Here is a 72,089-nt window from a genome sequence, read left to right on the forward strand (position 1 = left end):
GCAACGATTGCCATCTCAACATGCTTCACCTCAGAGTGTATCCAGAGACTTCACGTGTGGAATGACAACCCTTCAGCTTCATTACTCGGGTGAGACCTTTCCTTTAATAGTACACTCTAATTTCATCTCAGGTAGTTCACTTTCTAACAAAGTCCCATAACCTAGACATACACCAGTTTCTGTGAGAGAGAGCGTATGCGCACACGTATCCATAAACTACTGCAAAATATATACCTGAAAGCAGGATTACACTAGAGTTTGCAGTGAGTACCTCCCCAACACTTCCTCTCCACTATTCCAATCTTGGGATCCATGTTTGCTCAACAAATTGTTTGGCTTTGTATGTTAACTCTCTTTTCAATCACCAGGTTCCAGATGCCACCAGGATGCTGGCTAGGCTTCCCTGGATTGAAGACCCCACCAATATGTCCTGGAGCTCAGCTTCCCCAGAGACACACCTTACTAGGGAAAGAGAGAGGCAGACTGGGAGTATGGACCGACCAGTCAACGCCCATGTTCAGCGGGGAAGCAATTACAGAAGCCAGACCCTCTACCTTCTGCAACCCTCAATGACCCTGAGTCCATGCTCCCAGAGGGCTAGAGAATGGGAAGGCTATCATGGGAGAGGGTGGGTTATGGGGATTGGGTGGTGGGAATTGTGTGGAGTTGTACCCCTCCTACCTTATGCTTTTGTTCACTAATCCTTTCTTAAATTAAAAATTTAAATAAAAAAAAGAAGGAGAACCACAGCATCACTCTGACTCATGTGATGCCGGAGATCAAACTTGAGGACTCACACCTAAGAATCCCAAAGCTTTATCCATTGCACAACCTCCCAGACAGTGGCAGCCTTTATTTTTTTAAAATTTAAAATATTATGATACTTTGCTTACTTAAGAGGCAAAATATTTATACAATCTGAAGAGAACAAGAGTATACATACTTTGCTTATTTAAATGATACATACACTTTAGTAGAACTTACACATTTGAATAAAACTACATACATATGTAATTCAAAATCTAGGAAATAGAGAAAAATGTAGTGGGGGAAAAACCCTTTCTTGCCCCTTGACCTTAGACTCTATAAGCAGAAAATATTAGAGTATGGTTTTTTTAATGAATTAATTTATTTTCCCTTTTTTGTTGCCCTTGTTTAACATTGTTGTAGTTATTGATGTTGTTGTTGGATAGGACAGATAGAAATGGAGAGAGGAGGGGAAGACAGGGGGAGAGAAAGACAGATACCTGCAGACCTGCTTCACTGCTTGTGAAGTACCTTTCCTGCAGGTGGAGAGCTGGGGGCCAGAACCAGGATCCTTCTGCTGGTCCTTGTGCTTTGCAGTATGGTTTTGGCAGAGCTATTTATTTCTGAACCCACAGGGAGTCGTAATAAATTTATGTAATAATATGTTTTATTTTACAACTTGAAAGTATCTTAATTTCCATAAAAAATTTCATAAAAATGACCTTTAAACCAATTTTCTCTTTAGACAGTTATGATACAAATCCTGAATAGAAACAGCTTGAGAAAGAAGTTTGAGTTAACACATTAGTAAACTTGCTGGAGAACGGACTGATGTGGGTAAAATATAGCTTTTTAATTATTTTTAATTTCATGAACTACAGAAGGGGGTAGAGGGGCCCAGAAGCAGCACTCTAGCATATGCAGTGCTTGGGATTGGACTCAGGACCTACAATTTAGAAGCTCTAATTTCTTCCATGGTGCACCCTACCCATCTTCAGAGATATTTTTCTTTTGTTCTAAAGATCTCATTTATTCATTAATGAGAGAGAGAGGAGCAGGGAGAATCTGCACGTTACTCTGGTATATGTGGCACTGGGGATTGAACTTGGGACCTCATGCCTGAGAATCCTGTACTTTATCCACTCTGCCTCCTTCTCCCAGACCACTGATAATTTGGCTTTGATTGGAACTGGAACTACTGAAGAAGCACTCTTGGGGGCTGAGTGGTAGTGCAGCGGTTCAGCACCCATGGCACAAAGCTTAAGGTTAGGGGTTGGGATCCCAGTTTGAGCTCCCCACCTGCAGGGATGTAACTCCACAAGAAGTGAAGCAGGTCTGCAGGTGTCTGTATTTCTCTCCTACTCCTTGTCTCCCCCCACCCTTAATTTCTCTGTCCTATCCAGCAACAATGATAAACAAAAAGAACAACAAAGGGCGGGGGGGATGGCCTCCAGGAGCAGTGGATTTGTAGTGCAGGAGGCAAAAGAAAAAGAAACATTCTTACTCCATAAGTAAACCTGAGATAACAAGAGTCTTAAACAATTAAGTTCCTTCTGCTCTTGCTCTTGTCAATTGTATGTGTCTGACCTTCAGAAATAGAAATCCTTAGAAGAAAATTTACAAGTGCCTTTTCCATTCTAGTAAAGATAGTGATTGTGTTAAAATGTGAATTCCTTTCTATCTCTGCACAGGTTGGAACATTAACCCAGTCAGAAAGAATTCGGACCTACAATTTTACCCAGAAGAGAGTCACTGACCACAGGGTAGGATATGAAGTCCAAGATATTAAGGTAATATTACTGAATGTGCTTACTGTATCTTTGATTTATTAAGGAATCAAATTTCGGGGCCTGGTGGTAGCACAACAGGTTAAGCATACATGGTGCAAAGAAGCCACCTGGCAGCGGTCCCAGTTCATGCAGATGCATGTGGTCCTGGTGATACTGCGGGGCCCATCCATGCTGGCTCTGGGCACAGCTCAGTGCCCCCCATCTGTGCAGTACTTAGGGGCTGGGGAGCCCACAGTGGACCACAGGACAGCAGCAAGGCCCCTGTGTCGCCCTAGTTACAACATCTTCACTGGAGTGACTGTCAGTATCACCTAGAGATGCCTGCTAGCCATATGCTGCTGGGCATTTCAGTGTTTGTTTTACCTTTTTTTATTATTTTTTATATATTCTCTTTTGTTGCCCTTTTTATTGTTGTTGTATTTATTAGTATTGATGTCATCCTTGTTAGACAGGACAGAGAAAAATTGAGAAAGGAGGGGAAGACAGACGGGGAGAGAAAGACAACTGTAGATCTGCCTCACTGCCTGTGAAGCAACTCCCCTACAAGCAGGGAGCTGGGGGCTCGAACTGTGATCCTTCAGAAGACCTTGCGTTTTTGCCCCACTTGGCTTAATTGGCTGTGCTACTGCTCAGTTCCCTTTTTCCCCGAGTTTTAAAAAAAAATATTTATTTATTCCCTTTTGTTGCCCTTGTTTTATTGTTGTTATTGTTTTATTTTTAAATATCTATTTATTCGGTTTTGTTGCCCTTTGGTTTTTGTTGTTGTTGTTGTAGTTATTGTTGTTTTGTTGGGTGGGACAGAGAGGGGGAGAGAAAGATAGACACCTGCAGACCTGCTTCACTGCCTGTGAAGCGACTCCCCTGCAGGTGGGGAGCCGGGGGCTGAAACCGGGATCCACATGGTGATCCTTCTGCTTGCGCACTTGTGCTTAACCTTCTGCACTACCAACCAAATCCCCTGTTGTAGTTGTTGTCGTTACTGATGTCATCATTGTTGGATAGGACAGACAGAAATGAGGAGAGGATGGGGGTCGGGCGGTGGCGCAGTGGGTTAAGCGCACGTGGCACAAAGCGCAGGGACTGGCGTAAGGATCCTGGTTCGAGCCACTGGCCCCCCACCTGCAGGGGAGTCGCTTCATGGGCGGTGTTGTAGGTCTGCAGGTGTCTATCTTTCTCTCCCCCTCTCTCTGTCTTCCCCTTCTCTCTCCATTTCTCTCTGTCCTATCCAAGAACAAAGCAATGTCAACAATGGCAATAATAACCGCAACGAGGCTGCAACAACTAGGGCAACAAAAAGGGGGAAAAATGGCCTCCAGGAGCAGTGGATTCATGGTGCAGGCACTGAGCACAGCGATAACCATGGAGGAAAAGAAAAAGAAATGAGGAGAGGAGGGGAAGACAGAGAGGGGAGAGAAACATAGACACCTACAGACCTGCTTCACTGCTTGTGAAGCAACTCCCCTACAGGTGGGAAGCCAGGGGTTCCAACCTGGATCATTACCCCCATCCTTGCACTTTGAGCCATGGGCGCATAATCAGCTGCACTACCACCCAAGTCTCCTCTTTTCCCTTTCTATATGCACTGAGTATGTGCTTGTCTCTGAAGGTCATGTATACCCTATGAGTTTTAGTCTTTTTTTTTTTGCCTCCATAGTTATCATTGGGCTTGGTGGCAGCACTAGGAATCCACTGCTCCTGGAGGCTATTTTTACCATTTCATTGCCCTTGTTGTTGTTGTTGTTGTTGCTATACCTGTTGTTGTTGGACAGGACAGAGAGAAACTGAGAGAGGACAGGAAGACAGAGGGGGAGAGAAAGACAGACACCTGCAGACCTACTTCACTGCTAGTGAAGCGACCTTCCCAACACACATAAGGAAGTGGGGGCTCAAAGTGGGATCTTTATGCCCATCCTAGTGCTTTGAGCCATGTGTGCTTCTCCCGCTGTGTACGGCCCAGCCCCCGGTATTTGCCTTTAATGACTTTAGTGTACCTTACTAATAATGAGACTATTTCTCATATAGACTCAGAATAATACTTTGATCAGACTTTTCAGGAAGCATTTCTTTAGATCATGTTCAGAGTTATATTTCTCTTTTTAAATATTTTCATGACATGCCCGATTTTATATATATGGAGACAGAGATAGAGGCAAAGGCAGGGACTGAGAGACAGACAGACAGCGTCCCAGCATATACAGAACCTATCTGGCTGGAATGATCACCTAATCTGGCACTCTCTTCGTCTCAGGAGATGTTCACATCCCTACTCCCAGACTGTCCTGGGACCCTCTTCCTAGTAATTGCTACCTCTGCATTTTTCCTAGTTAACATTAATTTTTGATCATTTGAGAGTTGGTCTCTATTCTTGAAAGTTGCTCACACTTTCAAAGTGTTTACATACTCCCCCCTACATTAAGGAGCACTTTAACTGCTATGTGGATACAATATATTTCCTTGCAAGGGAGTATTTGAAACTATGATCTGTATTTAAAGTTGATTTACAAAGTGCTGAGTTTGCTAGAATATGTATCTGTCATTTACAAGGAAACAGTCACTGTGCAAGAAGCAATACAGTGTTGACAGTAGTGTTTCAAATATATAGTGTTCTTATGCACTCTGTCCAAGAGTTACTGAAATCAACAATGTTTACTCTCAAACTGTAGTCAAGTCTGTGGAGCTAAGAGAATTTACATTTTTACTTGATATTTTTTGTGAACCTTTGGGAGCTAAAGACAAGTTTTCTTCAAGTAGATCCTGTGAAACGTGGGTTGTAACCCCAGTTTTTTAAAAATTATTATTCAAGATTGCACAGCATCAGATGTGTCTGACTTCTAAGGAAAATGAGACCCCAGACACATTGATGGGTGAGTGTCAAAATATTTAAGTTGGGATGGTTGGATTTAAAATAGCAGTTCAAAACTCTCTCAATAGCAGCTGTTTAGTATTAAGCTTAATTGTCTTCACAGATTTCATTCATCCTGACCAGCCCTTACTGTGGCACAAAACTCAGACCTGCCTTGCTAAAAGTTTTCTTTAGTACACTAAAGAATATACTGATTTGTACATCTGGAGAACAATATAGTTGCTGGGTCTTTCTATTTGTTTTGTCATCTCAGTGTAATTTGTTTTAGGTAAAATAATGGAAATAGAAAACAGGCATTGTACAATGTAAAGGCATCAATACCCCTGTCCCAAATTCACCTGTTCCCAGTGTCTTTTTTATCCCATTTTCCATGTTTTCAGCTACATGTTCTCAGGAAAAAAAAAAAAAACTCAGACCTGCTCCTCTGCACCTCTAACCACACTTGATGGTGTTGTTAGCCAGAGAGGTGAAGTCTCTTATTTTTTTCACCAAGAAGTGCTGTCTTGAAAAAAATATTTTGAGGGAGAGGCTGGGTGGTGGCTCACATAGTTGAGAGCACATGTTACAGTGCTAAAGGACTCAGGTTCAAGCCCCTGTTCCCCACCTGCAGGGGGAAAGCTTCATGAGTGGTGAAGCTGTGCTGCTGGTGTCTCCCTCCATATCACCCCCATTCCTTCTCAATTTTAGGCTGTCTATCCCATCAATAAATATATAAAGATAATAAAATATTTTAAAATATGTATATTGAAGGGGCTGGCAGTGTACCTGGTTAAGCACACATAGTACTCAGAACAAGGACCCATGCAAGGATCAAGTTTCAAACCCCACTCCCCACCTTCAGGGGGGTCGCTTCACAAGAGTCGAAGCAGGTCTGCTAGTGTGTCCTTCGTTCTCCCTCCTCTCACCTCTCAATTTCTTTTTTTTTTTAATTTTTTTTATATTTACTTATTTATTCCCTTTTGTTGCCCTTGGTGTTTTATTGTTGTAGTTATTATCAATGACATTGTTGGATAGGACAGAGAGAAATGGAGAGAGGAGGGAAAGACAGAGAAGAGGAGAGAAAGATAGACACCTGCAGACCTGCTTCACCACCTGTGAAGCAAGTCCCCTGCAGGTGGGGAGCCGGGGCTCAAACCTGGATCCTTTCGCCGGTCCTTGCATTTGGAGCCACATGCGCTTAACCCGCTGTGCTACCGCCCGACTCCCACCTCTCAATTTCTGTATTATCCAATAAAATGAAAAAATAGGCCACCAGGAAAAGTGGATTCTTATTGAGACCCAGCAATAAGTAACCCTGGAGGCAAAAAAAGGAAAAATATGTTAATTGATTAATTCATTTACTTCACTAATCATATCTTTCTCTCCCCCCTCTGTCTTCCCCTCCTCTCAATTTCTCTCTGTCCTGTCCAACAACAATGACAGAAATAAAAATCAATAATAACTACAACAAAGATAAAAAAACAAGGTCAAAAAAAAGGAAAAAATACCCTCCAGGAGCATTGGATTTGTAGCATAGGCACTGAGCCACAGCAATTACACGGGGGGGGTTTAAAGAAAAAAAGAAAAAAAAGAGAGAGGGGGACTTTTAAACCTACTTCACCACTCATTAAAAATCCTTCCTGCTGGTGGGGAGTAGGGGCTCAAACCCAGGTCCCTGTGTATGGTAAGAGCAGTCTCAGCTATGTGCATCACCAGCCATGCCCCATTCTAACATAGTTATCCAGTTGTCTGTGTTTAGGATGCTTCTATATTTTGACTTACCAACTATATAGCTATATAAACATAGCTGTGCATATGTCTTGGGACTAGCATACAATTAAATATTAGAAATTAAAGTACATATATATGTTTTTTAACGGACTATTATTATTGGAAAGGGCAGAGAGAAATTTAGAAGGGAGGGGGAGGTGGAGAAGGCGAGAGACAGATATGCACCTGCAGCCCTGCTTCACCACTCTTGAAGTTTTCTCCAACTCAGGCGGAGATCAGAGGCCTGAACCTGGTTCAATGTGCACTGTAACATGTGGGCTCAACCAGATGTGTCACTGCCCGGACCCTAAAAATATATATATATATATATATATATATTCTTTATATATTTTAAAAATATTTTTATTAATATTTCTTTATTCCCTTTTGTTGCCCTTGTTTTATTGCTGTAGTTATTACTGTTGTAGCCGTTGTTGGAAAGAACAGAGCGAAATTGGGAGAGGAGGGGAATACAGGGGAGAGAAAGATAGACACCTGCAGATGTGCTTCACACCTGTGAAGCAAACACCCTGCAGGTGGGGAGCCTGAGGCTCTAACTGGGATCCTGATGCCTGTCCTTGTGCTTTGCACCACGTACACTTAACCAGATGCACTACCAGCGAACTCCCGATTCTTTATATTTTGATGAGAGAGATACAAAAAGAGAAAGATCAGAGCACTGCTCAGCTCTGGGTTATGGTGGAGCTGAAAATTGATCCTGGGACTTCAGAGCCTCAGGCATGGAAGCCTTTGACATACAGAACCATTATGCTGGTTCCCCAGCAGGGTCAGTGGAAGATAAGGAAGTTAGATGAGTGACATGCCTGGAGACAATCTGAGTATTCAAGACTATGGGAAGTTCTCAAAAATTGAGAAAAGTGGGCAGTTAGTGTGTCACCCAGTAGAGCACTTAAGTTGCCATGTTGGTGACCCGGGTTCCAGCTCCAGTCCCCACTCGCTAGGTGGGGATGGCGGAAAGTTTTAGAAATAGTAGAACAGTTCCGCACCTCGGTTCTTCATCTTTGTCTCTACATACATTCAAAATGAATAAATAAAATAAAGACAGCTGATGATGATGTTAGTGTCCTGTAGGTAATAATAAAAATAAGATAAATGATATATTTATTATATATGAATAAAATAAATTAAATGAAGACAGCTGATAATGATGATAGAGTCCTATAGCTAATGAGCAGGAGCCGTAGCATTAGCAATAACAATGAAACATCAAAAAGAAAACGACACATGGGCCTTTAGAGTTTTTCAAATATTATGAATAGGGTACAGAAAAAGTACAGGTAGTCAATAAATAAATAAAAAGTACAGGTTGTCAATAAATACATAAAAAGTACAGGTAGTCAATAAATACATAAAATATTACACTTGTTATTAGGGAGGTGCAAAAGAAACTATAATGTTGATTGTATTTATAAGTAGCTTAAAAGAAGTGGGTCACTATTGAAAAATAGTTACTGTTTTTATTGTTGTTGCAATTATTGTTGTCTTCGTTATTAGATAGAATAGAGAGAAAAGGAGAGAGGAGGGGAAGACGGGTGGAGAGAAAGATAGACACCTGCAGACTTGCTTCACCACCTGTGAAGTGACTCCCCTGCATGTGGGTAGCTGGGGATCCTTACGCCACTCCTTGCATTTCATGCCATGTGCCCTTAACCCTTGCGCTATTGCCCAACTCCCTGTTTCTATCTTTTTTATTTCCTTTCAGAGAGTTTAAACTTTTAAAAATGTATTTATTCCCATTATTGCACTTTTTAATTTTTTATAGTTATTGTTGTTGTTGACCTTGTCAGATAGGATAGAGAGAAATGGAGAGAGGAGGGGAAGACAGAGACGTGAAGGGAAAGATAGACACCTGCAGACCTGCTTCACCAATTGTGAATCAACTCCCCTGCAGGTGGGGAGCTGGCAGGTCTAACCGGGATCCTTACCCCGGTCCTTCTGCTTTGTGCCACCTGTGCTTTACCAGCTGTGCTACTGCCCAACTCCTGACCTTAAACTTTTATAATTATCAGGTGTGGTCCTAGTGTACACAGGTTTTCATTTTTTAAATTTTGACAAAAGCATACTCTGATATTTTAGAAAATGTGTGCTTTTTATTTTGGAAATGCGTACTTGCTTGTTTAAAAATGTTACTTCTCTTGAAAGAATGTTGGGTGTTATATTTTCTAAAGTTCTTAGTAGGCAGTGTAGTACTAAGTTTTCCTAAAAAGAGAAAGAGCAGTCAGGTTGAACAGTGACCTTCGTTTCCCCAGGATGCCAGTTTTGACCTGTGACCTTCTGATCTACATGTGGTGTACAGATGCCAGTGTCAGCATAATGAGTGGCTATTCCATGACCATTTGTCCCCACAATTGGTGACTGTCTGGGAAGTGCTGGGCTAAGGAGTCTTTAAAAGGCTAGTAGCTGAGGGCCTATGGCAGTAGAGGTGTCACCTTGAACTTTGCAGTGAAATGTGTTGATCACAGTAACAGCCATCCAGAAGCCCGAAGTGCGCCATCTTTAGTCTCTGCTACTGTCTCCTCCTGGGCTGACTGTAGACTCAGCCATGTCCTTGCTCTGGCACATGGAACATGAACAAATGGGAAGCAGGCAGAGACCTCAGTGCCTGTCTGGCTATGGTATGGGAGCCCTTCTTCTGGCACTGAAGAAGCTAGGTGCCACCCTGTGGAGATTTGGGGAACAGGCAACACACAGAAAATAGATCCAGTTGAGCTATGAGCTGCCTGCAGACACATGGGACGTCAGCTAATGCAGAGCTGCCCAGAGGAGCCCACCAAGGTTTCATCTGAGCCCTGAGCAAAGAGAGGGGCCATATAAGGTACAGAGCCAGGGAGTGATATTTATTATAGTAATACAATCAACAAGAAAATACAATAAAAGACTATAACTACATACATACAGTGAAAGGAATAAGAGAGAGATTTCTGTGAAAAGACCTTCAAAGCAGGATGTAAGAAGGGATCAAGGAGGATGCCTCAAATGAAATGAGCTGGATGTGAGATGTTGACATTTTTCATTGTGACCCCACTAGACAAAAAGTTTAAAAGAACTGCCTTAGTCAGAGGGCTTCATGTCTTCCACCAGGAAGTTTACACATAGATGGCAGGACTGAGAACTAACTCAAAATCCTGCAAAGGATTAAGAAAATAATTGTTCTCAGTTGGATATCATAAAGTAACAGGGAAAAGAAAGGGTCAGTTCTAGAAAGGGGAAGTTGTCTGTTGGCATTTCAGCAGACACCCAGGTGGCCTCAGTGATTGTAGATTTGCCAGGGGAGCCCTGAGCCATTATCAGCTGAGTAGGTTGTAGGTAGGGGCTCTCCGAATCCCATTTGGAGAGACCTGAGATGTTCCATCACTGAGCCTTTCTGGAGGCATCACTCTCCCGGATTGGAATTAGCAGTCTGTCTTACTGTCATGCCTGAAATGAAAAACAGAGAGCTGTCTTAGTTAAATCACATTGTCATATACTAGCTTCTTCTTGATTCCTGAAGAAATAAGTTAAGCCAAAGAGAGTATTTCTCCATGGAGATAAATATATGAAAGGGATAAGTGGTGCCCACCTGGTGAGCACACATGCCACAGTGAACAAGGACCTAGGTTTTTGCCCCTATCCCCACCTGCAGGGGGGAAGCTTCAGGAGCCGAAAAGCAAAGCTATAGGTATCTCTCAATTTCTCCCCCACTGTCTCTCCCTCCCATCTGAATTTCTATCGCTAGCAATTAGGTAAATTGAATTATTATCAGAAGAGTTAAATATATTAAAACCTAGTCAACATTTCCTCTCAACACAGCAAGATTCTGCAGCCTCCACCCAGAATGTGCTGTCACCAGGAGAATGAGTCAGGTCCTGCCATTGTTGGGATGTGATTCTCTTGTCCTGTTGTAATCAGCCAGAAACCTTTGTCTCACACAGACTATTTGCTCGAATTAATCTCACATGGCATAAGCTCACCCAGACTCATGGTGTAGATGAGGTGTGTCCAGGAGCCTGGTCACCTTTGTACCACTGGCATCAGTCAGGAAGGAGGTGCCTACCTCTAGCAGGATCAGGGGACTTGGATGGAGGGCCTCACTCCTCCCTGTCTTCCTTGTTAAGCTCTGTGTGGCTGCTGGTGCACAACACGGACATGATGCAGGAGAACTGAGTGATGGTGGCCTTTTCCTTCTGGTGTAGCAGATAGACAGAGTCCATGATGTCCTCCACTGCCAGATTCACGGGGATGATGGGGTGGCTCAGGGCATAGCTGTAGAGTGACAGCTTGTGGGTGGCCCTGTCTCCACAGCCCATCAGGTATTCATTACTGAGCTCAGAGGCAGTGAGCTCTAGCAGAGGCAGCCATGAGGGGGCACTGTGCAGAAGGTTGAACACAGAGCTCTGCCTGATGCTTTCCACATCATGGAGGGTGGCGTCAGAGTCATCCCTCTGGTCCACAGCCACCAAGATGCTCTTGTGGTGGCCTCTGTAAACAGAGCTGCCCAGGGTCCACGTAGAGTCACCCCCAGTGCAGAGACCTGTGATCATAGCAGTGGGATTAGCAGTGGACAAAGTAGGGGCCCTAGGGAGCAGAGCAGAGGCAGTGAGAGCATGAAGGACGTGGAAAACCAAGGGGTCGAGCGTCCACTTTCTAACTGAAACCTTTGTAGAGGGACAGATGGAGGTAGCAAACCCAGTTATAAGAGTATGACATGATTCCTGCATATTAGCAGGAAAATCTTTGAGGATTTGAGAAAGGAGACCTGGACTCCCTACTTTTGATTGAATTTGAAGGTGTATATAACTGGCCTTGGCTTTTTATTGGAGAACTTAAGAGGTTTCTAGAAACTTGGAAGTAGAAGTTATCATGCTGGGTCACTATTAGTTCTGGTGTATATTCTGATCCCATTTCCATAGTGAGGCTGGTTTTCAGTATCATGAGCTTGATTTCAAGAGGGGAGAAATGTCCAGAGAGGTGGCACTGGCAGCAAAGTGTTCAATTTCCCTCTCCTCTGCTGGCCCTGACCTGAGGTCTGGGCTTGTGGAGGAACTAACCTGGGGTGTCCTCAAATAGCTGCTCCAAAAGGAAGGACTCCTGGTGGCTGGAAGCCAAGCCAGAGATTTCCTGATCCTGTGACTGGTCCTCAGTCACCTGTAGTGGAGTCATTCCATTTTCATAGTGATATTCTCTGTCTGTATGGAGAGGAATCCAAAATAGGTTCAGGCTGAAGTGGTCGTGATGAGCGCATCGTGACCACAGGATGTAGCTAGAGCATGGCAAGGGAGCTGTGTCTTCCTTGGAGATGTGCATGTTTTACTGTGGGACTACTGGGTCCCTGCCAATCTCCCCACCCCCTTGGGATTGATTTTCAGTGTCATGAGCTTGTTTCAAAAAGGAGGTATGACTTGGCAGGAGGCGTGTACAGGAACCCAGCTGGTCTCCACATGTGAGGCTGTGGGAGTCATCTGCTTCTAGTGGAAGCCCCTCAGTAGCTGGCGTTTGACCCCCTTCATGTATATGCAGATGTTTGACACCTACATGTAGAGAAATCTGAATATAGATCCAGGCTGACCATAAAGAGACTCATCTCACTGTAGAAGATGACACATGGGCCTTCTTTGGACCTTCTTTGCAAAGAAGGCTGTGTCTCTGTGTCTCTGTGTCCAAGAGTCTGACAGGAAACCCTGCCCTAGCATGTGCCCAAGAAAAGAGTTGACAAAGTAAAGAGGAAGATCCTCTTATACATCCCTGTGCCTGGAATGCAATGAATTCCTCATGAGGAAGAGCTTTATATAGCAGTCCTGTCTGCCACAGAGAAGTAGAGAAGCAAGGACTGTCATTAGAACCTGTTACAGAGTAGTAGTTGGTCAGTGTCTGTTGAATTCATGGAGGCCTGCTGCTTGCACTTTTCCCTGTCAGAAGGTATTTAAGCTAAGCTGGAACCCATTTTCCCTGAGCCTTTGTAGTTAATGTCTCACTCCAGTCAGCCTCTTTGTAGATTTCCCTGACACTCACCTGCAGGTGGCTCTGTGGTTTCTTCCATCCTAGAACTCACAGACCCCTGACCAGTTTCTGCAGAGTCCTGGGAGAGAAAGAAGTTAGGGTCACAATAAGCTTTTGGAGTGAGCAGTGGAAGAACACATTTCCCAGCAGCTCTGTTTCCCCCAGAGAGAGAGAGAAAGAGAGAGAGAGAGAGAGAGAGAGAACCCTGTGTCCAGTATCAAACTACTTGACCCCTGGGGGTGACTGTGGTTTAGAATCGCCACTGTAGATTTACATGAATACTTGGATTTTCAGTGCATGTTTAGAAGTGTGATGACAAGGGTATTTAGATTCGTTCCTGCATGCTCTCTAGTCTCAGGATACGCACACAGGTAACTCTCAGTTGAGAGTAATTTGTAATTTAAAATGTCAGCTATCTAATCAAATACTTTTAAAAATATATATCTTCCCCCCACTAGAGGAGAAGAATTTCCTGGTGTTTGAAGAGGCAGGAAACTGGCATCAATGCTGCAGAGTGAAGGCCAACCCTGACATGATGCAGATTTCAAATTATGCAAAAGAAGAAATAAAAAAAGAGAGAGGGCTAGGCGGTGTTGCAGCTGTTTTGGCACACACCTTACCAAGTGCAAGAACCAAGGATTGGGTGCCACTACCCTGCCATAAAGCCTTATTATTGACATACTAAGCTGATAATGAAGATGAAAATTAAGGAGGAATTGGTTTGAGATAGGTCATTAAAAATGATCCCATTCTAATGCAGTAAAGAATTGTAAAATGAGCACACAGAGTCCATAGATTAAGTATATATGTAAGTGGATCTTATGAGAATATCATAGTGGGATCTCCTAGCATAATGGTCATGCAAAGAGACTGTCATGCCTGAGGCTCCAAAATCCCAGGTACAACACCCTGGATGACCATAAGCATTAAGCCAAAGCTGAGCAGTGCTCTGGGAAAAAAAAAAGAGAAAGAAAGAAAGAATGAATGAATCCTCCTCAGGGCCAGGCAAGGCAGTACACCTAGTTAAGTACACACATTACTATGGACAAGGACTCATGTTCTAACCCTGGGCCCCACCTGTAGGGTGGCAGCTTCACGAGTAGTTAAGCAGTGCTGTAGGTGACTCTGTCTCTTTCCTTCTCTATCTCCCCTCCCCTCTCAGTTTCTTTCTGTATCTATCCATAGTAAAACAAAGAAACAAAAAAACTCCAAGGGAAGAATATGGTGTCCCATATCTGAAAATGGGGAAAGATTTAAGATGGGAAAGAAAAGATATCCGAGGTCACATGATGGAAAGACTCTAACTGAATGAAAAGTGCATTTACAAATTTGAGAAGATACTCAGAATTACTTTGTTCAAATTCACATGACTCAGTTCTTTAGCCCTCACCTCCTCAATTCATTAAGCATAATCAGCTCCAGGCCCTGCCCCCAAATGGAAGTTCCAATGTATCTCAAGGTTTGTGAGAACTATGAAGTTATCTCTTATGGGAGACACAGGGATTTGGAGTGGGGTGAGCATGGAACTCTACCCGTATACTTGGATAAGCCTATTAACCATTATTCAGTCACTGCTGAAAATGTGGGTAAGAGAATGTCTTAGTTCTCCATAGTAAATGTCTTAGCTATTGTACTGCAATTCCAGAAACCAAATGATACGCAGAGCTCCTGGCTGTCATTCTCTTCTTTTTCGTTTTCTTTGATAGCGGGGAAACGGGGGAGAAAGGGGCAAAGAAAGAGAAACCTGAAGTACTGCCTCACCACTCATGAAGCTCCCCTGCCACAAGTAGGTCTCAGGGACTTGAACCCAGGTCCTCTTGCATGGTAATGTTCACTCTACCGGGTACACCACTGCCTGGTCCCTCCTAGCATGCTTTTGGTCCAGTAGCATAAAGAAAAGTGAGGTTGTTATTTTTTCTTTAATTAGTAGAGTCACCCATTCCAGGAGGAAAACATCCACAGGGAGCAATGCAGACCACTCTGTATATGCAAGACAGGGTTGCATTCAGTCTAAGCTCCCTTTTTTGTGTCTATAGAGAAGTGTGTGTAAATAGGAAAATACATCCTTCTGGGTGGTATGTGCTGAATTCTTCCCTCATCTCTAGACCACTTTCTGTGTAACGCAGGAACTTGGAATGTAAGTTCTAGTCTTAGAAACATTCACACAGGTGCGTTCTGCCTCCTTTTGGTTGATATCCAGGTAGTCCAGAATGGCGGTATAAATTTTGCTAATAGATTCCACAGTGACCCAAAAGAGAGAAGGAGAAATGAGCTGTTAGACTATTATCAAATGAACTTGTGTTTTGGCTAATCATTTCAGCATTTTTCAATGGTTTTTCAAGATATCAAGTTTTTAAAGATACGTGCAAGACTTAATGAGAATAACAGTATGCAAATGTATTTCTGGAGAATGAGACAGATCCCAGAAAACATGTCTGTGGTGTCAGGTCTCTGAGACCAGGGCTGAACACCCCATCCAGAGTCCTGGCCAGACACTCCCTGGGCTGTAGCTCTGGCAGGTTCATTTGCTTTGAGAACCAGCCCATGGAGAAACCTGCCCTTAAGTCAGGGCCATTTAATACATGGTGCAGGGTGATGTTAGCTCCCATCACAGCATGAAGAGAAGGGGGACAAGAGGGAGGGGCATTGACTGCTTGGACTCTGCATTCTGAGAACTTGAAAATTTGAAATACATGAAATAAGGACATACTCAGAAAGCTCGTTATACCATTGCTCCATCTTCTCAACTGATCTGAAATCCAAGAGAAGGGGAGAAAAACAGTTAAAATGCACATTCACACAAACATATTATGAGTGTTGGCCAGTGTAAACAGCATCATTGATTGTTATTGGTGGGACTGTTTGATCCAGGAGTCCTGTCCTGGTCACGGTGCTGAGGGGCCCTGCTCTTTGACAGTTTGCTGGGTTGGCAAGGAAATCTTCTAAATGGAGGAGAAATTGGGTTTAGGGCCCTTTGGTGGTGCTGGTGGTTAACTGCACATGCTACCATGCACAAGGACCTGGGTTCAAGCCCCTGGCCCCCACCTGCAAAGGGCTTAGCAGCTACATGTGTTTGCTTGTATCAGAGCCAGTGGGAGCCAATGGAGAGCACAGAGCTGTCCTTGTGGGGGTCAGAGCACCTGTGGCTAATAGACCCCCAGATGGAGCTGTGCTCCCCCTAAGAGTCATGAGGAGACAGGCAGGGCTTGGCTGCAGTCTTACTGAAAAGAGACCACGAAGCTGCGGTCAGCCCAGCCTAAGACCAGTGATGTGCGGGCTCTTCTGGCTTTCCTCATGTTGGGTTCCACCCACATGTCCATCAGGGGTGCCAAGTACTTGATTCGGAAGTGACTCTTGTACCTGGAGAGGGAATAGAGCACAGCAGTGTTAGCTTGCATCCCAGCAATCTGGGAGTATCTGGGTTTATCCTGAGGAGATGGTGGGTGTGTTTCTTTCTTTAATTTTTTATTGGGGAATTAATGTTTTACAGTTGACAATAACTACAATAGTTTGTGCATGCATAACATTTCTCAGTTTACCCTGAGATTTTTTCACATAACAATACAACCCCCACTAGGTCCTCTGTTATCCTTTTCCAGGATGTGTACTCCCCCCACTCCTCCACCCCAGAGTCTTTCACTTCGGTGCATTATACCAACTCCTTGGAGGGAGGTACATACTTTGTGTTGGAGATGAGCAGCACGTTGGAATATAGGATCAGCTGCCTTTTCTGCCACTTCCGACCCTTCTGGAATTTGCCAGTGCCCATGAACTGGATATGGCCATAAGGCAACACTAGGATGTTCTCTTCCAGACTGCCCTCCTCCATAGAAGAGGTGCAACACAGCAGACCCACAGGGCAGTTTGTCTCTGGCAGGCAGGACACGGGATCATTCTGATGTCAGCCCTCACAAAGCATTACAGAGGAATCTCAGTCCCCCAGAAGGGCTCAGTAGCCAAATTCAGGAGTCTTGAGCTAGACAGAGCTCCTGTGATAGTTGAGGTCACTCAGGGCTGGTGGTAATGGAGGTCTGCTTCAAGGAGAGGGCACATGGCCTGTCACTTCAGTGTCAGGGGACAAGAAAGTAGCAGAGTCTCAGGACCTGGTAGAAAGGAGACACTAAAGGGAGTGAGGGGGAGTGAGGGTATTGGGGCCCTGGTGCTTGGTGCTGGGAGAGGACCTGAGTGGGGGTGAGAGTATTCTGAAGACACCCTGTGTCAACAAATCACACTGTAGTGAATTAACACTGACCCCCAATATAAGGATAAAAAAAACGTAAGGGGACACTAAGAGGTCAAAGGAGAGAGGATGAAAAATGTTTTAAAGAACCAACTCAGGGACACAGGGCCAAGGCCTGAAGGCAGCACAGTGTCTACAGCGTTGTCAGAGCATAATCAACCACAGTATCATCTGCGGTTTTAGCCTTTGTGACTCTGCTTCTTTCCCTACCCATTCTTCTACCCCTTTCTTTCCTCTTTTCTTCTTTTCTCTTCTTTTTATTCACTCTTCCTCTCTCATAAAAATAATTTTAAACAGATCTATGTGTGACCTATAGGGGTCAGATAGCATCGATCCAAGAGTGTGAAGAAGTCATTCCATTGTGGTCTCAGGTTAACATACACACTTAGTTAACAGGATTCTGGAAAACTTACTCTAATCTTCTTTAAGTCAGTCATCACTTTGGGGTGGAGGGGGGCAGGAATCCCATGAGCAGCCGAGAATAAACCAAGCATTCAATTTTTTCTCAACTCAAGGAAGTACTAAGCTATTCCTTGGCTGTGCCTGGAGTAAGCCCACAAGACTCTGATGCTAAGGGGTCAAGCCTGCTCTCTGTCATCAGCAGAAGGGAATCTCATGAGCACAAGTAACTGTTGATGACTAGGGCTGAAGCTGAGATTCTTTCAGTGGGAATCACACAGAGCACCTCCTGGGATCACCCTCCTCCTCTTCTGCTGGTCACACAGGGCATGTGAACAGACTCTACCTTAAGCAGGGCAGCCAGCGCAGTAGATGCAGACATCCTCTACTCTTCACTCCTTGACACGAAAGTGAGAGCTGGGCACAGCACTTTGTGCACTGTTCAGCTCAGTCTCCAAGCCTGAAGATTCCACTATAGCCAGGGACCCTGGCCTGTGATATCAGTGGTCAAAGGTCATCATCATAACTGGCAGCTGACAGAGTGCCCCTCTAAAGCCAGTTACACCTACAGCTTTGAGTCTTTTAATCTTTTCCTTTTGAGATGACTATAGACTTCCAGGCTTTTATTGGAAATAATAGAGATGCTACAAGCCTAGCCCCTATTTCATGCAGTGGTCATCTAATTATATAATTCTAAACAGAGTAAATATCACTGTAGGATATTCACATGGATGCTGTCAGAGACACACTATTTCCAGGAGCGTGTGTGTGTGTGTGTGTGTGTGTGTGTGTGTGTGTACACACACACACACATAGGCAATGTTATCCTCATAAAACCATTTTTGAAAGAATGAATCCATTGGCAAATGAGTTGTGGACATTCTTTGATGTCCTTCAACTCTAGTGTAAAAGACCCACATTCAAGGAACCATTGGAGGACTTGATGCAGCCTAGAATAGATGCCTTAGCTTCTTGGTATGTTTTCTCTTTTATTAATTAATTTATTTATCTTAATGAGAAAGATAAGTGCAATGCTCAGCTCTTGCCTTTGGCGATGGGATTGAACCTCTGAAAGGACCCCAGATCCTCACACATGAAAGTCTTTCACTTTCTTTTTTTATTATTTTATTCATAGTTCACTGAACAGAGATAGAAAAAGTAGAGTGATGGAGATGGAGGGAGAGAGGAGAGACATCTGCAGCCCTGCTTCAACTGCTTGTGAAGCTCTTCCTCTTTAGGGTGGACCCGTGTCTGGAACCCAGCATGTTGTAACTAGTGCTCTGAGCTAGGTGCATCCCAGCCTTCTATTACTTCTTGTCTTAAACAGCTCTGTAGGATGCACTCCATCTGATCACAGACAAGAAATACCCAGATTAACATCAGTGAGAGAATCACTGTTCAGAAAAAACAGGGTGTTGAGCACCAGACAGTGTGCTTGTGTCTGTGTCTGCTTGTGTGGAGAGAGAGGTGGGGAGAAGCCTGTTCTCACTGTCCTGCTGCATCATCTGAGTGCTTGACCAGGCTGAGTGGTTCCTCAGACTTTTCTTTCTTTCTTACCTTCCCTTAATATAAACTGTTTGAAGGAAAATATGACATTCTTACTAATGATGTGATGGTTGAACAATGCTTTTCCTCACTCAGTCCAGGGAAAGTGAGACAGATGTTTGTCTTTGCCATAAGGAACAATTAAAAGATTAAGGAAGCAATGGATCACATATACAAGATTTCCCTCATGCTGCTGGCACACTGGTAAAGTCCAGTCAGGTGGCCTTGATGTTATTCACTTCCCTTGTCTGTCAGAGACTCATTGGCACTTCACCTCTAAAAGGTTCAGGCAGATTGGCTTTAGCTGCAGTTTTGGAATTCAGCCTCTTGAGGGCACTCATCACCTACACAGGGAAGCAAAATGAACAAAACTCACTCAGTTATTTTCTTCAAGTACTTACTTAGAAAGGAGATTCTTCTAACAGATCCATTCACATAATTTAATTGTGAATGATCAACTTATAACAGTGCATAATGTTGAATAAGAATCAGAAATTCAACATACATGTAGATTGATATTAACTGTCAGCTGGAGGCAGTCTGCAATATTTTGTAAAATGATTTTTTCTATGGATTATGTTTTTAAGAACTTTGGAATGATTCCATTCCATACTTTAGAGATACATCTGGATCTAAATTTACACAACACTTTTTTGTTTTTTTATATTTATTTATTTATTTTCTCTTGTTTTGACCTTGTTTTTTGTTGTTGTTATAGTTATTATTATTTTGTTATTGATATTGTTGTTGTTAGGACAGAGAGAATGTATAGAGGAGAGGAAGACAAAGAGGGGAGAAGAAAGATAGACACCTGCAGACCTGTTTCACCGCCTGTGAAGTGTCTCCAGCAGTGAGGATCTGGGGCTTGAACTGGGATCCTTAGCCAGTCTTTGCACTTTGTGCCACATGAGCTGAACCCACTGTGCTCTCAGGACATTTGGGGTCAGTTCTCTTCCTTGTGTCCAGGGTTATAACCGCTGGGGCTTATTGCAGGCACAGGAATCCACTGCAGCTGGTTGCCATTTTTTTACATTTTTTTTTACTAATTCCCTATTTTTTTGGATAGGACAGAAAGAAATTCAGAAGAGAAAGGAAGGATATATATGTATATGCATATGCATATGCATATGCATATGCATATGCATATGCATATGCATATGCATATGCATATGTATATGTATATGTATATGTATATGTATATGTATATGTATATGTAGAGAGAGAGAGACCTACAGACATGCTTCTCCACTTGTGAAGCCTCCTTGCTGCAGGGATGAGCAGGACCTGGAAGTACCTTGACCATGTACTGTGTGTGCTTATCTGGGTGCACTACCGCCAGCCCCATAATGAAGTGATTAAATGCACAGCTTTTTACCCTACAGCCTAGAGAAACACCAGTAAGTGCTCTCTTACATCTTAATATGTCATTCATATAGCCATTGATTAATAACTTTGTCTCATACATTTGGGGCCGAGATTGGAACATGCATTTTTCTTTACATAGTTGTCTGCAAAGGAGATTCTGCAGATGAGAAAGAGGGAAAGGATCCAGCAGGAGGCAGCCTTTTCTGGCCTCAAGTTTCAAGATTGAGCCCCAGGGGCTGGTCAGCTCCTGACAGCCAACTCCAGAGAATCTCCACAGGGGTGCTGGGTGGTGGCTCACCCTGATGAGAGAACATGTTTTCATGCCCAGGCACCTATAAAAGGTTAGGACAGTAAATATCCGGGAGTCTGGAGTTAGGCTGTAGCGCAGCAGGTTAAGCACATGTGGCAGGAAGTACAAGAACTGGCATAAGAATCCTGGTTCAAGCCCCCGGCTCCCCATCGTGAAGTGACAGGGGAGTCACTTCACAATTGGTGAAGCAGGTCTGCAGGTGTCTATCTTTGTCTTCCCCCTCTGTCTTCTTCTCTCTCCATTTCTTTCTGTCCTATCCAACAACAAGGACATCAACAACAACAACAATAGTAACTACAACAATAAAAGAAGGGAATAAGTAAATATAAAAAAAATAAGACAGTAAATGTCCAGGAGCACTGGCTTCCCTGTGGCTCTGGTTTTTACAGTTATGTGTGAGAAATAGTCAGATAGCTTGCTGGAAACAGTCTTTCAGGTACTGCCTTAGATAGCAATCCTAAACTCTTGGACATCTGATGTGATGTTCCCCCAAGTTTGAAGGTAGACAGTCTACAGGGCCTGATAGAAGGTTAAGGATGTACTGGTGGCCTTCAACTTCTCTAGAACCAGAATGAAACAGCTTATGTCCTCCACCATTATGTTCTCAGGGAAGAAGGGGGTCTCCTGGATAGTAGATACTGTACAGGAGCAGTTTGGGGTGGCCCTGTCCCCAGAAGCCATCACAGATTCAGGGGTGAGCTCAAGGCACTGAGGAGGAGTAGATTTGGCCAAGTTGGGACCATGGGCGTGTGGTATATGGTGGATTGCTTGCAGCTAAGTTTCCATATCATTGATGATGGTGATGATGTCACTGTTCTGGTCCACTGCCACCAAGAAACTGTGATGGATGGTGTCTGATGACAGATTGTACAAGGGCCGGGGATAACCCACCCTCTCCCAGAAAATAGACCTGTGACATAGCAGTGTGTGTAATGATGAGCTCAAGTGGGCACTCTGTGTGCTGAGAGGAGGTGGAGAGCCAGGAGGCCACCTGGCCCACTTTCTAGTTGAGAGCATTATAGAAGGAGAGAAGGAAGAAAGCCCAACCAGTCTTACGTCCAGGAGGCGAATGATGTACCTCACCATGGAAATACTTGTGCATGGGCTGATGTATGAGTTTTGCCTTTGCTACTTTTAACAGAATTTAAGAATTCGAAGGTGGAATCCAGATATATTGTGTTATTCATCTTTCACAGGCAGAATGCCTGTAGAAAGAACGCCCTGTCCCTTGACATACAGTCCTACCTCCAAGGACACCTTTATGAGCAAAGACAGAAAGCAGAGAGGGCACTGAGTCTTGTCTCATACTGTCTGTCAGGCTTCAGCCTTTTGAATGGACAGTATTTGTTGCAAGAATCACCAGGGGCCTAGCAGTGGTGCACCTGGAGCCCAGGCACTACCTGGCTTTAAGTCCCTGGACCCTAATCCTGGGTGGAGGGAGGGAGTGTAGAACACCTCCCTGTTGGGAACATGTGTGAGCCTGATAGAGCTTAGGGAGAACCACCCTCATCTTTGGATGGAGGTCTGAGAAGATAACCTCTTGGTAAATCTCTCTCAACCGAGGTGAGCATAAGGGGGGAAACTCAGACTTGGTTCTTTCCTTCTTGACTCTCAGGCCCACAGATACCCCAGTACTTCCCTCCATTAACTGCAGGCCACATGGCCACAGATTCACTCATTCAAAGTCACCTTCTGATCACAGAAGAACACATCTTATCACACACTTCATCACACACCTCAGACCCCAGACAAGAGAAATGCCAAACTATATGGCCTTTTGATATCCATCTTCTCTCTCTCTCACCCTACGGGTTTAACCCCTATGCTTCTCTCAAATACCTTTGGATAATTAAGTTGCTTGTGTTATGGAAAATAACTGTCTTGTATCTCATCAATTCCTGTCATACCAACCCCCTACCTTAGGGGCATGCTGACTGTTAAGAAACCTGTAATTGCTGTCATATTGCAACAATAATTACCTCCATTGCTTTTCTATTTAACTCATGTCAGTTTTGCTAATAAACGGACTCTAGGATTCTGGGACTCTAAGGACTCAGATTCTAGATTCACGCTAAGAGTCCCCTGGTGTCTTTTACTTCGTGTCACCCCTGTCGTGAGCGAGAAAGAACCAGCCTGTTACCTTTCCCCTGGAGAACACCCTGCCGGAGAAGGAGAGAGACACCCCGAAACCTCCCAAGTGGGTGAGCAGTGCTGCTGATGTCTGCCTTTATCCTTCTCTCCCCGTCTCTGTATCTCTCTGGCGCAGCAAATTAGAAAAGGGAAAAAATGACTGTGGAGAGCAATGGAGTCATCGTGCAGCCAAGAGCCCCAGCAATAACCCTGGTGGTAAAAAAAAAAGTCATAATAATAAATTATTTAATTAGACATTTTAGTCTGGTTATACTACAAAGCAAGCCAATACACTTTTTTCAACATATAATTATTGATGGGAGAGTATTAGAATGGTATGGATAAAATGTCTCCTAAGAAATTTAAAAATAATAGTAAAAAACATTCCTGTCTTCCTTAAGGGGAGGGAATGGGATATAGAGATCTGGTGTTGGAAATTGTGTGGAGTTGTACCCCTCCTATCCTATGGTTTTGTTAACATATCCTTTTTTAAATAAATAAATAGAAATTTAAAAAAATACTGGTCAAAACATTCCTGTCTTCTTTCAGCATAACCTGGCTCTGAGGCAGGTAGGGATGCTAAGACACTGTGGGATGTAATGGAGTTTCTTTCTAATGGGAATCCCAATTATACCACCTCCCACTATCATAGTAGACTCCATGCCTAATCCAGACACTGACTGCATCACTTCCTGGATTGTCTGAGACACTAGAGAAATCTAAAAACATCCCCAATCCATCCATCAACACAGATACAGCATCACTGTAAACAATTTGAGTCTTCCTTTTAGGTCAGTCTTCCAGGATCTTCTCTGCTTTTTCTTGCCACTCTTGCCGAAATCAGTTCAGTCCATTTTCTCCTAGTAGGTCAACTGTGACAGCTCATCCTTGTTTCTGGACACAGAGGCCAACAGGCCAACAACTTTTGATCCCACAGACAGTTCTGTCCCAGTTAGTTTCTGGTTCAGAAATGTTCCTGTACAAGGAATGGCGACTGGAGCTTCAGAGGCATGTGGCCATTAGTCCCCCCTGGGCATTGCTGGGCTCCTGCCTCTCCTCCCATGGGTGTTAAGCCTGGATATTTTAGGATCCAGTGGAAGGCTTTATGGGGCAGAGTTGTCCAGCAGCAGGGAAGTGACCATGTCCAGCAGGGCCTCGGGACAGAAGTGAAGCCTCAGCCAGGCCAGCTCAGCGCTGGTGAGAAGGGAGCCTAGTGTAGATGCTGCAGACAAGGCAGGCAGACAGGCTTCTCCCTGCAATAGAGAGCCCACCTGGCTGTGTCCAGTTTGCAGATGTTGTGGTGCTCATTCATGCATTTGAAATGCTGTCTCCTAAGTATTTCTGCCTGTGACCATTGAGTTTAGTGAACCTGCTGGAACCTGCGGGGACTGGCGTTTTTCCAGAGGTGACCCCAGGAATGCAGGACCTCAGTCTGCTAGGGGAAGAAGCTGCTCAGCTGTGTGGCAGATGGGCACTGACTGAGGTGTTGTGAAAAGTAGAAAGCTTAGTTCATGAGGAGAGAAGCTGCTGTCAGCAGGTTTCTTTTTGGCGACAGGAACACTGAGCTGGATGGTTGAGGACTGAGGTGGATTTGGGCAGTTGGGCAAGAACTATCCTTCAGAAGTCACAGGCAGCAATTGCAGAGGTAGCACAGCATGGAACTGGATGGTGTGAGAAGATGTTGAACATAGATATTTTAAGCACCTGAACAGAGGCTGTGGTATAAAAGCCAGCCATAACAGGATTCATTCAGAAATATTCAGAAGGTAATTTCAAAAGAATAGAGAGTGTGTTGGGCTGGGGAGATGGTACTAGCATTAAAGCTCCAAACATTCAGTCCCAAGATACATGAAGCCCTAAGTTTAATTCCCAATAAGCCATGGCTGATCAGTGCTCTGTTTGAAACAAAAACAACAAAAAAGCAAGCAAGCAAACAAAAACTAAATTAAATAATACTCTGTAGAGGTAGCCATGAGGGGGCTTTAAACAAAGTGAAATCAAATCTCCTACAGCTAATGGTTCTCTGTCACTACCAGTGCCGGCACCTGCCACCTCCTTGCAGCTCTTTGCCAGCATGATTTTCTCTCTTCAGATACTGGCCTGCAAGTAGAGCTGCACAGAGGATATATAAACAGATCACCAGTGCCTCCTTTCAAAATACCCAGTTAATGTATTTGTTTCTCTAAACTGGTCGGTAGGCCTGCATCCATGAAAGCTAAATCATAAAATCACGGGTTTCTTAATTGTTTTTTACTCAAAGAGATAGAATAAAAATATTTTTGAGGCCTACAACCCCACAGAGTCTGTTCTTCAAAGCTCTTTTGATTTACACTGATGGGACCTTGCTTGTGACTACTGGGGACATTCTAACCTTCCCTTGACTTATATTTTTGCCTTTCTGTCATCGCATTAACTCAATCCTCCAAAGTTTTACAGAATACTTTCTCTAGAAGTCAGTTATAGTTGGAAAGGCTTCTTCTAAACCCTGGAATCACCTTCTCCTATTCCCATATTTCAATTACCAGAAGCCAGGTTCTAAGGACTGCAGGGTAAGCTCTGCACCTTAGTGCTTATTTTGTTATTATTATTTTTTAATATTTATTTTATTTATTTGTTGCTCTTGTTGTTTTATTGTTGTAGTTATTATTGTGTTGTCGTTGTTGTTGGATAGGACAGAGAAATGGAGAGAGGAGGCGAAGACAGAGAGGAGGAGAGAAAGATAGACACCTGCAGACCTGCTTCACCGCTTGTGAAGCGACTCCCCTGCAGGTGGGGAGCCGGGGTTCGAACCAGGATCCTTATGCCTGTCCTTGTGCTTTGCGCCACCTGCGCTTAACCCGCTGCGCTACAGCCCGACTCCCTTATTTTGTTATTTAATATTTATTTTTCTAGAGAAGGAAATTGAGAAGAGGGAGACAGAGACTCCCATATCCCTGCTTTAGAATCTTTGATGCTTTCCCCCCTGCAGGCAAGGTCACGGGGCTTACTCCCTGGCATCCTTAGGCACTGTCGTGTATGTACTTGTGTGTGGCAGCCGGGCCATGCAATGTATTGTTTAAATTTCATGGTGAAAGGGTGAGCAGCCCCACAGTCCTGGCACAGTAGTTAGTGCTCAGACTACCTCTGGGCCTCTTAATCCTTTCTCACCTCGGCACATCCAAAGTGTGGATTTGTAGTGCAGGCACTGAGCCCTAGAAGTTACCCTGGAAGCCAAAAAAAATCTCTGCAGGGAGGCAATTTTCAAAATGTTTAATTTTTAAAAATTTCTTCACCTTCTTAATTTAATTTATTTAAAAAAGGAAATATTCACAAAACCATAGGATAATAGGGGTACAACTCCACACAATTCCTACCACCAGTACTCCATATCCCATCCCCTCCCCTGCCAGCTTTCCTATTCCTTATCCCTCTGGGAGTGTGGACCAAAGGTCACTGTGGGATGCAGAAGGTAGAAGGTCTGTTTTCTGTAATTGCTTCCCCGCTGAACATGGGCGTTGAATGGTCGATCCAGATCCATACTCCCAGCCTGCTTCTCTCTTTCCCTATTAGGGTGGAGCTCTAGGGAAGCAGAGATCCAGGACACATTGGTGGGGTTGTCTGTCCAGGGAAGTCTGGTCAGCATCATGCTGACATCTGGAACCTGGTGGCAGAAAAGAGAACTAACATACAAAGCCAAACAAATTGTTGACAATCATAGACCTAAAGGCTGGAATAGTGCAGATGAAGTGTTGGGGGGGGTACTCACTGCAGACTCTTGTGTACTTCTGCTTTCAGGTATATATTTTCCCTAGTTTATGGATACATGTGAAAGGCTGGAGTAGTACAGATGGCATGTTGGGGAGGAGGGCCCTCCATTTTGGAGATAGCTAATAGGCATATTTTAGTAATATTTCAAAGGTCCTGTAGCTATACTAGTTTGTTTTTAATTTTTCCTCTGAGCCTGAAATCTGATATGCAAGGTGATGTCATGGCTGGAAAAGGGACAGAAAGCTGGATCAGGGAAGAGAGTAGTTCCATAATATGGGAAAGGGGTATAAATATTGTTGACTGTAAACCCCATCAATTTGATATGGACTGGGGCCAATATTCAACTTAGGAGCCTATGTGAATCCTGCATCCCTGTAGATCTGAGCTCACATTCTGTGATCACGAGTAGGAGCATTCCAAGCTGCCCCAATATCAGGACCGATCTTCCTTAGGTGTAGCATAGCTTATGTTGTCCATCCTCCAAAGGGAGGATAGAACATTCTCTACCATTGTTGATCCAAGGTGAGGACAAGGTCCTATGGGGGGCCCACATAGGGTTGTTTTTGATAGAGATGACTGGTAACAATGGAGAGAGGGAATTATTTGATGTCTAGGCCCATCATGTCTGTTTGAGAATCTCAGGACTCCCCGAATAGGGCCCCAGCTGATGGGGTGGCCTGATAGTGACTAAAGAGTCATCATTAACGTAAGCCAGTCTCTTGCCCTTATTCAGGTTTGCAGTCCTTGCTTTGTTAAGGTTAGCTTTGGAGTGAGTGAGAGAACTGTAATAGGAAGGAGGTGAGGAGGGTATCTAAGTCTAATTAGATACTATTTCATTAGGAACTTTATACTGACTCACTGCAGACTGTTGTTTACTTATGCTTTCAGGTATATATTTTGCCCTAGTTTATGGATGGTGTGAACATATGCTCTATCTCATGGGACCTGGTCTATATCTAGGTTTTGGGACTTTGTTGGGAGTGAACCTCCTGGGATGGAATTAGAGAATACTATGGAAGGAAAGGTCTCACCGGAGTAATGAAGCTGAAGGTTGTCATTCCACACCTGAAGTCTCTTGACACAGTCTGAAGTGAAGCATGCTGAGGTGGTACTCCTTACATTGATTAGGTTGGGACTGGCAAATGCAATATTATCATTATTGTTGTTAGTAGTATTGTTGTTGGATAGGACAGCCAGAAATGGAGAGAGGAGGGGAAGATAGAGGGGGAGAACAAGATAGACACCTGCAGACCTGTTTTAACATCTGTGAAGTGACCCCCTGTAGGGGCGCAAACACAGATCCTTATGCTGGTCCTTGCACTTCAGGTCATGTGCACTTAACTGGCTGTGCTGCTGCTCAGCACCCAGGATCCTTTCTTTATCCTTACTTCTTTTCATTGTAACTACGATGTGTCATGGTGTCTTCAGGTTTGGGTTTATCCTGTTTGGTACTCTCCTGGCCTCTGAAATCTTAATGTCCTTTCTGTTGTTGAGAGCTGAGTTGTTGAGAGTTTTTCTCTCTTAATTCCTCTAGGATATTTTCTTCCCCTTCCTCTCTTTTTTCCTCTGGTAGGCCAATTATGAAGTGTTACTCTTTTTGAGATCATCCCATATGTCTCTGTTATTGTTTTCAGTGTCTCTCAATCTCTCTTTTAGCTCTTTTACATCCTTCTTATATTTCTCTAGCTCATTCTCTCTGTCTGGTAATTCTTTCTTCTGCTTCTGTTAATCTTCGTTCCCTTCCTTCACCTTCCTTCTTCAGCTCAGTAACTTGTTCTGCTAGTTGGCCTTTTAGCTCAGCTATGTCAGCTTTCAGTTCTCTAATTACCTTGAGGTAGCTGGTATTTTCCTTGAGGGTCTCCTCTGTTGTTTCCCTATTTCGGATAGTCCTTTCCTCCATAGTTGTCTTCATTTCTGTGATCATCAGGTCTATTAGTGTTTGCATACCTTTCTAATCTAGAATTCCTTCTGATTTATCTGGACTCTGTTCTGGGGTCTTGTCCTGATTCATTGTGCTAGCAGTTTTATTTGCTCTCAATTTTACCTTCTTTATTTTTTCATTGACGTGGTTTGTAGTTTTCTGTCCTGTCATTCTTAAGTTGTTGTGTGTGTGAGTATAAGGGCACACTAGAGTCTTTTCTCAGATGAAGTCACAAACCCCAGAGTGTATAATAGCAGCTGAAGCAGAGATTGATGCAGTTCAATCAAAACCAGTTAGCCAGACAACACCACCACTGTAAAAAGAACAACAGACATTATGAAAAGAAGAAAAATGAAAAACGGAAAGGCAAGAATAGACAATTACAAAAATAAGCCATCAACTATAAATTCTGAGATAGTGGGAAGGGAGAGTGAAGGAAGGGGAAAGAGGTACAGGGAGAGAGATAGAATCATAGATAGAGTCCACTCCGCTACTGCTATAAGCTCACCCATCTCTGACTCGTTTCAGGAGTCAGATCCTGGCATCTGCTTTGAAGGATTCTGAGCAATGAGTCAATCCTATTTCTGAATTATGCCATTTCCCAGAATAACTATAATAATTCTTTGTTGTGATAGAGATAGATGATACATAGGTAGATTGATTGATAGATAGATTGTTAGATAGATAGATAGATAGATAGATAGATAGATTACAGCACTAAAGCTTGCTTCAGTGAAGTGGGGGCAGGGTTCAAACCTGCATTAGACACATGGAAAAGCCAATGCACTATTCAAGTGAGCTATTTCACCTGCCTAGCAAAATCTTTGTTTCTTAGTCTTTTAAAAAGTTTTTTTTTAAAATATTTATTTATGGGAGTTGGCAGTACTGCAGTGGGTTAATTGCATGTGGGACAAAGCACAAGGACCAGCATAAAGATAGCGGTTTGAGCCCCTGGCTCCTCACCTGTAGGGGAGTCACTTCACAGGTGGTAAAGCAGGTCTGCAGGTGTCTTTCTCTCCCCCTCTCTGTCTTCCCATCCTCTTTCCATTTCTCTCTGCCCTATCTAACAATTCTGGCGTCAATAACAACAATAATAAGTACACAAACAATAAAAAACAACAAGGGCAACAGAAGGGGAAATAAATAAAAATCTAAAAAAATATAATTATATACTTTCTTCTCTGTAGAGACAGAGAGAAATTGAAAATGAAAGGGGATATAGGGAGAGAAATATACCTGCTACACTGCTTCTCCTCTCATGAAACCTCCCCCCAGAGGTGGGGACCTGGGCCTTGAACCCAGGTCACTGTACATGGTAACCTGTGTGCTCAACTGGCTGCACCACCCACCATGCTCTGCTCCATATAATATTTAAATATCTTTGCTAGGGGCTGAGAGAGGTTGGATGCATACCTAGTAGGGTGCTCCTGGCCCAGATGAACCCTGGTACCACATAGGAGTACCATAGAACCAGGGGCTGGGCAGAGGTACACCCAGTAGAGTGTATATTTTACCATGTGCAAGGACCCTAGTTCAAGCCCTCAGCCCCTACCTGCAGGGGTTAAAGCTTTAGGAGTGGTGAAGCAGTGCTATAGGTGTGTTTCTGTCTCTCCCCTCTCTATTTCTCCTTCCTTCTTAATTTCTCTCTGTGCTATTAAATCAAATACATTTATTAAAAAATGAGAGTCACAGCACCAAGGGGGAGTGCCTGTCTCTCTGAGTGAAATTGGGGGGACTACTTAGTAGTTCATGCAGAAGACTTTAGTGCTTGAGGAACCAGAGATTACAGATTCAGTCTCCAACAGCATAAGCCAGAGTTAAGCAGTGGTCAGCTAAAGAAGGAAAAGGAAGGGAAGGGAAATACAGAAAAGGAGAGGAAGGAGAAGGAGAGATATATGGAGTATAGTGGTGCTTTTGTATGACCATTATGCTATCTCCTCAGTCTTTTTTTTTTCAGTTTTTTTTTACCACTTATAGACCAAATTAGAAAAAAACACAAATCCCCATTCATCCACCCTCCAAATATAAACAATAATCGTACTCTGTCTCTCACAGTTTGTCTGTTCTTTCCTACTCCTATTTTTTTTTGAAAAAAACTATTTTCCCTGTTGTTGTTATTGTTGTTGGATAGGAGATAGAGAAATGCATAGAGGAGGGGATGGCAGAGAGGGGGATAGAAAGATAGACAACTGTTAACCTGCTTCACTGCCTGTGAAGCGACCCCCCCTGCAGGTGGGGAGTTAGGGGCTTGGACCAGGATCCTTATGCTGGTACTTGTGCTTTGTGCCATGTGTGCTTAACCCACTGTGCTACCGCTGACTCCCCAGATGTCTTTTCTTAACATAATGGTATTACCACTATAATGGATTTTACTTCTTTTTCTTCTTAATATTGTGTTCAGGATCTTTGCCAGTTAATAACATCTATACTTGGAGGCTGGGGAGCAAACTTAAAGTTTACATAGAAAGCTTTCATGTTTCAGGTTACAAGGCTTCAGGGTGAATCCCCAGCTCTCCAGCATAAGTCTGAGCTGAGCAGTGCTGTGCTTTCACTCTTTAATACACACACACACACACACACACACACACACACACACACACACTTATTTATTAAGTATTTATTTTTTTACCAGAGCCTTGCTCAGCTCTGCATCATGGTGAGGCAGGAACCCTAGAGCTTCCAGAATGAGTCTCTTTCCATCAGCATTATGTTATTTAACCCTGCCCATTCTCACTTTTTTGTATCATTCCATTTCTCTAGCTTTAATTACTAAACATAACAATAAATAAAATGTGGTAAAGTAGAAAATAAATAAGTAGAGCTGGGCAGAAGTGACTGCCTAGTTATCATCTTTTTGTCTTTATACCTATCTCTCATTAGTAAAGCTATTTAAGAAAGTAATGGAAAATAAAAATATTTTTCAAAGAAGTCCTTCGACTGGGAGAGCTTTGACATCTTTCTCTCTCTCCATAACTAAATATAATAATACAATAAAATACAACTATTTAAAATAAAAGAGAGTGGAGGTAGATAGCGTAGTGGTTATGCAAAAATACATTCATGCCTGAGGCTCCAAGGTCACATTTTCAATCCCTAACACTACCATAATCCAGAGCTGATCAGTGCCCTTGTTATAAAAAAGAAGAAGTAGAAGGAGAAGGAGAAGAAGAAAGATACCTTGTGTGACCCATATTTGAATGTGGTATAAAACTTTGTGAGTTCTTTAAATAAAATAAAGTAAAATAAAATAAGAAGAACTTGTGCTTAGGAGTTCTGCTGAAGCCTGTCATACCTGTGGCTTTAAGAGCCCAGTTTCAGTTCCCCCACACCCCTTGAGCTTGAGCTGACAGTGTTCTGGTGTTTCTCTGTATGTTTTTCTCCCTGCATCTGTGTCTGGAAAAGAAAGTGAAGAGAAATTTGGGAGAAATATGGGAGCCCTTTGGTTGGCTGTAAGGTGCATTCTGCTCTGTGTCCACAAGGTGGCGACATAACACAGCAGGGCCCCTCCTGGGCTGGCCTTGCTCTCATTGCACTGCCCCTTGGTCTGGAATAGTTGTTACTTTGGGCAGGGTGTTTGCAGTCTGTCCCCAGGATCTGTTCCTGGGAGCTTCCTTCCCAGGGGCTAGAGAGAGGTAAAAGACGGTTCACTGGGCATGGCACCAGGTTTACGAGGCTGAGGCGCCAAGTTCCCTGTCCTGGTGAGGTGGCCACAGAGACAGAAGGGTCTTGGAGCTCTGCCTTTGCTTCCCCTGTGTTTGTGTCATGGGTGTATCCCCTTCCATTTCTTGCACTGCTCCAACCCCTTCCTGGAAAAATGATTTGAACACCTGTGCTGGGCTGCTGGGCTGTGAGGAACCTGCTGGAGTTCCCAGACTTCCCTGCACAAGGACCAGGGTTGGAGGCCTGGTGGTTCCCCACCTGCATGGGGAGGAGAGGTGAGGCAGGTCTGTGGGGGTCTCTTTCTCTCCACATCTCTGTCTCTCCCCTTCCTCTCAATTTCTCAGTCGACTTTAAATTCAGAGAGAAAGAACAAATGGAATGTGGTTAGATGGCAGGAGTGGGGTGAGCCATCAGCATCTCTGGGTTCCTAGTTGGAAATGATGTCCAATTAAAAATAGTTGTCAAGGCAAAAAATAGGAATTGAAGCAAGGCATTTATTTATTCTTTTGCAAAAGGGCGTGCCACCAACAGTGGCCTTCAGGCAGCAGCATGTCCCCTCAGCCTTCTCGCATCTTTTATATCTGAAGCAGAACTGTCTCCTCCACCCCTGGGCTGGGCTTCAGAGCTCACAATCTCTCCATTGTCTAAAGGAGGAAAGGAGGAAGGGAGTATGACTGTCTCTGCTGGAGGACTGGGAGGCACTGCAGGGAGCTGACCTAAAGAATACAAAACTACTGGCCACAGGTGGTCACAGATAACAATTTATAAAAAGAATGTTTGTACTAAACAGTTGTTCTATTCGTGTTCTTTTGAAGAGAACACCTAACCATCTCTCACAGTCGATTGACTTTTCTCTGCATGTTCTTTCTTTGATAACCACAGGAAGGCTCCCTTAACCTCCATGAAAATAAAGAGGGAAAAAATGTAGATGGGAAAGAGCTGCAGTTCAAGTCACAGCAATTCTGCTGATCCTCAGATTTCTTAGAATAAAGCAGAAGTGTCTAAAATTCTAGTTCAAAAATGTATCAGAAGTACAAGACATAAAGTTTCTGAAATATGTTTTCCTAGTAGATAAATAACAACATAGTATTGCTTTAACGTTCCCTATTTCTACATGTCTCTATCTATCCATACAAATGCAGTTATTTCTCTACCTCTCTGCCCATTTGTGTACTACAAGAGAGAAATTGAGTAATGAACAGCAAGGTAGGAAGCAAACTCTCACAAGAATATACTAAAAAGTTACGTGTCACACTGTTTATTTGGAGTTATTCATGACTTTAATCATAAAAGAGGACTGGGAAAAACAGCAATGGATGGGACTTGGCTGGTATAGTTTAGTGGGTTAAGTACAGGTGGCATGAAGCATGAGGACCTGCATAAGGATCCTGCTTTGACCACCACTGCCTGCCGGGTTCCCCACCTGCAGGGGAGTCCCTTTACAAGCTTTGAAGCAGGTCTGCAGGTGTGTATCTTTCTCTGCCACTCTGTCTTCCACTCCTCTCTCCATTTCTATCTTATCCAACAATGACGACATCAATAACAACAACAACTAGAACAAGGACAATAAAAAGGGAAAATAAATAAAAAGGGAAAATATAAAATAAACATAAATAAATTTTAAAAATTGAAGAAAAAATAAAAAAGCACTTGATACCAGGTCTCACTATTAGATATTTTCACTATTAGGCCAGATTTCACTATTAAACATCCGTGATCAATGTTGGCAAGTTTGCTTAATAACCCAGTGGACCAGAAGTCATTCTGCTTGTGTTCCTACATTAATGACTGGAAACAACACTATTCATTGTTTCCAGTAAAAAAAAAAAAAGATTCATTTGATTCTACAGAACTTTCAAGGAATTATTAATACCTATTCCCATGACTTCTTATTCAGTGATCTGTTATTGGCTATTTGCTTTCCTGTTTGGCTACTGTAAGCAGTGCAGCTGAGAACATGGGGCTCAGATACCTTTTTTTTTTAATGTGTTTGCCTCTAGGGTTATCTGTGGGGCTGGGTGCCTGGACTACAAATCCACTGCTCCTGGAGGACATTTTTCCAACTTTGATGCCATTGTTGCATTGCTGTTGTTGGAAAGGACAAAGAGAAATTGAGAGAGGAGGGGGAAGAGAGAGTGGAGAGAGAAAGACAGACACCAGCATACCAGCTTCACCCCCAGTGAAGCAACCCCTCCCTGCATGTGTGGAGCAGGGGGCCTGGGGCTCAAGCCAGGATCCTTGTGCTGCCATGTGCAGTTAACCTGCTGCAATACCACCTGGCCCCCGGGCTCAGATATCTTTGAGAACCAGTGCTTCCATGTCTTTGGATACAAGCCTAGGGATGGTATTGCTGGATCTTAAGGCACTGCCCTTTTTGTTTGAGGACTCTCCCTGCAGCTTTCCAAAGGGGCTGCACCAGTTTGCACTCCCAACAGCAGTGTCACTTCTCAGGGCTCCCTTTGCCCACACCTTCCCAGACCCCAAATCTTAAAGGTATGTTGATGTGTGCTGGGAGTCTCACTGTGATCCCAATCTGCATTACCAATGTCCCTGTAATGGGTTGGCCAGTCAGCAGAATTGTTGTCCAAATGACTTGAAAGCCTGGGGCTCTGAGATCCCAAATCCTGTTTCAGCACCAGAATCAGCCAGAGCTGAGCAGGGAGTGAGCAGCTGAGAAAAAAAAATCAAAGGCCCCTGTAACCTCTGAGGTCATGACCTTGGTGTCTTCCTGGCCCTTGGGCCAGTGCTGGTTGGGGACCTGGGTCTCCCCTTCACAGGAGCTCTTGGGGGAGCTGCTGGGCTTTGACACAAGACCTGCCCCTGCTTGCAGCAGCCCCTCAGTCTTCCCTGTGATGGTGGCCAGGAGGACACAGTCCAGGTCACCTGAGTGAAGTGACACTGCTGGGCCTTTATTGGGGATCCCAACACTGACTCACAGCCCCTCCATCCCACACAATTGTTAAACAGATAATGTGGGGGGCATCTGCCCCCATTCTGAAAGTGCCTCATGCCAATCTCAACAATGAATTAAAAAGAGAGCATGATTATCCAAGTAAACTAAACTGTAGGGAAAACAAAACATGTTAGTGTACAAGAGAGGGAGAGGGAGAGGAATGAACTCACTCACTTTCTCCTTGATCACATGGTATTCCCCAGAAAGAGAGCAAGCCCCACAAGGTTCACCACTTTTAAAGCCAAAGGCCCCACCTACAGCTATAACCACTCCCATTTCTGGGTGGTGCCTTCTCTCCCTCAACACCATGACTCATCCAGGAAAGACTCACCCCTGCTCTCTCTATGCCCTGAGCCTCTGCCTCCTGCTCCTGCTCCCACTCCTGCTCCTGCCTGATTTCATGGTTCCACATGGGTCTGCACTTCTGCTCTGAGAGGAGGCACCGGGACCCGGGTTGGAGACCACACCCCAAGTCCACCAGGAGTCACAGTGCACAGGGGGATCCTGTCCTGCTGGATGGTAAGAAGGGGTGCACTCAGTGATGTGGGTCTGAGACCTCAGCCACATGCCTATGACCTTGACGTCACTGCTTCCCACCTGGAGCTTCCAGAAGCTTCTTCAAAGGCGCTTCTGCTTTCTGAGGGCAGGAGACCGGGTGTCTCCATAGGTTACAGAGACAGTGATTGGGATTGTGCCCTTATGTCAACTCTCCCATAAACCTGGAGGCCCCCATTAAGATGATGGCAAAAGGAAAACAGACAAACAGCAAAAGCTAGAAGGAAGGCAACAGTGAGGTGAACACTGAACCTTTGAAAGTTCACGGAAATGTTTAGTGTGAGACGGCCTTTTTACTCTGTGCTTCATTTTGTCCCTCCAGGGCTGGGACTCCACACCTGCCCAACTCCACCATTCCTAGAGGCCGTTCTTTATCTTCTTCTTTTCCCATTTTTCATTCGATGGAGCACCCAGATGGATGGGGGAAACAGTGTCACACACTATAGAGCTCAGCTAAGATAATGTACAAGGACCCAGGTTTAAGCCTCCGGTCCTCACCCGGGGGGAAAGGAGGCTTCACAGAGCAGTTAAGCAGAGCAGCAGGTGTCTCTCCCTTTCTGTAATCTCTCTTTCCACTTTCAGGTTCTCTCTCTATTCAAAATAAAGAGAGAAGATGATCGCATGCAACACTGCTCACCTGCTCCTGAGTTCTTACCCCTTCAAGAGGGAACCAAGGACTTGAACCCAGGTCCTCTACTATGGTATCATGTGCTCTCTACCAGATGAGCTAGCACCTGAGCCATGGCTTTTGCCCTGAGCCCTCTCATCACACATGCCAGGGGTAGTGAAGTGTGGATGTAGACACACACATATGCACACACAGAGCCCAAACCTTTTGATTCCTACTGAGTTAGCTTCTGATGTTGGAGTCCTACAGGCCTTACCTATGAACATGACACAGCATAGCCAGGACTGAACACGTTAGGGAAATAACTGAACAGTCTGGAGCCTGGGATTCAGCATCCAAGATACACGCAGATGCACTTGCATTTTCCCAGCAGCTGTTAGAAGTTCTCTTCCGTCAGAATGAACTGCATATTAGAATTTAAACATACTTCTGAAGGAAGCTCAGAGTTACTATTATTGAGGTGAGGGAGCAGAGATTAGTGCAGAGCACAGCGTTCTTAGCACATCAGTGTGCAGAGATGAAGCCTGGCTGCAGGTGGGCACCATCTGAGGAGTTTTTAGACCCCAGAGATTCTGTTCTGTCACAGGATGGACTTCCTCTGGGGGGCCGAGCTCAGTGCTGAATAACTCCAGGTGAAACTCCCTGTGCTGCACATTTATTTGGAGGGACAGCCTCGGGGCTTCAGGGATATTGATTGACATCAATTTAGAGAAGTAGGGTCAGTTAGTCCTGTGAGTGCCCACACACATCTGGTTTGGTAAGAGCATGCTCAGTGAATATGAAGATAAGATTAAGACAGAGCATTGCCTGTGGTGGTGGCCAGGCTGGTGAGGAAGCCGAGATGTGGAGATCGGCACCACAGTAACAGTGTGTGGATTGTTGTTCTGGGGACCCTTCTGAGCAGCTCATGTTCTTTGGAAGCACATGTCAGGCTGTTCTGTAACTTAGAGTCTTTCCATTTTTCCTTTAAAAACAGAACCTGATGTGACTGACTTGAACCATGTCTAAATGAAGGAGTGGGGCTTGTCTCACTGACACTGTGGACATAAACATGTTCATGTCTGGGTCCAGGACGTAACACCAATTTTAGCTAAAAATATCAGTGAGAAGTGTAATTTTCCCCCTCAATTTTATACCGTTCCTGCAGTTATTCACAGTGGCATTTTAGATGAATTCAAAGTGTGTTTACATTTTGGTGACTGGAGATAGCTCATCTCTTAGAGTGCATGCCTCCCATGTTTGAATCCCCTCATTTGAGCATCAGCACCATACATGGTCTCAGTCTCGTCATGGGTGGTGACAGGTGCTGTGATGATTCTGTCTCTCTTTCTCCAACTGCTCTCACTCTCTCTCTCTCTCTCTCTAAAAAATTATTTTAAATATTATACAGTTGGGCATTAGGGCCATTCAGTGGCACTGTGCAGATGGCAGGGCCAGGATTATTCCCTGCAGTGATTAAAATAAATCAAGAGCCAGGGAGAGAGCATAATGGCTATGCAAATGACATTTATGTCAGAAGCTTCAGGGTCCCAGGTTCAAACCCTGCTACCACCATAAGCCAGATCTGAGCAGAGCTCTGAAAAAAAAAAGAAATTAAATTCAAATAAGTCTCCTTTCAAATGAGCTCTTCCAAGGAGCCTTCCTTGTTTGTCCTCTCCACAGTGTCAGTCAGGTTTCATCTTTCACCTTTACTCCCTCACTTCCCTCTTTGTTTTTTTCTGGGTAATATTTCCAGGAGTCTAGAATCACATTGTGATTAGTAGTCTCTTCTGTTGAATTTCTGTCTTCCCCATTCAAAAGTTGGTTGCATGAGAATTGGGCCTTTTTTCTTTTCTTTTCTTTTCTTTTTTTTTTTTTTTTAGTTCTTACTATAGGACACTATTTCATTTCCTCAGGAAAATAACTTAAATATGTAGGCCAATCTGAAGATGCAGATAAGAATTCATTAGTAGCCACTTGTGGTGGACGGTCATTAGCACCTAGGGGTCCGGGACCTGGACAGTGTTGGAAACTTCCCCTGGAAGCTGCATGGACATGTCTGAAACATATAGTCTTGCAAACCAAGGTCTCATCCAAAACTGTGAATGATGCCTGGCAGAGGCATAATGTTGAGGTGGTTGTGTGTCTAGTGGTAAATAAAAGACAGGCGTCCATCAAGCTTCCTGAACAACTAGAAAAACCACAGCCCACATTTCTCCAGTTTAGGACCTATATAGCCCCCATTTGGAAGCAACCCAAATGCCCTTTGACAGATGACTGGATAAAAAAGTTATGGGACAGGGGTCGGGTGGTGGCGCAGTGGGTTAAGCGCATGTGGCACAAAGCGCAGGAACCGGCGCAAGGATCCCAGTTCGAGCCCCCGGCTCCCCACCTGCAGGGGAGTCGCTTCACAGGCGGTGAAGCAGGTCTGCAGGTGTCTATCTTTCTCTCCCCTTCTCTGTCTTCCCCTCCTCTCTCCATTTCTCTCTGTCCTATCCAACAACGAATTGCGTCAACAAGGGCAGTAATAATAACCACAACGAAGCTACAACAAGGGCAACAAAAGGGGGAAAAATGGCCTCCAGGAGCGGTGGATTCATCGTGCAGGCACCTAGCCCAGCAATAACCCTGGAGGAGGGGAAAAAAAAGTTATGGGACATATACTCAATGAAGTATCCCCTAGGAAAGTAAAGATGATGTTGTATCCTTTGGGATAAATAGGATTATGCTTGGTGGATAAGTAAAGAGGTAAGTGACAGCTACAGAATGGTTTTTGGCACTGGGTAGAAACAACTCAGCAACATAAATCTCAGGTCTGGTCTGTGGCACTGTATACGCTTGTGTCATGTGTCATTCTATCTCTTGTCTCTCTCATCAATCAACAAATGGAGCTTTGAAGTAGGCTACCTGGTGATCTATTCCTCTCATCCTAAATAAATACTTGAAAGAAACTCTAAATAAATTTATTTATTTCATTCTTTTAGAAAAAGCTATTGAAATCTTTTTTTCAATCATGTGTTCTTTTCTGTGAAGGCCTGAAATAATTTAGAAGGCCCAAATTAAAAAGTTCATCATTTCTACTAATGTATGAGGTTTAGTAATGTAGTATATACATTAAGTGTAACAAAGTATAAATATCAGAAATTCAGCAACAGGAAAGGAATGCTCAGCATTCTCTGAATGGCATTTGTAAACCCAGAAGTGAAGAGTGCAGCCACACTAGAGCCTCAGCTCTGAGGGCAGGACCTTCCTGCCTGTGGTGTGGTGTTTCCAGGGTCAGTCAGCACACACAATGCTCAGGCCCCTCTCCCCACCCTTGCTGAGCTGCCAGATGAGGACAGAGCTGCAGAAGCTCATGGCTTGGGCTAAGAGCAGAGGGGAGAATGACAGAGTGCTTCTCTCTGTCTCTCCGAGTTTGAAAGGAGCTTCAGTATCAAGCACTCAGTGCCTCTGCTTAGCCTGTGGGTGTCTGCCTACTTGCAAAGATCCAGGAGAGCCACCAGCAGAGACAAGAAGTCACTGGTTCTAGGCTGGCCCAGGAACAGCTTCGTGGTTACTTTCTCCTAAGACCTCCATCTTGGTTTTCCATGTGGTCGTGACTTTTACATTTAAAACCTTTTCATCTACTTGTCTGTAAAGCCAATGGCTCAAGCATGAAGCTTTAGTCTTTGTTATTCTCTCTCGTTCTCTTCTGAACATTAAAAGGGAAAAACAAAAGAAAACACAGGTCATCTGGCACAGTGTAATCATGCACAGGAGGCCCACAGATAAAAAAAGGAAATATGGACATCAGTATTTTGTGGAGTTGAACTTATTTCTTCCCAATTTCTTGCACTGCAGGTCAGTTCAGCAAAAACAAGAGTGGCATTCCTGTCTGGAGAGGGTGGAGAGGAAGAGAGTCAGACACCTATAGCACCGCATCATAGCCCATGAAGCTTCTCCAGAGCAGGTGGAAGCAGGGAACGGAACCCAGGTCCTTGCTCTTGATAACATTTGTACTCTAATGGGTATACCACCTGCATGCTGTGCAGTTGGTTTACTAGGGAAACTACAGATATTTATGTTTATGGGAAACTGTAAAGGCATAGGAAGCAAAAGGAATTCTTAGTGGCTCTACAGCCTAAATATAGAAATAATGTTGCTTATTAAATTCCATAATGTTGATCAGGCTCTTCCTGATGTCAGTCATCATACTCCTTGTAAGGAAGTGAGTTTGAGGGCCAGGTGGCCATGTCCTGAAAAAGCACACACATTACAGTGCACAAGCACACAGGTTCAAGCCCCTGTTGAAGCTTCTGGAGTAGTGAAGCAGGCCTGCAAATGTCTCTGGCTCTCTCCTTCTCTGTATCCCCTCCTCTCTCAATTTATCTCTGTCTCTATCCAATGATACGTATTTTTTTTTAAAAAAGGGAGTGATGTTTACTAACTGGAAATTCCTACAAGAATCAAAGAAATTTTCTAAAAGCAGGGGAGAGGCCCAAAGCCCTGTGTTCAAGGGAGATAGCATATGGCTCAGGGTGAGAGTTTCTACACGTCGTTTAGGGAGATATGAATGTGAACCCATCAGATGACTACAGTCTTGCAAAACATCATTCCTGGGGGCCAAGAGGTAGCACAGCAGGTTAAGCGCACATGGTAAGAAGTGCAAGGACCAGGTTAAGGATCCAGGTTCTAGTTGCAGGCTCCCCGCCTGCAGGGGCCACGCTTCACAGGCAGTGAAGCAGGTCTGCAGGTGTCTGTCTTTCTTTCTCTCCCCCTCTGTCTTCCCCTCCTCTCTCGATTTCTCTATGTCCTATCCAACAACAGCAACTATAACAAATACAACAATGGGAAAAATGGCCTCTAGGAACAATGGATTCATAGTGCAGGCACCAAGCCCCAGCAACAGCCCTTGGGGGAAAAAATAAAAAGTTCCTCAGCATAAACAAATAACAGTTTCCCTCAGTTAATTGTCATCCTTACAAATGGTGTTTTCACAGGTCCCTGTCCCTTATGATTTACTGAGGTAACCTAGAAAAAAATGGTAAATGTAAAAGGATCATTCAGAATCCCCTCAGGTACTGTATCTGGACTCACCATTTCATGGTCTTTTCCCACCCTCAAGGAGCCCTTCCATCTGGAGCAGATGACTTCAGAGATCCCAGGGCAGCAGGTCTGCAAGGCCAGGCAGTAGAGAAGGAGCCAGCAGGGGAGAGGTGAGCCCCAGCCTTCCCAAAGTGCCTCCTCTGGGATGTCTCCCTTTCTGAAGCAGGATCATGACACAGGACCATTCGCATGTGGGGGGTGCGGGGGTTCAGGGAAGGTTACAGGCAGGGACCCAATTCTCATCCCAAGTCATTTCTAGAAAGGTATTTTATTTTGGGAATTGCTCTAGGTCAGTGTGACCAACCCTTTTTCTGCCAGGGGTGACATGGATATTTAAGAGATAATTACAGGCCCTACAATTATCAGCTTGAACATGAGCGTTGGATGCTATGTGCTGATTTTGATTCCCAGAAGAAATGACTCCCTGGGTCTCGTGTTGTCCACAGGCTAGAGGTGGCTTTTATTCCAGATGCCCAGATCCTGTCCTCCATGGGCTGCTCTGTAGGTGCATTGTTCTGTCATTAGAGCAGGACCTTTAGGGCCTGGGAAGAGGCCTTCCCCACCCCAGTGTGTGTCCAGTATCCTGGCCACCCTGGGAGCAGATGCACTGCCAGGCCTGTCAATCCATACTTGTAGTGGGGAACTCCCATGCACAGAGAGTATTGGGGGGGTGAAATGGACTGAGCACAGCCTGGGCTGAAGTGGCCTTGACTCAGCTAGAATGTGGCTCTGACTTCACTCTACTGACTTACTTCTCACATATTGACTGGATGGTGATTGTCAGGACTATTTGTTTTTAATTCAACAGCTTCATATTCCCCCATGATTCCATGTTATGCTTCTAATATTCCTACTACAGAAAAAAAAAAAAGATTTGATAAGCTTTTGCATCAGTGGAAGGGCAAAAGGCTCTCTTAGATAAAGCACTACCTTGCTTTTGTATGACAAAGCCTCAAGCCTAGACCCTCCATGTTGAAAAAAGCTTTGGCACCATCTCTCTCTCTGTCTCTCTGTCTGTCTATTTGTCTGTCTCTTCGCCCCTCTGTTTTTCTGTCTCTATCTTGAGAAAAAAGATCTTACACCAAGAATGAAAATCGTATAACATACCTTTTATTAAGATGACTCTTACTTTATTAACATATAGTTCAGCTTTTTGTTCTTGTTGTTGTTGTCAATAATATTCTTACTTCACTGAAACCTGAGGAAACTGTACTTGAATCTTGCCTTAAGAGATGATGAAGGATGAAGTTGCATTAAATTAACTTGTTTAATCATCTCCATTTGCCCTGCCCCCGCAAAAATAAAATAGACCATCTATTGTCATCAGTCACAGAAAATCAGAGTCTACACCAGGGCATGTCTATCTGTAATTAACAATACAGCTGAGCCTGACAGTCCTTCTTGGGATGAGACTCCTTTTCTGACTGTCTGTGTTCTGGAGTCACTATTGTAAGATTGCACAAAGGCTCTGTTCCATCAAGGAATAGAGCGTTCTTGCCGAAAGCCTTTGTAAGGGACTATATTTGGGTTCCATTTTAGAAGTCTTGGGTCTCAGGTAGGAAAACCAGGATGCGTGTATCAACTCATCTATAAACAAATATTCCCATGATGATGTAGGAGAATCCCCTGATGTATTAAATAGGAGTTTGCTGTCCCCTCCTGTCTGTCCTACTGAGCCTCAGTAGGAAGTGGACCTGCCCCAGACCCCATATTTAGCTGTCCTCCATTCTCTCCAAGCCTCTACTGAGCAGACAGGAACCTCCTCCTCTGCTCCTCCCAGAGCTCAGTGTCTTGTTCACAGGTGTCCTTGCTGATGGGCGAGTCCCCTGGTTGGGATTCCATGGCATTACCAGGAACTCCCAGGCACTGGGAACCCTGTTGGATGAGCAGAACTTCTCCCCTTGTATCAGCAAGAAGCCACCTGGCAGCAATCCCTGTTCATGCAGATGTGCGTGGCCCTGGTGATACTGCGGTGCCCGTCCATGCTGGCCCTGGGTGCAGCTCAGTGTCCCCCATCCGTGCGGGTCTGTAGTAGCCTGGGTGCCGCAGTGCACCACAGTACAGCGGGATGGCCCTGCATCGCCCCAGTTACATCTTCATTGCAGTGACTGGCCTCATAATATGTGTCAGTATCCCCTAGAGATGCCCGCTAGCCATATGCTGCTGGGCATTTCAGTGTATCTTTTCCCATTTGTTTTTATTATTTTTTTTATATTTTCCCTTTGATTGCCCTTTTTTATTGTTGTTGTAGTTATTAGTATTGATGTCGTCATTGTTACACAGGACAGAGAGAAACAGAGGAGGGGAACAGACGGGGAAAGACACCTGGAGATCTGCTTCACCACCTGTGAAGCGACTCCCCTACAGGCAGGGAGCTGGGGGCTCGAACTGGGATCCTTCAGCAGGTCCTTGCATTTTGCGCCACATTGGTATAGATTGCGCTGCATCCTGCATGAATAAAGAGATACTGCATACAGCTCAACCATGAGTCCCTTGTCATCTGTTACAAATCCACTGCTCCTGGAAGCTGTTTTTCACATTTCATTGCCCTTGTTGTTGTTGTTGTTATTGTTATAACTGTTGTTGTTGGATAAGACAAGAGAATCTTAAAGAGGACAGGAAGCAGAAAGGGGGAGAGAAAGACACCTGTAGACCTGCTTCACTGTTTGTGAAGTGACCTTCCACATACACAGGTTGTTGTTTTCGACGGGCTGGCTTCACGGGCGGGTAACAGATGACAAGGGACTCATGGTTGAGCTGTATGCAGTATCTCTTTATTCATGCAGGATGCAGCGGAATCTATACCAAGCTAAGCTAAACTAACACAACTACCAACTCACAACTCACTAAAACGAACAATGTTGTCTTTATATACTTTCCAAGTAGGGTGTAAACAAGATGTGACATATAGAGGCGGCATAAAGGAGGAAAATGATAGTTATAACTAAATATCTTTTTCAACATTTGTATTAGGGATTTAGTAATGCTTTATAATATTATAAGATGCACAGCCATGATGTGACACCAAACCTATTGCCAAAGTTCTGTACTGCTGTCCACAAGAGGAACAACCATAGTTTTCACAAAATCTTAGAAGTTAGCTTGGCTGCTGCTGTTTCTTTCACTTTTTTCCAAGTTCATTTGTTTCAGTTTTCTATATTCCTTGTCCAAAAGGACATGGTGCTATCTCTTTTTTTAAATTAGAAAATATTTTTCTATTAACTATATACCTGAAATTATTATTATTATTTATTATCACCAAGTTTATCAGTGGTGTGGTAGAATGAGTAATGGTCATTATTTTTCTGTTTTATGGGTTAGAACAGAGAGAAATTAAGAGGTGATTGGGAAGAAAAAAAGGAAGGGGACAGGTGTAGTGGGTTAAGAGCCCATGGTAGGAAGTTCATGGACCAGTTTAGGAATCTACGTTGGTGCCACCCACTCCCAACCTACAGAAGGGTCACTTTACATGGGGATGAAGCAGGTCTGCATGTGTCTTGTTTCTCTCCCCCTCTCTGTCTTCTCCTCTCAATTTCTCTTTGTCCTGTCCAAAAACAATGACAGAAATAACAATAATATTAACTACAACAAAGATAAACAACAAGGGCAACAAAAGGAAAAAATAGCCTCCAGGAACAGTGGATTTGTAGTACAGGCACTGAGCCCCAGCAATTATCTTGGGGGGGTAATTAAATAAAAAGAGAAAAAAGAGAGAGATGGACTTTTAAACATACTTCACCACTCATTAAACATTCTTCTTGCTGGTGGGGAGCAGGGGCTAAAACCCAGGTCCCTGTGTATGGTAAGAGCAGTGTCAGCTGTGTGCATCACCAGCCATGCCCCATTCTAACATAGTTATCTAGTTGTCTGTTTTAGGTTGGTTCCATATTTTGACTTACCAACTATATAGCTATATAAGCATAGCTGTGTGTCTTGAGATTAGCATACAATTTAATATTAGAAATTAAAGTGCATATATATGTTTTTAACAGACTATTTACTTATTATTGGACAGGGCAGAGAGAAATCTAGAGGGGTGGGGGAGATGGAGAAGGCGAGAGACAGAGAGGCACCTGCAGCCCCGCTTCACTGCTCTTGAAGCTTTCCCCACCTCAGGCAGAGACCAGAGGCTTGCATCTGGGTCATTGTGCACTGTAACATATGCACTCAACCAGGTGTGCCACTGCCTGCACCCTAAAAATATAAATATGTAATTTATATTTTTAATGAGAGAGAAAGAAAAAGAAAAAACAGAGTACTGCTCAGCTCCAGGTTATGGTGGAGCTGATAATTGAACCAGGGACTTCAGAGCCTCAGGCATGAAAGCCTGTGACATGCAGAACCATTATGCTGGCTCCCCAGCAGGGACAGTGAAAGATAAGGAAGTCAGATGAGTGACATGCCTGGAGACAATCTGAGTATTCAAGACTATGGGAAGTTCTTAAAAATTGAGAAAAGTGGGCAGTTTGTGTATCACCCAGTAGAGCACTTAAGTTGCCATGTTGGTAACTTTGGTTCCAACCCCAGTCTCCACCCACGAGGCGGGGAGGGGGGAAAGTTTTAGAAATAGTAGAACAGTTCTGCACCTTGGTTCTTCATCTTTGTCTCTACATACATTCAAAATGAATAAATAAAGTAAAGACAGCTGATTATGATGTTAGAGTCCTGTAGCTAATAAAAAATGACATAAATGATATATAAATTATATATGAATAAAATAAATAAAATTAAATGAAGACAGCTGATAATGATGATAGAGTCCTATAGCTAATGAGCAGAAGCCATAGCATTAACAACAACAATGAAACATCAAGAAGAAAATGACACATTGGCCTCTAGAGGATTTCAAATATTATGAATAGGGTACAGAAAAAGTACAGGTAGTCAATAAATACATAAAAATATTACACTTGTTCATTTACTATCTAGGAGGTGCAAAAGAAACTCTAATGTTGATTGTATTTATAAGTAGCATAAAAATGTGCGTCACTATTGAAAAATATTAAAAAAAAACTCCCATGCTCAGTGATTTGGGACTGAAATAATTGTTTCCATCTTTTTTTAAAGAAGATTTTTTAAGGTGCATTTAAAAAAAATTTTATTTATTTTCCCTTTTGTTGCCTTTGTTGTGTTTATTTTTGTAGTTATTATTGTTGTTGTCCTTGTTAGATAGGTTAGAGAGAAATGGACAGAGAAGGGGAAGACAGAGAGGGGGACAGAAAGACACCTGCAGACTTGCTTCACCGCCTGTGAAGTGATTCCCCTGCAGGTGGGGAGCTGGGGTCTAGAACCCAGATCATTACGCCACTCCTTGCATTTCAGCCACATGCCCTTAACCCACTGCTCTACTACCCATCTCCCTGTTTCTATCTTTTTTATTGCCTTTCTGAGCTTTTTAACTTTTTATTTATTTATTCTTTTGTGTCCATGTTTAGTTGTAGTTGGTATTCTTGTTGATGTTGGATAGGACAGAGAGAAATGGAGAGAAGAGGGGAAGACAAAGATGAGGAGGGAGAGATAGACATCTGCAGACCTGCTTCACCACTTGTGAATAGACTCCACTGCACGTGGGGAGCTGGGATCCTTACACTCGTCCTTCTGCTTTGTGCCACCTGTGCTTTACCCACTGTGCTACCGCCCGACTCCCGACCTTAAACTTGTATAATTTTCAGGTGTGGTAGTAGTGTACACAGGTTTTCATTTTTTAACTATGATAAAAGCATATTCTGACATTTTAGAAATATTGTACTTTTTATTTTGGAAAATGTGCACTTGCTTGTTTAAAAATGTCACTTCTCTTTGAAAGACCATTCATTGAATGTTATATTTTCTGAAGTTCTTAGTAGACAGTGTAGCACTAAATCATCCTAAAAAGAGAAAGGGCAGTCAGGTTGAACAGTGACCTTCATTTCCCCAGGAGGCCAGTTTTGACCTGTGACCTTCTGACGTGCACATGTTGCACAGATACCAGTGTCAGCATAATGAGTGGCTATTCCATGACCATTTGTCCCCACACTTGGCATCTGTCTGGGAAGTGCTGGGCTAAGGAGTAAAAGGCTAGTAGCTGAGGTCCTATGGTAGTAGAGGTGTGACCTTGAATTTTGCAGTGAAATGTACTGATCACAGTAATAGCCATCCAGAAATCGGAAATGCGCCATCTTTAGTCTCTGCTACTGTCTCCTCCTGGGCTGACAGCAGACTCAGCCATGTCCTTGCTCTGGCCCATGGAACATGGACAAATGGGAAGGAGGTAGAGACCTCAGTGGCTGTCTGGCTGTGGGAACTCTTCTTCCAGCATTGAAGAAGCTCAGTGCCACCCTGTAGAGGCTTGGGGAACAGGCAACACACAGAAAGTAGATCCAGTTGAGCTGTTAGCTGCCTGCGTAGACACATGTGACCTCAGCTAATGTAGAGCTGCCCAGAGGAGGCCACCAAGGTTTCATCTGAGCCCTGAGCAAAGAGAGGGGTCATATAAGGCACAGAGTCAGGGATTGATATTTATTATAGCAATACAATCAACAAGAAAATACATTAAAAGATTCTATAACTACATACATACAGTGAAAGGAATAAGAGAGAGATTTATGTGAAAAGACTCTCAAACTAGGATGTAAGAAGGCATCAGGGAAGATGACTCAAACGAAATGAGCTGGATGTGGAATGTTGACTGACATTTTTCATATTGACCCCACTAGACAAAAAGTTTAAAAGAACTGCCTAGTCAGAGGGCTTCATGTCTTCCACCAGGAAGTTTACACATAGATGCCAGGACTGAGAACTAAGTCAAAATCCTGCAAAGGATTAGGAAAATAACTGTTGTCAGTTGGATATCATAAACTGACAGGGAAAAGAAAGGGTCAGTTCTTCAAAGGGGAAGGCTGGCTGTAGGCATTCCAGCAGACACCCAGGTGGCCTCACTGATTGTAGACTTCCCAGGGGAGCCCCCAGCAAGGTGCTGAGAGGAGCCCTGAGCCCTTATCAGCTGAGCAGGGTGTAGACAGGGGGCTGTCTGGATCCTGCTCAGAGAGGCCTGAGATGGTCCATCAGTAAGCCTTTCTGTAGGGGGCACTCTCCTGGCTTGGAATTAGGAGGCTGTCTTCTTTTCATGCCTGAAATGAAACACAGAGAACTGTTTTAGTCAAATCAGAATCTCATATACTAGCTACCTCTTGATTCCTGAAGAAGTAAGCCAAAGAGTGAATTTCTCCAAGGAGATAAATACATGAAGGGTCTAAGTGGTGCCCACCTGGTGAGCACACATGCCACAGTGAGCAAGGACATGGGTTCCCACCTTCAAGGGGGAGGCTTCAGGAGCTGAAAAGCAGAGCTGTAGGTGTCTATCCCCCTCTGTCTCTCCCTCCTGTCTTAATTTCTGTGTCTAGCAATTAGGTAAATTGAATTATTATGAAAAGAATTAAATATATTAAAGCCTAGTCAGCATATAGTAGAAACCTTTCCTCTCTATACAGCAAAAATCTGCAGCCTCCACCCAGACTGTGCTGCCACCAGGAGAATGAGTAAAGTCCTGCCATTGTTGGGATGTGATTCTCTTCTCCTGTTTTAATCAGCCAGAACACCTTGTGTCTCACACAGACTAGTTGCTCGAATTAATCTCACATGGCCTAGGTTCATCCAGACTCATGGTGTAGATGAGGTGTGTCCAGGAGCCTGGTCACCTTTTAACCACTGGCATCAGTCAGGAAGGAGGCACCTACATCTAGCAGGAAGGGGACCAGGATGGAGGGCCTCACTTCTCCGTGTCTTCCTTGTTAAGCTCTTTGTGGTTGCCAGTACAAAGCACGGACATGATGCAGGAGAACTGAGTGCTGGTGGCCTTCTCTTTCTGGTGGAGCAGAGTGGCACAGTCCATGATGTCCTCCACTGCCAGGTTCACAGGGATGATGGGGTGGCTCAGGGCATAGTTGTAGAGTGACAGCTTGTGGGTGGCCCTGTCCCCACAACCCATCAAGTATTCAATTATGAGCTCAGAGGCAGTGAGGTCCAGCAAAGGTGGCCATGAGGGGCCCCCGTGCAGATAATTGAACACGGAGCTCTGCCTGATGCTTTCCACATCATGGAGGGTGGAGACAGTGTCATCCCTCTGGTCCACAGCCACCAAGATGCTCTTGTGGTGGCCTCTGTCAACAGAGATGCCCAGGGTCCTGGTAGAGTCACCCCCAGTGCAGAGACCTGTGAACATAGTAGTGGGATTAGCAATGGACAAAGGAGGGCCCCTAGGGAGCTGAGTCAGTGAGAGGATGAAGGACATAGAGAACCAAGGGGCGGAGGGTCTACTTCCTAACTGAAACCTTTGTAGAGGGACGGATGAAGAAAGCAAATCGAGTCTTTAGTGTAGGAGATGATTCCTGCATATCAGCAGGAAAATCTTTGAGGATTTGAGAAAGGAGACCTGGACTCCCTACTTTTTATTGATTTGAAGGTGTGTTAACTGGCCTTGTCTTTTTTTTTTTTTGAGAAATAAGATGTTTCTAGAAACTTGGAAGTAGAATTTATGCTAGGTCATTATTCTGATGTATATTCTGGTCCCATTTCCCCACTGAGGCTGGTTTTCAGTGTCATGAGCTTGTTTTCAGGAGGGGAGAAATTTCCAGAGAGGTGGCACTTGCAGCAAAGTGTTCAATTTCCCTCTCCTTTGCTGGTCCTGACCTGGGATCTGGGCTTGAGGAGGAACTAACCTGGGGTGTCTTCAAATAGCTGCTCCAACAGGAAGGACTCCTGGCAGCTGGAATCCAAGCCAGAGACTTCCTGTTCCTTTGACTGGTCCTCAGTTACAGGCAGTGGAGCCATTCCATTGTCATGGTGGTATTCACCATCTGTATGGAGAGAAATCCAAGCATATGTTTAGGCTGAGGTGGTTGGGATGAGCCCATCATGACCACAGGATTTAGCTAGAGTATGGCAAGGAAGCAGTGTCTTCCGGGGAGACGTGCATGGCTTTCTCTGGGGCTACTGGGTCCTTGCTAATCCTGCCCCCCACTCCCTCCTTGAGATTGATTTTCAGTGTCATGAGCTTGTTTCATGAAGGAGATATGACATGGCAGGAGGCATATGCAGGAACCCAGCAGGTCCCCTCTCCCCTGCTGGTCTCCACATTCGAGGCTGCAGGAGTCATGTGCTTCTAATGGAAGCCCCTCCGTGGCTGGCATTTGGCCCACTTCGTGTTCATTCAGATGTTTGCCACCTACATGGAGAGAAACTGAATCTAGGTCCAGGATGACCATGAAGAGACTCACCTCACTGTAGAAGATGACAGAAGGGCCTTCTTTGGACCATATGTGCAAAGAAGGCTGTGTTTCTGTGTCCATGAATCTGACAAGAGACCCTGCCCTAGCATGTGCCCAAGAGAAGAGTTGACAAAGTAAAGAGGAAGATTCTCTTATACATTCCTATGCCTAGAATGCAATGAATTCCTCATGAGGAAGACCTCTATAGAGCAGCCCTGTCTGCCACAGAGAAGTAAAGAAGCAAGGGCTGTCATTAGAGCCTGTTACAGAGCAGTGAGTTGGTCAGTGTCTGCTGAATGCATGGAGGCCTATTGCCTGCACTTTTCCCTGTCAGAAGGTATTGAAGCTAAGCTGGAAACCATTTTCCCTGAGCCTTTGCAGTTAATGTCTCACTCCAGTCAGCCTCTTTGTAGATTGCCCTGACACTCACCTGCAGGTGGCTCTGTGGTTTCTTCCATCCTGGAACTCACAGACCCCTGATCAGGTTCCTCAAACTCCTGGGAGAGAAAGAAGTCAGGGTCACAATAAGCCTATGGAGTGAGCAGTGGAACAACATATTTCCCAGCAGCTCTGTTTCCCTAGAGAGAGATAGAGCCCTGTGTCCAGTAACAAAGCTACTTGACCCCTGGGAGTGACTGTGGTTTTGAGTCAACACTGTGGATTTTAGTGAATCCTTGGATTTTCAGTGCGTGTTTAGAAGTGTGTTGACAAGGATATGTGGATTTCTTCCTGCTTGCTTTCTAGACTCGGTATATACACACAGGTAACTCCCAGCTGATTAAATACTTTTTAATTTAAAATGTCAACTATCTAATCAAATGCTTTGAACTGCCCCCTCCACGTGAGAAGCATTGGCTGGTGTATGAAGAAGCAGGAAAATGGCATCAATGCTGCAGAGTGAAGGCCAACCCTGATATGATGCAGTTTTCAAATTATGCAAAAGAAGAAATAAAAAAAAGAGGGTTAGGCAGTTGTGCTGCTAGTTCGGCACACACCTTACCAAGTTCAGAATCCAGGATTGGGTGCCACTGCCCTGCCAGAAAGTCTTATTGACATACTAAGCTGTTAATGAAGATGAGAAATTAAGGAGGAATTGGTTTGTGACAGATCATTAAAAATGATCCCATCCAAATGCAATAAAGAATTGTAAAAAGAGCACACAGTATCCAAGGGACATGCAGACAAAATCCATAGGTGTAGTATATCTGTAAGTGGGATCTCATGAGAATAACATAGTGGGACCTCTTAGCATAATGATTTTGCAAAGAGACTGTCATGCCTGAGGCTCCAAAGTCCCTGGTTCAATCCCCCAGACCACTATAAGCCATAAGTCAAAGCTGATCAGTGCTCTGGAAAAAAGAAAGAGAGAAAGGAAGAAAGAACCCTCCTCAGGGCCAGGCAAGGCAGTATACCTAATTAAGCACACACATTACCATGGACAAGGACCCACATTCAACACTTAGGCCCCACCTGTAAGGGGAATACTTCATGAGTAGTTAAGCAGTGCTCTAGGTGACTCTGTGTCTTTCCTTTTCTATCTCCCCATCCCACTCAATTTCTTTCTGTATTTATCAATAGTAAAACAAACAAAAGAACTCCAAGGGAAGAAGATGGTGTCCATACCTGAAAATGGGGAAAGATTTAAGATGGGAAAGAAAAAATATCCAAGGTCACATGACTGAAAGATTCTAACTTAATGAAAGAAGTACATTTACAAATTGGAGATGATGAGCATGGAACTCTACCCCTATAGTTGTATAAGCTTATTAACCAGTATTCAGTCACTACTGAAATTGTGGGTAAGAGAATGTCTTAGTTCCCCATAGTAAATATCTTAGCTATTGTACTGCAATTCCAGAAAACAAATGATACTCAATGTACTTTCTTTTGCCACTGGGCTTGGTGGCTGCATCATGACTCCACAGCTCCTGGCTGTCATTGTCTTCTTTTTTCATATTATTTGATAAAGGGGAAGCAGAAGGGGGAGAAAGGGGCATAGACGTAGAGAGACACCTGCAGTACTGCCTCACCACTCATGAACCTCCCCCTGCCACAAGTAGGACTCAGAGACTTGAACCCAGGTCATCTTGCATGGTAACTTGTGCACTCTACCAGATACACCACTGCCTGGTCCCTCCTAGCTTTCTTTTGATCCAGTAGCATAAAGAAAACTGAGCTTGTTATTTTCTCTTTAATTAGTAGAGTCACCCATTCCAGGGGGAAATAATCCACAGGGAGCAATGTAAACCACTCTGTATATGCAAGAGAATGTTGCATACAGTTTCGACTCCCTTTTTTTGTGTCTATAGAGATGTCTGTAAGTAGGAAAACACATCTTTCTGGATTATAAGTGTTGGATTCTTCCGTCATCTCTAGAGCACTTTCTATGTAAAGCAGGAACATGGGATGTGAGTTCTAGTGTTAGAAACACTCACACAGTTGCCTTCTGCCTCCTCTAGGATGGTGTCCAGGTAGTCGAGAACGGCAGTGTAAATTTTTCTAATGGATTCCACAGTGACCCAAAAGAGAGAAGGAAAAATGATCTGTTAAACTATTTTCAAATGAACTTGTGTTTGGCTAATCATTTCAGCATTTTTCAATGCTTTTTCAACATAGCAACTTTTTGAAGATATATGCAAGATCTAATGAGAGAAATAGTATGCAAATGTATTTCCAGAGAATGAGACAGATCCAAGAAAACATGTCTATGGTGTCAGGTCTCTGAGACCAGGGCTGCAGATCCCATCCTCCTGGCAGCTTTCCTGCCTGGAGTCCAGGCCAGAACCTCCCTGGGCTGTAGGGCTGGCAGGTATATTTCCTTTGAGAACCAGCCCATGAAGAAATCTGCCCTTAAGTCAGGGCCATTTAATTCATGGTGCAGGGTGATGTTAGCTCCCATCACAGCGTGGAGAGAAGGGGGAAAAGAGCGATGGGCATTGACTGCTAGGACTCTGCATTCTGAGAACTTGAAGATTTGAAATACATGAAATAAGGACATACTCATAAAGCTTGTTGTACCATTGCTCCATCTTCTCAACTGACCTGAAATCAAAGAGAAGGGGAGAAAAAAAGTTAAAATGCACAAAATTCAAACAAACATATTATAATGCCGGCCAATATAAACAGCATCATTGATTGTTATCGGTGGGACTGTGTGATCCAGGAGGCCTGTCCTGGTCACTGGGTGCTGAGGGGCCCTGCTCTTTAACAGTTTGCTGGGATGACGAGGAAATCTAAATGGAGGAGAAATTGGGTTTGGGATCAGTTGGTGGTGCCTATGGTTAACTGCACATGCTACCATGCACAAGGACCTGGTTTCAATCCCCGGGTCCCTACTTGCAGAGATCTTAGCAGCTACATGTGTTTGCCTGAATCAGAGCCATTGGAGGACAGTGGAGAGCACAGAGCTGTCCTTGTGGGGGTCAGAGCACATGTGGCTAATAGACCCCCAGATGGAGCTGTGCTCCCCCTAAGAGTCATGAGGAGACAGGCAGGGCCTGGCTGCAGTCTTACTGAAAAGAGACCACGAAGCTGCGCTCAGCCCAGCCCAGGACCAGTGATGTGTGGGCTCTCGCGGCTTTCTTCATGCTGGTTCCACCCTCATGTCCATCAGGGGCACCAAGTACTTGATTCTGAAGTGACTCTTGTACCTGGAGAGGGAATAGAGCACAGCACTGTAAGCTTCTATCCCAGCGATCTGCGAGCATCTGGGTTTCTCCTAAGGAGATGGTGGGTGTGTTTCTTGCTTTTAGTCATTTTTTATTGGGGGATTAATGCTGTATAGTCAACAGTAACTATAATAGTTTGTACATATATAATATTTCTCAGTTTTCCCTGAGAGTTCCCCATAATAATACAACCCCCACTAGGTCCTCTGCCATCCTTTTCCAGGACCTGTATTCCCCCCCCACTCCTCCACCCCAGAGTTTTTTACTTTGGTGCATTACACCAACTTCAGGTTGAGCAGGTACATACTTTGTGTTGGAGATGAGCAAAACCTTGGAATATAAGATCAGTTGCCTTTTCTGCCACCTCCGACCCTTCTGGAATTTGCCAGAGCCGAAGAACTGGATATGGCCATGAGGCAACACTAGGTTCTTCTCTTCTGGACTACCCTCCTCCACAGAAGAGCTGCAACACAGCAGACCCACAAGGCAGTTTGTCACTGGCAGGTGGAACACAGGGGCTCCTGCTGATGTCAGCACTCACAGAGCATTACAGAGGAGTCTAGTTCCCCAGAAGGGCTCAGCAACCCAATTCAGGAGTCTTGAGCTAGACAGAGCTCCTGTGAGAGTTGAGGTCACTCAGGGCTTGGTGGTAATGGAGGGAAGCTTAAAGGACAGGGCACAGGGCCTGTCATTTCAGTGTCAGAGGACAAGGAAGTAGCAGAGTCTCAGGACCTGGTAGAAAGGAGACACTGAGAGGGAGTGAGGGGGAGTGAGGGTATAGGGGCCCTGGTGCTTGGTGCTGGGAGAGGACCTGAGTGGGGGTGAGAGTATTGTGCAGACACCCCATGTCAACAAATCACACTGTAGTGAATTAACACTGACCCCAAAATATAAGGATAAAAAAATGTAAGGGGACACTAAGAGGTCAAAGGAGAGAGGATGAGAAATGTTTCAAAGAACCAATTCAGGGACACAGGGCCAAGGCCTGAAGACAGCACAGTGTCTAGAGTGTTGTGGAGCATAATCAACCCCAAGTATCATTTGCAGTTTTTGCCTCAGTGACTCTGCCTCTCTCCCTACCCATTCCTCTCCCCCTTTTCATTTCTCTCTGCTTCTTTTTTCTTATTTTTTGTTCTCTCTCTATTCCTTTCCAATAAAAATAATTTTAAACAGATCTATGTGTGACCTATAGGGGTCAGATTGCATAGATCCAAGAGTGTGAAGAAGTCATTCCATTGTGGTCTCAGGTTAACATACACACTTAGATAACAGGATTCTGGAAAACTGACTCTAATCTTCTTTAAGTCAGTCATCACTTTGGGGTTGAGGGGGGCAGGAATCCCATGATCAGCCGAGAATAAACCAAACATTCAAATGTTTCTCAACTCAAGGAAGTACTAAGCTATTCCTTGGCTGTGCCCATAGTAAGCCCACAGGACTCAGATGCTAACAGTTCAAGCCTGCTCTCTGGCATCAGCAGAAGGGAATCTCATGAGCACAATTAACTGTTGATAACTATGGCTGAAGCTGAGTATTCTGTCCGTGGGCATCACACAGAGCACGTCCTGGGACCACCCTCCTCCTCCTCTGCTGGTCACACAGGCCATGTGAACAGACTATACCTTAAGCAGGGCAGCCAGCCCAGACACCCTGAAAGCCTCGAAGACTTTCTGATAGACACAGACATCCTCTACTCTTCACTCCTTGATGCGAAAGAGAAAGCTGGGCACAGCACTGTGCGCACTGTTCAGCTCAGTCTCTGAGACTGAAGATTCTGCTGTAGCCAAGGAACCTGGGCTGTGATGTCAGTGGTCAAAGGTCAGTGTCATAACTGAGAGTTGACAGAGTTACCCTCTGAAGCCAGTTGCACCTACAGCTTTGAGTCTTTTAATCTTTTTCTTTAGAGATGACTATAGACTTCCAGGCTGTTATTGGAAATAATAGAGATTGCACAAGCCTTGCCCCTATTTCGTGCAGTGGTCATCGTCATCTAATTATATAATTCTAAACAGTAAATATCACTGTAGGATATCCACATGGATGCTGTCACAGACACACTATTTCCAGGAGCATAAGTGTGTGTGTGTGTCTGTGTGTACATACACAAAGGCAATGTTATCCTCATAAAACCATTTTTGAAAGAATGAATCCATTGGCAAATGAGTTGTGGACATTCTTTGATGACCTGTGTGCTGAGAGGAGGTGGAGAGCCAGGAGGCCACCTGGCCCACTTTCTAGTTGAGAGCATTATAGAAGGAGAGAAGGAAGAAAGCCCAACCAGTCTTAAGTCCAGGAGGAGAATGATGTATGTCACCATGGAAATGTTTCCTTTACATACAGTCCTAAATCAAGGATGCCTCTATGAGCAAAGACAGAAAGCAGAGAGGGCACTGAGTCTTGTCACATACTGTCTGTCAGACTTCTGCCTTTTAATGGACAGTATTTGTTTTAAGAGTCACCAGGGGCCTGGCAGTGGTGCACCTGGTAGCGCACACAAGGAGCCAGGGGCAGGACCTTGTTTTAAGTCCCTGGACCCTATTCCTGGGTGGGGAAGGGAGTGGAGAACACCTCCCAAGTGGTGGAGCAGTGCTGCTGATGTCTGCCTTTATCCTTCTCTCCCCATGTCTATATCTCTCTGGCGTGGAAAATTAGAAAAGGAAAAAGTGACTGCGGAGAGCAATGGAATCATAGTGCAAGCATGAGCCCCAGCAATAACACTGGTGGTTAAAAAATAAAAAAGTCAGAATAATAAAATTATTTAACTAGACATCCTAGTCTGGTCATACTACATAGCAAGCTAATACAGTTTCTCAATATATAATTATTGATGGGAGAGTATTAGAATGGTATGGAGAAAATGGCTACTAAGAAATTAAAAAAAAAAGAAACTGGTCAAAAACATCCCTGTCGGGAGTCGGGCGGTGGCGCAGTGGGTTAAGTGCAGGTGGCGCAAAGCGCAGGGACCGGCGTAAGGATCCCGGTTCGAGCCCCCGGCTCCCCACCTGCAGGGGAGTCGCTTCACAGGCGGTGAAGCAGGTCTGCAGGTGTCTATCTTTCTCTCCCCTTCTCTGTCTTCCCCTCCTCTCTCCATTTCTCTCTGTCCTATCCAACAACAAATTGCGTCAACAAGGGCAATAATAATAGCTACAACAAGGGCAACAAAAGGGGGAAAAATAAATGGCCTCCAGGAGCAGTGGATTCATGTTGCAGGCACCGATCCCAGCAATAACCCTGGAGGAGGGAAAAAAATCCCTGTCTTCTTTCAAAATAACCTGGTTCTGAAGCAGGTATTCATGGTTAGGCACTGTGGGATGAAACAGAGAGTTTCTTTCAAATGGGAATTTGAATCCTACCTCATCCCAGTCTCAGAATAGAGTCCATGCCTAATACATACACTTACTGCATCACTTCCTGGATTGCCTGAGACAATAGAGAAATCTAAAAACATCCCCGATCCATCCAGCAACATATCCAGCATCATTGTACATAGTTTGAGTCTTCTTTTAAGGTCAGTCTTCCAGCATTTTCTCTCTTTTTTCTTACCACTCCCTTTTTCCTTCCCTTAGGCTCTCAGTCTTCCTCAATATATTCTAAGATAGTAATAATATAAGTGAATGAAAACAGATGTACAAAAATTTACAGATCTACTTATATCCCTCTATATAACACACTTGTGCTTGTACTGCATGAACAATCTCTATACATTTAGAAATAAGTAATATTATAAGTCATTATCAAGACAATATATTAGATTCACTAAAACGGGTTATTTCAGTTTTTCTAGGAAGGAAAGGTATCTCAGGTATGTTATCTTTTTGTTTATCTGGTACTATTATTTAAATTCTAGACACCGCTTTTTTTGTGTGTGCATTAAGTATCTGAGTGTCAAAGGAACTGAAAGGACTAGTTTATACCCCTTTGCCTTCATTATTTCTTTCTTCTCTTTCCTTTCAAAGAAATATTTTCCTTTAAGCAAAATGTACTCTTGGTTATCACAAATATAGTAATGAGAAAATGAATACATAGTATCTGGACAGAAAAGTCAATATTTTTATGCATGGTGTGTGTGTGTGTGTGTGTGTGTGGTGTAATAGAGAGAGGGAGAGAAACATGGAGAAGGCCTGTGAGTTTCCTGAGTCATAATCAGCTCTAATAATGATGCCTGATGACCCTGTCCCCAGAGAGGTTGCAAACCTGGCTCTAGACTAGCCAAGTTGGATTCATGTCTTGCTGTCCTGGTGTCAGACCAGTTCCTCTATAGGCCTCCAGCTTTATAAAGGCAAAGCCCTTCACAGAGATTGAACCCATTCTTCCAGGCCCTGACAAATATGAAGAGGGCTGCACCCTAGTGTTTGAATTAAAACACCAGCCTTAATCCTGTTTCCCAAATCCAGAGGCAGGAATCTCATAGTAGGTCTTCTGTGGTGGCTCACCCTTGCTTCTGAACACTGAGACCAACAGGCCAACAACTTTCAATCCCACAGACAGTTCTGTCCTAGTTAGTTTCTGGCTCAGATATGTTCCTTGTAGAGGAAATGGTAACTGGAGCTTCAGAGGCATGTGGCCATCAGTCCCCCTGGGCATTGCTGGGCTCCTGCCTCTCCTCCCATGTGTGTTATGCCTGGACATTTCAGGACCCAGTGGGAGGCTGAGGACAGAGTTGTCCAGCAGCAGGGAAGGAGAGGAAAGAGCAGAACATGCTCAGTGTGGCCATGTCTGAGGTTTCTCAAGTGGTCCTTGTTACAGTGCACACAGGCAGAGACATCATGAGCAGTGAGGCTGCAGCTCTGTGGGCTGCATCAAGGGTGCCATCACGGCCACCCATCCCGGAGCCCAGCCCCTCCCTGGGCCCTGTCCCCCATGACAGTAGAGTTGTGCTGTAGGTCTGTGGATTGAACTAGAGTGAGGTTGCTGAGGAACACTATTAATAATCAAGATAACTGAAGTCGAGGTGGGTGGAGGAGGAAAGGAGCCTTTTATTTATGCTTGAGGCAGGGTCTCAGGTCTTTCTCATAAGTCTGGCACAAGACAAAGGGGCGGTACAGCCTTATATCAGGGCACAGGCTGGAGAACAAAAGGAGTCATCCCAGAAGCAGAGGCTGCAAGGTTAAGGGGTGGGACTTGGACCCACTGCTCAAGGTCTGTTTGCCTTAGTTATTATTATCTTTCAGCAGAGCTGTGCCTGGGAAAGAAAGTTTAGCCTCCACAAGAGAGAACCAACTGGTGGTGGGGGAGGGTGTCTAGTTGGGCAGGAGTTAGTGGGGTTATTGAAGCCTCTTCTTAGCAAACATTCAGTCTGTGTCCCCATCCCCACACCCATAGATAAACCACTAGAGTGCTCACACAGTCTTAGAAATAGGTTAACAGTTTGTTTTTTTCCCCACACATTTAGACTCAATATCCCATGTATGAGTGAAACCATTCTGTAGTTGTCCTTACTCCTAACTTGCTTCACTGAGCATCATCTTCTCCAGTTTCAGCCACTTTATCCCAAGGGACACAAGGATATCCTTTTTGATTACTGCATGATACTCTTTTTTTAATCTAGGCATCTGTCAAAAGGACATTTTGGTTGTTTCCAGGTCTTTGCTGTTGTGACTAAAGCAGCTGTGAACATGGGGGTGCACATATCCCTCTGAACCAGTGCTTTTCTGTCTTTGGGGTATATACCTAAGAGTGGAATTGCTGTGTCATGTGGTATTTCCTTTTTTATTTGTTTAAGGATTCTCCATACTTAGTTCACCAGTTTGCATCCCACAGGCAGTGCAGTAGAGTTCCCCTCTCTCCACATCCTCTCTAACACTTACCTTCTGTTGTTTTACTTATGGAGTCCATATCAAAGGTGTGATGGGGTATCTCAAAGTGGTTTTGATTTGCACATTTCTGATGATGAGTGAACTGGAGCATTTCTGCCTATGTCTGTGGGCCAGGGGTATCTCTAGAGAGTCATCTACTTGTACATTCTGACCACATTTTATTGTGTTCTTTTTGTTGAGTTTTCATCTCACCTTTCTCAATTTCTCTCTATATATATCAAAAATAAAACAAAAATGACCACTAGTAGGGCAACAAAATTGAAAATAAATAAGTAAATATAATTTTTTTTAAAATAAGACCACTAGCAGCTGTGGATTCGTCATTCATGCAGTTACCAAGTCCTAGTGGTAATCCTGGTGTTAAAATAAATAAATGCCTTTAGAGAAAATCCTGGAGTCCTTGCACTTAAACATCATTATTCCTACTATGCAGGAAGAGCGCACCTAATAAAATTCAGGGCGCTGGGTGGAGATGGGCCCTTCTCCATGTGAGGGTAATGGAGAACTGCAGCCCCTGTCCCTGTCCTGCCCCTTGGGCTCACAGCAGATTCGCCACTGCCCTTGGCGTGGGTCACACTCCCAGCTCATGCTCATCCTCACCCAGAGACAACTTTTCCCTCAATCCACAGCCCGCAGTGACCATGTTCAGCAGGGCCTCGAGACAGAAGTGCATCCTTAGCCAGGCCAGCTCAGCGCTGGGGAGAAGCAAGCCCAGAGAAGATGCTGCAGACAAGGTAGGCAGACAGGCTTCTCCCTGCCTGGTAGAGACAACCTGGCTTTGTCCAGTTTGCAGATGTGGTGGTGCTCATTCATGCACTTGAAATGCTGTCTCCTAAGTATTCGTTCCAGTGACTGGCGAGGTCAGTGAACCTGCCAGAACCCTGCAGGGACTGTTGTTTTCCCAGATTTGACCCCATGAAAGCAGGACCTTAGTCTGCTAGGGGAGGAAACCGCTCAGCCATGTGGCAGATGTGCACTGAGGTGTTGTGAAAAGTAGAAAGCTTACACCTTGAGGAGAGAAGATGCTGGCAGTGGGTTCCTTTTTGGCGACAAGAACACTGAGGTGGATGGTTGAGGACTGAGGTGGATTTGGGCATTTGGGCAAGAGCTATCCCTCAGAAGTCATAGGCAGAAAATGCAGAGGCAGCAAGGCATGCAACTGGATGGTGTGAGAAGAGACAACTGACATCCTGAGGACAGTGTGACGGGGTCAGCTGAAAGGGGGTTAGGGTGGGGTTGTCCTTGTGCCTTGGCAGTAACTCAGCAAGAAGAGCCTCAGGCTTGCCTTTGTGACACTGAACTTGGATGTGTGAGGTCTTCTAATCCAGCACTGCTTGTGTGACAGATGAGTTGCTTTGCCAGAGGATGTCTTTCTCCTTAAGTAAGTGCTTAAAACTGGAAAACAGAGTTTTTTTAAATGAACTGTAATTCAGGGAGCCTATGGCCATTGGAAGGTGTGTAAGATAAGAAGGATGTTGTAGCTGTGAATCTCAATGTTATGTGTATTTTTCTCCCTTTTAAAATGATTTAATTATGAAGGTCAAGTCCATTGGATAAGAGGGGTACAATTCCACACACAATTCCCAACACCAGATATCTCCAAACTACCCCCTCTCTTGGAAGTTTTCCTATTCTTTATTCCTCTTGGAGTATGGGCCCAGGATCATTTTGGGGTGCAGAAGGTGGAACGTCTGGCTTCTGTAATTGCTTCATGGGCATTGACAGGTGGATCCATACTCCCAGCCTGTCTCTCTGTTTCCCTGGTGGAACAGGGATATGGGGATTTGGGGCTCCAGGACACATTGGTAGAGTTGTCTGCCCAGGGAAGTGAGGTTGGCATCATGGTGTGTGTATTTTTTTTTTAATGAAATGATACATATAGTAGTGCCTGTGGATAGTAAGTTGTATCTTTACACCTCCATGTGGATGGGTTTAGCACTGTATCAGATCACTCTGAGTGTTGAACCTAGTTATTTTAAGCATCTAAACAGAGGCTGTGGTAGAAAAGCCAACCATAACAGGATTCATTCAGAAATATCCAGAAGATAATTGCAAAAGAATAGAGAGTGTGTCAGGCTGGAGAGAGAGATGGAACTAGAATTAAAGCTCCAGACTTTCAGTCCCAAGATACATAAGTCACTTAATTCCATGGTGAATGGGTGAACAGCCCCACAGCCCTGGCACCGTAGTTAGTGCTCAGACTACCTCTGGGCCTCTTACTCCTTTCTCACAAAGGCACATCCACAGTGGGTATTTGTGGTGCAGGCACTGAATCCCAGCAGTAAACGTGTCATTTATGACAAAGAGGTGATACAGACACATGGGAAAGCTCCTTGTCCCTAAACACAGATTCCCTCCCCCATTTTATTTAATAGGAGTGAGAAAAATTGAGAGGTTAGGGGATATAGAAAGGGAGAAAGATTGACACCTGTAGACCTGCCTTGCCACTTGTGAAGCATTCCCCCCTGCAGGTGGAGAGTGGGGGCTAGAAACTGGATTCTTTAATTTAGTTTAATTAATGTATTTATTCCCTTTTGTTGCCCTTGTTGTTTTATTGTTGTAGTTATTATTGTTGTCATTCTTGTTGGATAGGACAGAGAGAAATGGAGAGAGGAGGGGAAGACAGAGGGGGAGAGAGAGAGATACCTGCAGACCTGTTTTACTGCCTTGAAGTGACTCCCCTGAAGGTAGGGAACTGGGGGCTTGAACTGGAATCCTTATGCAGGTCCTTGGGCTTTGCACCACCTGCGTTTAACCCACTGTGCTACAGCCTGACTGCCAGGACATTGATTCTTGCGTGGGCCTTGTGCTTAGTAATATGTGCGCTAAACTAGGTGCATCACCGCCAAATCCTGACTTTTTTTTTATTGTCAACTTAATACTTATTTACAAAATTGTATGATAGTAGGGGTATAATTCCATACTGTTTCAACCACCAGAGGTCTGTGTCCCATTCCCTGCATTGAAAACTGCAGTCTCCCAAAGTTACCGATATGGGCTGATTCTACTACTTACCATCTGCCTGTCTGTCTGTCTATCTAAGATCTATCTTTATCTATGTATATATATTTTTCTCCATTATTTTTGTGGTCCTACCTTCACTTCCTTTCTAGGTCAGCCCTACACCTATTACCACTTAGAAGGTCTCTCCTTGTCACACCCTGATCTTCCACCAGTCACTTTTCGCTCCACCCTCTCTATGTCATATCCTGTTTCCACCCTACTTGGAGAGTATAAAAACAGCTGCTCTTCTGATTAAAGACACTTGGAAATTGTTTTCCGGCTCCGAAAGTTCCAGAGTGTATCTCCTGCGAAGTTAGTGTGGCAAGAGTTCCTGATCCCTCTCCCACGCAGCAGCCTAGATCGGCTCCAGTTGAGATCTCTCCAAGCCAGAGAGCACTAGCTCTGGAAGAAGTACCCTCAGGCTATCTCGGCAGGTGTTGGTCGGTCAGTCTCTACCCCTGGACTGTTCTAGTAGAGTAGGGCTCTGGAGAGGTGAAGTTCTGGGAAGCATTGGTGAGATCATCTTCCCAGGGAAGTCAGGATGGAATCACAGTAGCACCTGCAATTTGGTGGCTGAAAGGCAGTAAGATGGAAAACAGGACAAAATGTTTAGTTAACAGGAACCATAAAGTAAGTATAATGCAGATGAAAGTACAGAGCTTAGGATAGAAGGGAGATAGGAAGTCTATTTTAGGAGTGTTCCTAGGAACTTATGTCTTAGTAATCTTTGCTTGAGCTTATTAGCTAACATGGAGGTGGACTAACAATATTGTCTGAAAAGATGGTGTCAGAGTTGAGAGTAGTACTAGAAATCAGGATTAGGGTAGAGAGTTGCTTGCAAATTTAACAAAAAATATATAAATGCAATTAACTGTTTACCTCAGTGAGCTAACCTGGGGCTCATATCTATTCATGTTTAGCACTAGAGCCTCTGCAACCTCCAAGTCCCTGTCAGGCTTAGCTCACAGTTGATAATCACATCTGAGAACATTCTAGGATACACTCACTTCAGAATCAGTCTTCTTTGAGTGGCAGAATAGGATAATCCAGCCTCCCTTTGGAGAGTAGTTCATAGTGAAGGTATGGTCCTAAGAAGCCCACAGAAGGGCTTATGATGTTGTTCCTAATAGATATGACCAGTGATAATAGAGAGAGGTCTAGGGGAGAATCTATGGGGTATTCAAGGATTCCCTGTCTAGGACTCCAGGTGATGATAACATGGCCTAATGGTGGCCAAAAAGGTCATAGATAAGTGAGCTAGTCTCTTGCCCTTATTTGTAGTCCCTTTATCTGATAAGATTAGACTTTCTCCCCATGTTGAGTGTAATTTGTTGTATCCAAACCAGTATTGGATTTATGGAATAGGGCCTCATGTTGGGGAGGAAATAGACCTAGGATTTTAGTGAGGTCTTAGTTAGCCTCAAGTTTTTCTTCAGTTACTTGATTAATGATTTTTTTTTAATACCAGAGCAGTGCTCAGTTTTGGCTTATGGTGGTATGGGGGGTTGATCTTTGGTCATTAGAGTCTGATTACGTAACCATTATGCTATCTCCCCCTCGTTTTTTAATGATTCTAATAATGGTTGTCATGGGGACAGTACTTGTCCTTTACTTGATGTGTAATTTTTGCCTGTATATCTCTTGGCCAGTTGTATAGTGTCTCTTCTAAAATTAACCTAAGGGTAACAATAATGCTGATGCTCTGTCAGAAGAGATTTAAAAAGATGGAAGACTATATCGTACTTAAATTCTTTTTGAGTTATTTGATACTCAACTACATAAAGTGATTGAGAGAAGTGAAGTAAGGGGTAGGAGAGGATGGTGTATAAGCCTAAATAATAAATATGTGATTGGAGAATTTATGATGACTTCTTTAGGACATTCTACTAGAATACCAGGCTTATGCTATCTAAGTCTAATCATAATGGGCTATTTATTAAGCACTTTTACTTTGAGGTATATAATTGTCCCTTGCTTATACTAGGTACATGTAGGCCCTTGCCTGTATTTAATATCTGTAATTTTGTTAGAATATGTGCCATCTGGAAACGAACTAGGTAGTCCCATGCAAACACAGACGTTCAAAGTTTTACTTTGCTTATTAAATGCAAGAAGCAATGGCTACTACTCAGATGGAGAACCTTAGTCATATGCCAGGACCCTGAGTTCCCACCCATACAAATAGCTAGCCTGAGGAAGTCTGGAGGGATGTTCCCAGATACCTCGAGATGGGAGACTATCCAGTGTATCACTGATCAGAACTCCAGCAAAGATTTTATGGATAAAACCACATGTAAAGGAACAAGAAGATCAAAGATGTTTTTAGTTGAACATACATCAGGAACAATTGTCAAGGTACAAATTACTTTCAAGGTAGGAGAGACACCAAGAATGTGTTGGCCTTACTTATGATAGTCTTCTCTTACTATGCACTTTTTTGATGCTCCAAGAAATATTTGTTTATTCTTAGGTCATTTTCTGCACAAACCCCAAAGCCCTCATGGAAGGAGTCAAACATCAGAGTTACAGATAGTTAATATTTTTTTTAAAAAAATTTAAAAATGCATTTATTTATTAATAGTGAATTTTCCTTCCTTTTATTTTATTTCTGTAATGTAATTTTTACCAGAGCATTATTCAGCTCTTGCTTACAGTGGGGCGGGGGATTGAACTTGGGTCATTGGAGCCTCAGGCATGAGAGTGATTGCATAACCGTTATGCTATCTACCCTTTGCCCTTTTAATCTTTATTTATTGGGTAGAGACAACCAGAAGTCAAGAGGGAAGGGGGTGATAGAGAGGGAGAGAGACAGAGAGACACCTGCAGCACTGCTTCACCACTCCCAAAGCTCTCCCCCTGCAGGTGGGGACTGGGGGCTCAAACTGGGTCCTTGCACATTGTAATACATGTGCCCAACCAGGTGCACCACCACCTGGCCTCGTGACAAAGAAAAGAAAGCTTCATGGAACTCATTGTGACACCTGTGTCAGTACCCCCAGCCATTGGTACTGACCAGGAGTGGGAATATTACCTGCTCAGAGGATTCCAATGCATTGACATCATTGTTTCTTAACCAGGAGGAACAGGGGCTCCCACAGCACCCATTCCACCAACTGAGAAAGAGACCACAGGCACAGAAGTGGGCACCACAGCAGGACAGTCCAATCAGGGCTCTAGGACCACTTGGCCAGGCTCTCCAGGCAGTGCCAGTGGCTCCACTGTGTCTGGATCATCTGTGGCAGGGCAACACACCAAGGCTCCATCATCCCAGGGCTCTGGCACCACTGGACCAGCACCTAATGACTCTGGAAAAACAGGGCCACCTGCAGAAAGCTCTGGGACCTCAGGCAAGCCTCAGTAAGGATGTCAGTCCACAAGCTCATCTGTCCATCGACCTGGCACCTCTCAACCAGCTGCAGTGCAGACTGGAACCACTGGGCTATCTGTCATGGAGGCAGGAACCACAGGGTAATCCGTGCAAGACTCCAGGACCACCCGGCCTGGCTCAGCAGGCAGTAGCAGTGGATCCACTGGGGCTGGAACAGCAGGAGCAGGGCGCCAGACCACGGCTCCATCATCCCAGGGCTCTGGCACCACTGGACCATCTTCTGTTGTCTCTCAGACTTCAAGCCAGTCTAAGGAAGGATCTGAATCCACAGGCTCATCTGTCATAGGATCTGATTCCACTTCAACCTCCTTGGTGTACCCATGGGCACCACTGGATTCTCTTCTACCCTGCTGGGCACTACTGCTTCCTCGGTGGGCATTGTCACAACCACAAGAGTTTTTCCTCAGGGATCCTCTGCTGACACAGCTCCAGCAGGTAAGCCTACACACAGTATATGCAAACGTCTTTTTTTCCTTTACATTCTCTCTCAGGTATTTTCAGGCCATTTTGAGCTGTTAATGGCTTCCTGAGTCTTCTTAAAATAATGAAGCTTTCATAGTCTAAGTCAGGTCATCATATATTCATCATTTATACATCATGTTCTGTTTAGTCTTTTTTTTAATTTCATTATTAGAAACAGAAAGAAATTGAGATGGGAGAGGGCCATAGAGGAGAGAGACAGACACCTGCAGTTCTACTTCACCACTCGTGAAGCTTCCCTACTGTAGATATGGACTAAAGGTTTGAACCTGGGTCTTGGAGCACTGTAATATGTGTGCTCAACCAGGTGCACCACGACCTGGCTCATCAGGTTCTGGTCTTTTAATTTATCAATATATTATTTAGAATTGTGCTAGTTGTTCTTATTTAACCCAACATTACAATGAAATTATTTTAAATGCTTGCAGATAATTCATCTACATAACAAGTTTATTTTTACCCTAACCCTTGTGATACATGCTCTTTAGTTTCCCCCCTCTTTCAAATGGAATTCTCGAGAAATAATATTTTTAGGTTTAATGAGGACTGAAGCTTAGGCTGTCTAGTCTCCAGTCCTGTTCTCAGCCCCTACCCTCCTCACTCCAGTGGCTATAGGAACAATCTGTGTATAGCACATACATCCAACCACACTCTGCCTCTGGAACTTGCAGTGCAAAAGCAATGATTATTAAATGTGACTCAGTTATTCTTCCATAAGTAGAATGTACTATCCACTCTGTTTTATGCTTAATAATAATAAGATGTAGCACAGACCTCACTTAGTAGCTTGGTTCACTGTGTTATCAATACTGCAGGCTTTATTTCCCCTTTTCATTTGTGATTAATGGTGGTTACAATCTATTAAGATTACAATATGTAGGTCCATGACATACTCCTTATCACTGGTTTTTTTTTTTCACCTATTTCAAACAATTAATCACTTCTGGCCTTTCCACTGCTACTCAGTGATGGTGGAGTATAGCCAAGTTTGTTACCTACATGAGTGTAGATTTGTCACACATAAACTCAACCAAGAATTAGAAATTTCAAGCTTTTTAAAAAATATATTTATATTTTTATTCCCTTTTATTGCCCTTGTTGTTTTATTGTTGTATTTTTATTGATGTAATTATTGTTGGATAGGACAGAGAGAAATGGGGAGAGGAGGGCAAGACAGAGAGGGGGGGAGAGAGACACCTGCAGACCTGCTTCACTGCTTGTGAAGTGACTCCCGTGCAGATGGGGAACCGGGACTGGAACTGGGATCCTTACGCTGGACCTTGCACTTGGCGTCACGTTTCCTTAACCCACTGTGCTACTGCCCAACTCCTGAAATTTCAAGCTTTATTCAGGAAAATTGAGAACAGACATTTTAGAGTACATGTGTGGAGAGAAAGAGAGAGAGAGAGAAAGAAAGAGAGAGATCGAGAAATGAGTGTGGGAGTAAGTTACTGATATGTTGAGGGCCCCATGTTAGAAGAGCTAGAAAGGACCTGTAACAGAGCCTTATCAACTCCCAAGCCCCGCCTCCACCCTCTTTCTAAGCCATGCCCATACCTGTTGCCACTCCCATTTCCTGTGCATTCTTTACTTTTTTAACAATTTTATTTATTCATTTATTTTCCCTTTTGTTGTCCTTGTTTTTTATTGTTGTAGTTACTATTGTTGTTGATATCATCGTTGTTAGATAGGACAGAGAGAAATGGAGAGAGGAGGGGAAGACAGAGGGGGAGGGAAAGATAGACTCCTGCAGACCTGCTTCACCACCTGGGAAGGGACTCCCCAGCAGGTGGGGAGCTGGGGGCTGGAACAGGGATCCTGACACTAATCCTTGAGCTTTGTACCACCTGTGCTTAACCTGCTGCACTACTGCCAGACTCCCCCATTCTTTCCTTTCCTCCCCACTGGCTTGGGAAACATGTTCTGGCAGTGGTGCTCCAGGGAGTGTCTATACTCCCCAGGTTCTCCCTATCCATTCTCTGACCTGAGCAGCTCTAAGGGGCAGCACACCTGAAGACACAAGGTCTGTTAATGCCCCTCCCAGAAAGTGAGAGTATCAAGGATGTAACACGGGAAGCCTCTCCTTAAAACAGGGCTGTGGTCCAGGAGTGGGCGTGGTGGGTGGAGCATCTCACCTGTGGACCTGAGGTCCTAGTTTATTCCTGCCATCTCGGGTGCTACAGGGATACTGTGCCCTCTGTATCTGTCCCTTGAGGTCCCCTTCATTAATACATATGTCACTGTAACCACAGGACTGTCATTTATACTTAAGACTCAGTTACCATTGCTATTAGAGCTGCTTCTGACCTCTGTATACTCCAGGAATCTGAGCTGTGGATGCTAGGATAGAGAGTCAGTATTCAGGGGCTGGGTGATGGTGCCTGTGGTAGAGTGCATATGTTGCTATGAACAAGGACCCCACCTGCAGGGGAAGCTTCACGAGTGGTGAAGCAGGTCTGCAGGTGACTCTTGGTCTGTCTCACTCTCTATCTCCCCATCTCTCTCAATTTCTCCTTATCTATCTGCTAGCAGAGGAAATATATATATATATATTATATTTGTATAATATATATATAATATATATATTATATATATTATATTTGTATAATATATACATTATATATATATATATTATATATATATATATATATGTCCTACAACAAGGGCAACAAAAGGAAATAAATAATTTTTTTAATTTCGAAAAAAAAGGTGTAAAAAAAGAAAAAGTGGACAGGGGTAGATGGCATAATGGTTATACCAAGAGACTCATGCTTGAGGCTCACAGGTCCCAGGTTCAATCCCCCACACCACCATCAGCCAGAGCTGAGCAGGGTTATCTATAGTCCTATGTTTTCTAGTCAGACAAAAGAAGTGGGTTTCATGACTTGAGTGAAAATACAGCTTAACTACTGCTTCATGAAATCAGATGCTATCGACAAAAATCTTGAAAAAAAATCTCAGTGATATATATATATATTTTTTTTTTCCTCCTCCAGGGTTATTGCTGGGCTCGGAGCCTGCACCATGAATCCACCGCTCCTGGAGGCCATTTTTTTTCCGCCTTTTGTTGCCCTTGTTGTAGCTTCGTTGTGGTTATTATTATTGCCCTTGTTGATGCAATTCGTTGTTGGATAGGACAGAGAGAAATGGAGAGAGGAGGGGAAGACAGAGAAGGGGAGAGAAAGATAGACACCTGCAGACCTGCTTCACCGCCTGTGAAGCGACTCCCCTGCAGGTGGGGAGCCGGGGGCTCGAACCGGGATCCTTACGCCGGTCCCTGCGCATTGCGCCACATGCGCTTAACCCACTGCGCCACCGCCCGACCCCCAGTGATATTTTTAAAACTAGGTAACTTATCCCCCCCTTTTTAAGCCCTGAATTGTAGCAAGACACATTTGTATGGTCAGAATTTAGTTAGAAAAGACAGACACCTGCAGCCCTGCTTTACCATTCACAAAGCTTTTCCCTGCAGGTGGAGACCAGGGCCTTGAACCCAGGTCCTTGCGCACAGTAGTGTGTGTGCTTAACCAGGTGGACCACTGCCTGGCCCCCTAAAGAGGACAGTTTCAACATAAGTGTTTAAAATTCACTGCTTGCCCAGAATTTGAAAACTGAGAAAGCCCTTGGAACTGATCCTTAAGAAGTCTTGGGTGACCTGTAGGTTTACAGAGGCAGAATTTGGATTGTAAAACAGTAAAAAGTGGTAGCTAGAAGATCTAGTGACCACTCCCAGAAGCAACCAAGAATTACCCTTTACTTAAAATTATAGAATAAGACATGGGGGCCAGGCAGTGGTGCGCCTGGTTAAACACACATTACAGTGCACAATGATCTGGCTCCAAGCCCCTGGTCCCCACCTGCAGGGGGGAAGCTTCACAAGTGGTGAATCAGGGCTGCAGGTGTCTCTCTGTCTCTGTCTCTCTCTATCTCCCTCCCTCTCCCTTCTCATTTTTTCTCTGTCCAATAGTAAATAAATAAAGTGGAAAAAAAGGAAGTATAAAAATAAGACATGAGGGGCCAGGTGTTGGTGCACCTGGTTAAGCACACACATTATAATTTACATGGATCTGGTCCCCACCTGCATGGGGAAAGCTTTGCCAGTGCTGCAGGTGCCTCTCTATCTCTCTCTCCCTTTTTATCTCTCCCTCCCCTCAATTTATCTGTCTCTATTCAATAATAAAAATATTTTTAAAACTGATTTTTAAAAAGATAAAGGAAAATAATAAAGGGGCCTGGGCAGTAGTACACCTGGTTAAGTGCACATAGTACTAAGTATAAGAACCCAGTGAAGGATCTGGGATTGAACCCCTGGCTCCCCACTTGCAGGGGGAAGCTTCACAAGCAGTGAGGCAGGTCTGCTGGTCTCTTCCTCTCCTCTCAGTCTCTCTGTTCTTTTTTTTATTTTTTATTTATTTAAGAAAGGAGACATTAACAAAACCATAGAATAAGAGGGGTACAATTCCCATAACCTAATCTCCACATCCCACCCCCTCCCCTGATAGCCTTCCCACTCTCTATCTCTCTGGGAGTATGGATCCAGGGTCCTTGTGGGTTGCAGAGGGTGGAAGGTCTGGCTTCTGTAATTGCTTCCCCGCTGAACATGGGCCTTGACATGGGTTGATCCATACTCCCAGTCTCTCTGTTCTATCAAATAAAAATGGCCACTAGGAGCAGTGGATTTGTAGTGCAGGCAGAGAGCCCTAGCAATAACCCTGGAGGTAAAAATAAAAAGAAAATTAATTAAAATAAGACATGTGCTCATGCATGCTGACTAGGATGGTTTCTTCCTGGTAGATGGGCGTCATTTATGCACCTGTGGGAGCACA

The 72,089-nt window shown here is 44.2% G+C and overlaps 1 long non-coding RNA gene across 1 annotated transcript; it reads left to right on the forward strand.

Moving 5' to 3' along the window:
* The first annotated feature begins 5,342 nt into the window (after positions 1-5,342).
* On the forward strand, positions 5,343-41,943 carry LOC132536126 (uncharacterized). Its single transcript, XR_009547797.1, has 3 exons — positions 5,343-5,401; positions 40,419-40,551; positions 41,683-41,943. It is a non-coding gene; the product is annotated as an uncharacterized LOC132536126 (long non-coding RNA).
* The last annotated feature ends 30,146 nt before the right edge of the window (positions 41,944-72,089 follow it).

The sequence above is a fragment of the Erinaceus europaeus genome, assembly GCF_950295315.1.
Source record: "Erinaceus europaeus chromosome 6 unlocalized genomic scaffold, mEriEur2.1 SUPER_6_unloc_12, whole genome shotgun sequence".
Classification (NCBI taxonomy): Eukaryota; Metazoa; Chordata; class Mammalia; order Eulipotyphla; family Erinaceidae; genus Erinaceus; species Erinaceus europaeus.